The 72,089-nt window shown below is 47.0% G+C and overlaps 1 protein-coding gene across 1 annotated transcript; it reads left to right on the plus strand.

Moving 5' to 3' along the window:
* Positions 1–15,134: 15,134 nt before the first annotated feature.
* On the plus strand, positions 15,135–54,123 carry LOC119977550 (uncharacterized protein C3orf85-like). The gene is made up of 5 exons (XM_038818622.1): positions 15,135–15,370; positions 15,531–15,592; positions 30,104–30,240; positions 52,869–52,960; positions 53,821–54,123. Coding segments are annotated over exons 1-5 (369 nt in total). The 5' UTR covers positions 15,135–15,368; the 3' UTR covers positions 53,897–54,123.
* Positions 54,124–72,089: the final 17,966 nt, after the last annotated feature.

Here is a 72,089-nt window from a genome sequence, read left to right on the forward strand (position 1 = left end):
GGAGTAGATCCTGTCTCGAAGAATTCTCTTCAGTAATTTCCCCCACCACTGACGTAAGGCTCACCGGCCTGTAGTTCCCTGGATAATTCTTGCTGCCCTTTTTTAAACAAAGGAACAACATTGGCTACTCTCCAGTCCTCCGGGACATCACCTGAAGCCAGTGAGGATCCAAAGATTTCTGTCAAGGCCTCAGCAATTTCCTCTCTTGCCGCCTTCAGTATTCTGGGGTAGATCCCATCAGGCCCTGGGGACTTATCGACCTTAATATTTTTCAAGACGCCCAACACCTCTTCTTTTTGGATCTCAATGTGACCCAGGCTATCTACACACGCTTCTCCAGACTCAATATCCACCAATTCCTTCCCTTTGTGAATACTGACGCAAAGTATTCATTTAGTACCTCGTCCAGGCAAACTGTTGGAGGAGATACTGAGGGATAGGATCTATTCACATCTGGAAGAAAATAGACTTATCAGTGATAGGCAGCATGGTTTTGTGCAGGGAAGGTCATGTCTTACAAACCTAATAGAATTCTTTGAGGAAGTGACAAAGTTAATTGATGAGGGAAGGGCTGTAGATGTCATATACATGGCCTTTAGTTAGGCATTTGATAAGGTTTCCCATGGCAGGTTGATGGCAAAAGTGAAGTCGTATGGGGTTCAGGGTGTACTAGCTAGATGGATAAAGAACTGGCTGGGCAACAGGAGACAGAGAGTAGTGGTGGAAGGGAGTGTCTCAAAATGGAGAAAGGTGACTAGTGGTGTTCCACAGGGATCCGTGCTCGGACCACTGTTGTTTGTGATCTACATAAATGACCTGGAGGAAGGTATAGGTGGTCTGATTAGCTAGTTTGCAGATGATACTAAGATTGTTGGAGTTGCAGATAGCGAGGAGGACTGTCAGAGAATACAACAAAATATAGATAGATTGGAGAATTGGGCAGAGAAATGGCAGATGGAGTTCAATCCAGGCAAATGCGAGGTGATGCATTTTGGAAGATCAAATTCAAGAGCGGACTATATGGTCAATGGAAGGGTCCTGGGGATGTACAGAGAGATCTGGGAGTTCAGGTCCATTGTACCCTGAAGGTGGCAACACAGGTTGATAGAGTGGTCAAGAAGGCATACAGCATGCTTGCCTTCATCGGACGGGGTATTGAGTACAAGAGTAGGCAGGTCATGTTACAGTTGTATAGGACTTTGGTTAGCCCACATTTGGAATACTGCGTGCAGTTCTGGTCGCCACATTACCAGAAGGACGTGGATGCTTACCTGGAACCAGAGGAGGTTCACCAGGATGTTGCCTGGTATGGAGGGTGCTAGATATGAAGAATGGTTGAGTAGATTAGGATTGTTTTCGTTGGAAAGACGGAGGTTGAGGGGGGAACCTGATTGAGGTATACAAAATTATGAGAGGTATGGACAGGGTGGGTAGCAACAAGCTTTTTCCAGGAGTGGGGGTGTCAGTTACAAGGGGTCACAATTTCAAGGTGAGAGGGGGAAAGTTTAAGGGAGATGTGCGTGGAAAGTTTTTTACGCAGAGGGTGGTGGGTGCCTGGAACGCTTTACCAGCGGAAGTGGTAGAGGTGGGCACGATAGCATCATTTAAGAGGCATCTAGACAGGTATATGAATGGGCGGCAACAGAGGGAAGTAGACCTTGGAAAATAGGAGACAGGTTTAGATAAAGGATCTGGATCGGCGCAGGCTGGGAGGGCCGAAGGGCCTGTTCCTGTGCTGTAATTCTCTTTGTTCTATTTCAGAGTAAAAATGTGAAGGATCATCTATCACTGATAAGTCTATTTTCTTCCAAATGTGAATAGATCCTATCCCTCAGTATCTTCTCCAACAGTTTGCCTACCACTGACGTCAAGCTCACAGGTCTATAATTCCCTGGATTATCCCTGCTACCCTTCTTAAACAAAGGGACAACATTAGCAATTCTCCAGTCCTCCAGGACCTCACCCATGCTCAAGGATGCTGCAAAGATATCTGTTAAGGCCCCAGCTATTTCGACCCTCGCTTCCCTCAGTAACCTGGGATAGATCCCATCCGGTCCTGGGGACTTGTCCACCTTAATGTCTTTTAGAATACCCAAAACTTCCCCTTTCCATATGACAACTTGACCTAGAGTATTTAAACATCCATCCCTAGCCTCAACATCCATCTTGTCCCTCTCCTTTGTGAATACCGATGCAAAGTACTCATTAAGAATTTCCTCTGAGTCCACACATAAATTCCCTCTCTTGTCTTTGAGTGGGCCAATCCTTTCCCTAGTTACCCTCTTGCTCCTAACATACGAATAAAAGGCTTTGGGATTTTCCTTAACCCTGTTAGCCAAACATATTTCATGACCCCTTTTAGCCCTTTTTATTGCGCGTTTGAGATTCATCCTACTTTCCCGATATTCCTCCAAAGCTTCATCAGTGTTGAGTCGCCTCGATCTTACATATGCTTCCTTTTTCATCTTAGCTAGTCTCACAATTTCACCCGTCATCCATGGTTCCTGTAATGAACTCCAATTGGCTTTATTGGTTGGCCAATTGGAGTATGAGCTCCCTCAATGATAGCTCATTAAGGGGGCCCATATAATCACCTGTGTAGGCTTTGTGAGCAGTCTTAAGTTGACTGGACTGCTAGCAGCACTGATTGTAGCTGCTCCTGTAATATCTTTATTGTAAATAAATATTGGTGTGGTGACGGAACTCCTGCCTCCCGTGGATTACCACAGTGGCGACGAGGTAAACTACGAATTTTGCGGAGACCAGCTGCCGCACTCGGAGGGTAAGCCTTGCCATTTTAAAAATGCCGTTTTTTGGGAGGTTAGAGGCATTCGACCCGGCTACTGAGGACTGGTCCCAGTATGTGGAGAGAATGTGTTACTTCTTCCGGGCAAATGATATACTGACGGACGAAAGGAGATGGCTTATCCTGCTGTCGGCGTGCGGACCCTCCGCTTTCGCCATTATACGTAGTCTGACTTATCCCGATGCGCCGGACACGAAAACTTTCCAAGAAGTAACGGAATTGGTGAAAGAGCACTACGACCCAAAGCCACCCCTCATTTTGCGTAGGTACAGATTCTACACAGCGAAGCGGGAAGACAGGGAGTCAGTCACGAATTTCTTGACCCGCCTGAGAAGGCTGGCGGAAAAATGTGAGTTTGGCCCGACGCTAAATGAAATGCTTCGGGACCGGTTAGTGTGTGGTATAAACGACCTCACAATACAGAAACGCCTGTTGGCGGAAACGGAGCTCGACTGCAGACAGGCGTTACAGCTCGCACTGTCCCTAGAAAAGGCAGCAAGTGGGGCGTAGGAACTACAGGGCACGCCAATGGAGGTAGATACCTGGGAGAGGGACTACCACAACGGGTCCTGCTACCAGATAGCCGCTCTCAGGAAAAACCTGAGGAATAGAGGGAAAAAGGAAAACCCCAGAACTGCCCCCAAGTCTGCTAGGACTAACTGGAGACAGAGGGAAGTACCGGCTAAGGCTCCCCCAACAGAGAAGGACCGTTTCTGGCACCAGACAGAGTGGGGTAACAACGACAGAAACCCTAGAAGGAGGTGGCAAAACAGGAATACTAAGTGGGGACGCAGGGAAGTACACAACCTAGACGCCCCATCCTCCTCCGAAGAGGAGCAATTATATAATATTACAACGAAGAAAGCAGAACCCATTAGGATTACCCCACAGGTGAACGGGCGGCCAACAATAATGGAAATAGACATGGGTGCCACCGTATCAGTAATGGGAGTGGCAGCATTTAGAAAAATCAAAGATGGACTCCAGCCACTAACCCTAACAAAAACATTGACGAAACTTAAAACCTACACGGGGGAACCCCTGGAAGTTCTAGGCACGACTCATGTACCTGTGGAATATGAGAAACAATTGCTCAGATTACCGTTGACGATAGTAGAGGGCTCCAGACCGAGCTTAATTGGACAGAACTGGCTGAAAGACCTAAAATTAGATTGGATGAAAATTTTCCAGAGTGGAAGAAGCGGGCAGTTGAGCGGAGTACTTCAAAAATACCCGGCGGTCTTCCAGGAAGGTTTGGGGGAAATCATAGGCGCCAAAGCAACTTTGCACGTGGACCCAGAAGCCCTTCCGAAATTTTGTAAGGCCAGGCTGGTACCTTTTGCATTAAGGGAGAAAGCAGATGACGAAATAGAAAGGTTACGGCGTGACGGTATTATCAGACCAGTACAATTCTTGGAATGGGCAGCGCCGGTGGTACCAATTTTGAGGCCAGACGGCTCGATACGTCTCTGTGGAGATTTCAAACAGACAGTAAACAAATACGCACTGCTGGACAAATACCCAATCCCGAAAATATACGACCTATATGCCAAATTGGCAGGTGGGCTTTTGCTCACGAAACTAGACATGAGCCACGCCTACCTGCAGTTAAAACTGGACAAGGACTCCCAGAAGTTCGCTACGATCAACACCCTGAAGGGCCTTTTTCGTTATACTAGGCTACCTTTTGGAGTGTCATCAGCCTGCGCTATATTCCAGCATACGATGGAAAATATTCTGCAGGGACTACCGCAGGTGGCAATTTATTTGGACGATGTCTTAATCACGGGTAGGACAAACAGGGAACACTTAAGGAACCTGGAGGGAGTGCTCAGGCGTTTCGCAAAGGCAGGCGTACGGCTCAAAAGGGAAAAATGTGTTTTTCTGGCCCCACAAGTGACGTACCTGGGATATAAAGTAGATGAATCAGGCTTACATCCATTAGATGACAGTGTAAGGGCAATAAAAGAAGCCCCAGCTCCCACCACGGTCCAGGTGTTACGATCATTTCTAGGGTTGGTAACTTATTATGGAAAATTTATTGAAAATAGGGCGTCCATCCTATTACCCCTCCACCAGCTACTAAAAAAGGGCAAGAATGGAAATGGTCCACCCGCCAAAACCGAGCATTTAGGGACATTAAGGAACAGCTACCATCCGAAAATGTCCTAGAGCATTATGACCCAAGGAAGGAGTTGGTGGTCACTTGTAATGCATCCCCCTACTGGGTAGGAGCCGTCTTAGCCCATAGAGGAAGGAATGGGGAAAAACAGCCAATAGCCTATGCTTCGAGGACCTTGGCGATGGCTGAGAGGAAGTACGCCCAAATCGAGAAGGAAGGACTGGCGTTGATATTCGCAGTAAAAAAATTTCACCAGTATCTGTAAGGGCGGAAATTCACCATAGTGACGGACCATAAGCCGTTATTAGGGTTATTAAAAGAAGACAAGTCAATACCCCCGATTGCATCAGCTAGAATCCAACGCTGGGCGTTGCTACTGGTGGCATATAGATACGTTCTGGAGCACAGACCGGGAACGCGAGTAGCACATGCAGATGCTTTGAGCAGACTTCCCCTCCCGGACACTCCGCCGCAAATACCAAAAGTAGAGGAGACAGTAATGACTCTAAATTTTTAGGACACCCTACCAATAGACGCACAACATATTCGGGTGTGGACGCAAAAAGACCCAGTTTTAGCCAAGATGAAGCATTTACTGCTAACAGGGGAACGGGAAAGACCAGTGGAGCCCCAGATGCACCCATACTGGAGCAGAAGGGACCAAATAACCGTAGAAGACGGCATCCTATTATGGGGAGCCCGGGTAATCGTCCCAGCTCAGGGCCGTCAGGCAATCTTAACTGAGTTACATCACGGACACCCAGGGGTGTCTAAAATGAAGATGCTAGCTCGAAGCTACGTTTGGTGGCCAGGTTTGGACACAGACATAGCAGCCTTGGTACGTCGGTGCCAGGAGTGCCAACAGGGGCAAAGAGTGCCACCAGCAGCGCCATTGCACCCGTGGGAATGGCCAGGCAGACCGTGGACCCGCCTGCATATTGACCACGCCGGCCCTTTCATGGGCTCAATGTTTTTGGTGATAGTGGACGCCCACTCCAAATGGTTGGACGTCCACCGGGTAAACACGGCAAGCACAGCATTGACAATTGAAAAGCTCAGGGCCTCGTTTGCAACACACGGAATGCCGGAGGTATTGGTGTCAGACAACGGAACGGCATTCACAAGTGGGGAATTTGGAAAATTCCTGAAGGAAAACGGAGTCCGTCACATCAAAACGGCCCCTTACCATCCAGCGACCAACGGCCTGGCAGAGAGAGCAGTCCAGACACTTAAAGCGGGACTCAAGAAGCAGCCGGCAGCTTCAATAGACACAAAGCTGGCTGTTTGATTACAGGACCACACCGCATTCAACAACGGGCATACCGCCAGCTGAACTCTTAATGGGAAGGCGGCTGCGAATGAGGCTGAGTCTCCTTTTCCCAAATTTAACGGGGAAAGTGGAGAAACAACAGGAAGCCCAACGCAGGGGGCACGATAATAGTCGGCAGCAGAGACATTTCCAGGTGGGGACACCGGTTTGGGTCAAGAATTATGGGAATGGACCAACGTGGGTCAAAGGCACGGTACAGTCCCAAACAGGGCCCATATCCTATGAGGTTGCAATAGGAGGTAAGGTGCTGAAGAAACACCTAGACCAAATAAGGGCAGCGGAACCACACCTGGAGGCAGGCGAAGCAGGACCGCCTCAAGCTGGGATAGCCCAGACGGAAAGGATAACCACACCCCAGCCCCGAGCAATTTCTCCAGACCCCGTCATCCAGTCATCAGAGTCGGAGATGGACACACTCGACGAGGCCGCCGCGACACCTCTCCCCGAGGAGGAGGAACAGCTTCCAAGGAGGTCGGCAAGGAAAAGACGGGCACCTATAAGGTACACCCCACCCACTTCGGAGAACGACCTGGCGGACGACATAGAGGTGACAGACCCAGACATGAGGAGCAGGAAGAAGCTCAGAGGAATGCCAGCTGGCAGGAATTCCTCGGACCTTGGGGGGGGGGAGGGGTGTAATGAACTCCAATTGGCCAACCAATAAAGCCAATGACCTGTGTAGGCTTTGTGAGCAGTCTTAAGTTGACTGGACTGCCAGCAGCACTGTTTGTAGCTGCTCCTGTAATATCATTATTGTAAATAAATATTGGTGTGGTGACGGAACTCCTGCTTCCCGTGGATTATCACAGTTCCCTAATCTTGCCATTTCTATCTCTCATTTTCACAGGAACATGTCTGTCCTGCACTCTAATCAACCTTTCCTTAAAAGGCTCCCACATTTCAAATGTGGATTTACCCTTAAACAGCTGCTCCCAATCCACATTCCCTAGCTCCTGCCGACTTTTGTTATACTCTGCCTTTCCCCAATTTAGCACTCTTCCTTTCGGACCACTCTTGTCCTTGTCCATGAGTATTCTAAAACTTACGGAATTGTGATCGCTATTCCCAAAGTAATCACCGACTGAAACATCAACCACCTGGCCGGGATCATTCCCCAATACCAGGTCCAGTATGGCCCCTTCCCAAGTTGGACGATTTACATACTGCTCTAAAAACCTCTCCTGAATGCTCCTTACAAACTCTGCTCCATCTCCGCCTCCAACACTACACAAATCCCATTCAATGTTGGGGAAGTTAAAATCTCCCATCACGACCACCCTATTGCTCCTACATTTTTCTATAATCTGTCTACATATTTGTACCTCTACTTCATGCTCACTTTTGGGAGGCCTGTAGTGAAGTCCCAACAATGTTACTGCACCCTTCCTATTTCTTAGCTCCACCCATATTGCCTCAGTGCTCGAATCCTCTATCGTGCCCTCCTTAATCACAGCTACGATATCATCTCTGATGAGTAATGCAACTCCTCCACCCCTTCTACCTCCCTCTCTATCCCTCCTGAAGCATCTATACACTGGGATATTCAGTTGCCAGTCCTGCCCTTCCCTCAACCAAGTCTCAGTAAGACCAATAACATCATATTCCCAGGTACTGATCCAAGCCCTAAGTTCATCTGCCTTACCTGCTACACTTCTCGCATTAAAACAAATGCACGATAGACCTTTGCGTTTATCATCTCCTCCCTGTCGACTCTTCCCCTTAGTCACATGGAGTTTATTATCTCGTACCTTACCGGCTTTAGTTGCTGCTTCTTTGCTGACCTCTAACTTCCTAATGTGTGTTGGAAGCTCCATTCACCAAATTCAGGTTAGTTGTTAGTTTCTTTGCCAGGCCCCCATGACTTTTATAAATTACTATTTCACTTTCTAAAAGACCAGGAATAGCAGACCAGGAATAGCATTCCCTTTGAAGGCCAACCCGGAAAGGGAAACTGCACCATGCAGTCACAGGGTTGAAACCTACCCCTACAATCCTGCCAGCAGCCACCAGCTTAACATCCATTCATCCAACAACCACTTTCATTTTGCTCCAGTGCTAAATTGACAGAGTACAAGGGGAGCCAAATGTTCACAGGAAAATAAATTAAATTTGGGGGGATTTTGGTATCGCTGTGGGTTTGACTTTGTCAATCTTTCGTACACAATGGATGTTTTATGAACATAACCAGACTCTTTTTCTAATGCATTTGAAAATGTAACATTCTTACCTGCTGTTCAGAAGTTCAAAGTGTAGTTTTCTTTTAAACTATAATGTTGGGTGACAGGTGTCAGCAACAACACATGTACACTGAGTTTTCATCTGGACGGTGAATTTGAATCAGGATACTCATAGAATCATAGAATCCCTACAGTGCAGAAGGTGACCACAGGGCCCATCAAACCTGAACTGACCCTCTGAAAGACCCAACCTCCCACCCTATCCCTGTAATGCTACCTAGGGACCATTTGGCATATCCAATACACCTCGCCTGCATATCTTTGGACTGTGGGAGAAAATCAGAACAACCGATGGAAACCCCAGACACAGGGAGAAAGTGCAAACTCCACACAGACAGTCGCCCGAGGTCGGATGTGAACCCGGATCCCTGGCACTATGAGGCAGCAGTACTAACAACTGTGCCATCTGTCATAATATACATCGATGTTTATAATGGAGTGCAGACAGGTAGTGATTGACACACAGGATGACCAGTAAGTACACAGAACAGAGCAGCCAATCACCAGACAGGACATGACCACTATAAAGCCAGAGGGCACTAGTTTTCCCGCTCTCTCGGGACCCAGCCTCTGAGACAGTCAGAGCTCGTGAGCTAGCCAGTGCAAACACCATGTGGCAGCTAGTAAGTCTGGTTGGGCTAGTATCAGGTCTCCAGTCAAGTCAGCATAGTGTCAACCCACAGTTGAACACGTATAATAGTTTAAATGTTAAATAAAATTGTGTTGCATCTCATAATAGAACATAGAACATAGAACAGTACAGCACAGAACAGGCCCTTCGGCCCTCGATGTTGTGCCGAGCAATGATCACCCTACTTAAACCCACGTAACCCGTATACCCGTAACCCAACAATCCCCCCATTAACCTTACACTACGGGCAATTTAGCATGGCCAATCCACCTAACCCGCACATCTTTGGACTGTGGGAGGAAACCGGAGCACCCGGAGGAAACCCACGCACACACGGGGAGGACGTGCAGACTCCACACAGACAGTGATCCAGCCGGGAATCGAACCTGGGACCACTGGAGCTGTGAAGCATTGATGCTAACCACCATGCTACCGTGAGGCCCCCAAATGTGTTGGAAGTCTGTCTCTCGCTACACTGCATCAAGTGCAGTCCACATCGACTCAGCCTGCCCAACACATCATGGTACCAGGTAGTGATGCTGAAAATTGACGGACCTACCTTGAGTGAATCAGCGTTGACCGGCAAACAGCCATCCGGTGGCATGGAAAACGCCGCCCTCCTCCGCAGCTCCGCATCGCCGGCAACCTCGGTGCAAATTGGAAGAACTTCAAACAAAAGTTCCAACTTTATCTCGAAGCCACCGACATCGAGGCCGCATCAGACGCCAGGAAGATCGCACTATTCCTCTCCACAGCCGGGGACCACGCCATCCACATCTAAAACTCCCTTACATTCGCTGAAGGCAAAGACAAGGCGTAATTTTAAAAAGTCCTGCTGAAGTTCGACAGCCACTGCGACATTGAGGTGAATGAGAGCTTTGAACGGTACGTTTCCCAGCAGAGGCTTCAGGGTAAGGATGAACCTTTTCAGTCCTTTTTGACCCATCACCGCATCCTCGCACAGTCATGTAACTATGACTCAACAACTGATTCCATGATCCGGGATCGAGATAGAGTTGGAACTTCTGTTTGAAGATCTTCCAATTTGCATTGAGGTTGCCGGCGATGCGGAGCTGCGGAGGAGGGCGGACGTTTTCCATGTCACCGGATGGCTGTTTGCTGGTCAACGCTGATTCACTCAAGGTAGGTCCGTCAATTTTCAGCATCCAAACCTGGTACCATAATGTGTTGGGCTGGCTGGGTCGATGTGGAATGCACTTGATGCAGTGTAGCGAGAGACAGACTTCCAACACTTGATGAGATGCAACACGATTTTATTTAACATCTAACTATTTTACATGTCCAACTGCGGGTTGACACTGTGCTGACTTAACTGGAGAACTGATGCTAGCCTGACCAGACTTACTGACTACCCCATGGTGTTTGCACTGGCTATGTTCATGAGCTTTGACTGTCTCAGAGGCTGGATCCCGAGAGAGCGGGAAAACTGGTGCCCTCTGGCTTTATAGTGGTCGTGTCCTGTCTGGTGATTGGTTGCTGTGTTCTGTGTGCTCACTGGTCATCCTGTATGTCAATCACTGCCTGTCTGCATTCCATCATATACATGGATGTATATTATGACAAGGAGGAATTTCTTCTCTCAGAGGGTTGTGCATCTTTTGAACTCTTTGCCACAGAGAGCTGTGGGGGCAGAGTCTGTGTGCATATTTAAGACTGAGCTTCTTGCTCAGTAATGGAATCAAGGGTTTTGGGGAAAGGGCAGGAAAGTGGAATGTCCAATCAGCCATGATTCTATTGAATTGTGTAGCAGGCTCGAGAGGCCAAATGACCTACTCCTGTCCCTATTTCTCATGGTTTTATGGTGACCATACCATGACAGCATGGTAGCATAGTGATTAGCACAGTTGCTTCACAGTACCAGGGACCCAGGCTTGATTTCTGGCTTGGGCCACTGTCTGTGCGGAGTCTGCATGTTCTCCCCATGTCTGTACAAGGTACAGTGACTGGGGGAGCTCAGTGAATAGGCCCAGTAATACTAAAAGGAATAGAATGGGAAGTAGATACGTAAATGGTAAGCGATGCGGCAGGTTGTTACATGAAGATATGGGTTCAATGACAAGGAAAATTAGGAGAAAAGTTAAGAGGAAATATAACTTGGGAGAGGTTACTGATCGAGGTGTTAAGATTCAAAACAGAGGTATAAAGGCCAATATAAGTGTCCTTTACCTGAATGCTCGTAGTATTCGGAATAAGGTAAATGAGTTGATGGCGCAAATCATCGTGAATGACTATGATTTAGTGGCCATTACTGAAACATGGTTAAAGGGTGGCCACGACTGGGAGTTAAATATCCGAGGGTATCAAACTATTCGGAAGGACAGAGAGGATGGGAAGGGAGGTGGTGTAGCTCTGTTATTTAAGGATGACATCCGAGAAATAGTAAGGGATGACATCGGAGCTATGGAGGATAAGGTTGAATCCATTTGGGTGGAAATCAGGAATAGTAAGGTGAAAAAGTCACTGATAGGAGAAGTCTATAGGCCACCAAATAGTAACATTATGGAGGGGCAAGCAATAAACAAAGTAATAACTGATGCATGTAGAAATGGTACAGCAATTATCATGGGGGATTTTAATCCACATGTTGATTGGTTTAACCAGGTTGGTCAAGGCAGCCTTGAGGAGTAGTTTATAGAATGTATCCGCGATAGTTTCCTAGAACAGTATGTAATGGAACCTAAGAGGGAACAAGCGGTCCTAGATCTGGTCCTGTGTAATGAGACAGGTTTGATTAATGATCTCACAGTTAGAGATCCTCTCAGAAGGAGCGATCACAATATGGTGGAATTTAAAATACAAATGGAGGGTGAGAAGGTAAAATCAAACACTAGTGTTTCGTGCTTAAACAAAGGAGATTACAATGGGATGAGAGAAGAGCTAGCTAAGGTAGACTGGGAGAAAAGACTTTATGGTGAAACAGTTGAGGAACAGTGGAGAACCTTCCAAGCGATTTTTCAGTGCTCAGCAAAGGTTTATACCAACAAAAAGGAATGACGGTAGAAAGAGGGAAAGTCGACCGTGGATATCGAAGGAAAAAGGGAGAGTATCAAATTGAAGGAAAAAGCATACAAAGTGGCAAAGATTAGCGGGAGAATAGAGGACTGGGAAATCTTCAGGGGCAACAGAAAGCCACTAAAAAAGCTATAAAGAAGAGTAAGATAGATTATGAGAGTAAACTTGCTCAGAATATAAAAACAGATAGTGAAATGAAAAAATGAAATGACATGAAAATCGCTTATTGTCACAAGTAGGCTTCAAATGAAGTTACTGTGAAAAGCCCCTAGACAACACATTCCGGTGCCTGTTCGGGGAGGCTGGTACGGGAATTGAACTGTGCTGCTGGCCTGCCTTGGTCTGCTTTAAAAGCCAGCGATTTAGCCCAGTGTGCTAAACCAGATAGTAAATGTTTCGACAAGTATATAAAACAAAAAAGAGTGGCTAAGGTAAATATTGGTCCTTTAGAGGATGAGAAGGGAGATTTAATAATGGGAGATGAGGAAATGGCTGAGGAACTGAACAGGTTTTTTGGGTTGGTCTTCACAGTAAAAGATACAAATAACATGCCAGTGACTGATACAGATGAGGCTATGACAGGTGAGGACCTTGAGATGATTGCTATCACTAAGGAGGTAGTGATGGGCAAGCTAATGGGGCTAAAGGTAGACAAGTCTCCTGGCCCTGATGGAATGCATCCCAGAGTGCTAAAAGAGATGGCTAGGGAAATTGCAAATGCACTAGTGATAATTTATCAAAATTCACTAGACTCTGGGGTGGTCCCGGCGGATTGGAAATTGGCAAACGTGACACCACTGTTGAAAAAAGCGGGTAATTATAGGCCAGTGAGCTTAACTTCGGTAGTAGGGAAGATGCTGGAATCTATCATCAAGGAAGAAATAGCGAGGCATCTGGATGGAAATTGTCCCATTGGGCAGACACAGCATGGGTTCATAAAGGGCAGGTCTTGCCTAACTAATTTAGTGGAATTTTTTGAGGACATTACCAGTGCGGTAGATAATGGGGAGCCAATGGATGTGGTATATCTGGATTTCCAGAAAGCCTTTGACAAGGTTCCACACAAACGGTTGCTGCAAAAGATAAAGATGCATGGCATTAAGGGTAAAGTAGAAGCATTGGTTGGAGGATTGGTTAATTAATAGAAAGCAAAGAGTGGGGATTAATGGGTGTTTCTCTGGTTGGCAATCAGTGGCTAGTGGTGTCCCTCAGGGATCCGTGTTGGGCCCACAATTGTTCATAATTTACATAGATGATTTGGAGTTTGGGACCAAGGGCAATGTGTCCAAGTTTGCAGATGACACTAAGATGAGTGGTGAAGCAAAAACTGCAGAGAACACCGGAAGTCTACAGAGGGATTTGGATAGATTAAGTGAATGGGCTCGGGTCTGGCAGATGGAATACAATGTTGACAAAATTGAGGTTATCCATTTTGGTAGGAATAACAGCAAACGGGATTATTATTTCAATGATAAATTATTAAAACATGCTGCTGTGCAGAGAGACTGATGCATGTGTGCTGATGCATTAGTCGCAAAAAGTTTGTTTACAGGTGCAACAGGTGATTAAGAAGGCAAATGGAATTTTGTCCTTCATTGCTAGAGGGATGGAGTTTAAGACTAGGGAGGTTATGCTGCAATTGTATAAGGTGTTAGGCCACACCTGGAGTATTGTGTTCAGTTTTGGTCTCCTTACTTGAGAAAGGACGTACTGGCACTGGAGGGTGTGCAGTGGAGATTCACGAGGTTAATCCCAGAGCTGAAGGGGTTGGATTACAAGGAGAGGTTGAGTAGACTGGGACTGTACTCGTTGGAATTTAGAAGGATGAGGGGGGATCTTATGGAAACATATAAAATTATGCAGGGAATAGATAGGATAGATGCGGGCAGGTTGTTTCCACTGGCGGGTGAAAGCAGAACTAGGGGACATAGCCTCAAAATAAGGGGAAGTAGATTTCGGACTGAGTTTAAGAGTCCAAAGATGTGCAGGTTAGGTGGATTGGCCATGCTAAATTGCCCATAGTGTCCTAAAAAGTAAGGTTAAGGGAGGGTGGGGTTGTTGGGTTACGGGTATAGGGTGGATACGTGGGTTTGAGTGGGGTGATCATTGCTCAGCACAACATCGAGGGCCGGAGGGCCTGTTCTGTGCTGTACTGTTCTATGTTCTATGTTCCAAGAGGAACTTCTTCACCCAAAGGGTTGTGAATCTTGCCTAGTGAAGCAGTTGAGGCTCCTTCATTAAATGTTTTTAAGATAAAGATAGATAGTTTTTTGAAGAATAAAGGGATTAGGGTGATGGTGTTTGGGCCGGAAAGTGGAGCTGAGTCCACAAAAGATCAGCCACAATCTCATTGAATGGCAGAGCAGGCTTGAGGGGCCAGATGGCCTACTCCTGCTCCTAGTTCTTATGTTCTCATGTCTGTGTGGGTTTCCTCCGGGTGCTTCGATTTCCTCCCACAGTCCAAAGATGTGCAGGTTAGGTAGACTGGCCATGCTAAATAGCCCTTAGTATCCAACAAGGTTACTGGGTTATAGGGGTAGGGTGGAGCTGTGGGGCTTAAATGGAGTGCTCTTCCAATGGGCTCGATGGGCCGAATGGCCTCCTTCTGCACAGTAAATTCTATGTACTGTGTTCTAGTATTTGAAGAGCTGTGTGGTATCCTCTCCTGTGCCCTGGCAATGTTTATCTCCACCACTAAGAAACAGATAATCAGGTTGATTGTGGGGCCTTGCTGTCTGTTAGTTTGCTGCTGTGTTTCCTTCCAGCAGTGACTTCGCTTCAGAATTATTTCACAGGCTTTTGTTTGCGAATGGTCTGCAGACCTGGAGCTGAGGAAATTTGTTCTCAAAATACACACACCCTATCTTTCGAAAGAAACTCCTGCCAATCAGAACTATTCACCCGCTGTCCATTAATTATTTTGACTGGCAGACAGTAGCAACATTTTGTTTTTCAAAAACTGGCTGTCGCAAAGGAATTTCCAACCGGCCATGTGCCAGAGTTGCCTTGGCCTCCTGGAGACCCTTGGAGCTCCCAGGTAGGAGGTTAGAGCAGCAGCAGTGTTGGTTCTTTCAGAAGGGGCGGCCACGGGGTCAGTGCCAAGGCAAACGGGCCATTGGCGGTCGAGGCTGGAGTCCCCCCGGGTGCGAAGCAGTTCACCTTGGAATAAATCAGGCAGACTCTTCATCCCGTGCTTCAGCAGACAGGCAATGTAAGTGAGCAACTTTCTATCGCATCTCACTATGAGATGGAGCATCTTTCGCCTGCACCCTGTCTGTGGTGCAGTAACTGAACGCGGCCGGTCAGTCCTGTCCTTGTTTTGCATCATGTAGAAAAGTTTACCAGATGAAACGTGTTTTGTTTTCTCGCAGGATGTCAATTATCAATTATCTCGCAATTATCCATCTTGCTCTCGGCGCCCTGCTCGCTTATGGTAAGAATTAAACATTACTCTTGTGCGGGCTATTCCCAACTACCTTGCATTAAAGTACACCCAGCTGAGTATACAGGAAAAGTGTTCAAAGCACTGCCACCGGCAAACCCCGGGTCTGTTAAAACCGCGAACTTTGTACATTTCAGGCAACAGTACTTTTTACTGAAATGCTCTGTAGAAATCATATCCCCCCTCACATACTGTGAAAAAACAAGGTTCCATACTCCGCCTCTTCAGTTTGTGGGATCATTGTCTGCAAACTGACGTCTGTATTCCATTAATAAAATGTTCAATGTCTTAATGATGTGGAAAACCCTACATCAGTCCACATTGAACAGGTCTGAATGTATTTCTATGAATGGTTATGAAATAAAATGAAAATCACTTATTGTCACAAGTAGGCTTCAAATGAAGTTACTGTGAAAAGCCCCTAGTCGCCACATTCCAGTGCCTGTTCGGGGAGGCTGGTACGGGAATTAAACCGTGCTGCTGGCCTGCCTTGGTCTGCTTTCAAAGCCAGCGATTTAGCCCTGTGCTAAACCAGCCCCTCAGTATTCAACCTATCTGATTATTGAACTATTTTACACCAGTCTGGCTTGCTGAATTCACAAAACAAATGTTTGACCAAATTGGTTAGCATGGAATTATTTCAAATAAAAACAGAAATGTTTATTTTCCCGTTCAGAAGAGTAATATGGGACCCGAAATTGTTTCTTTGTCCAATGTTGCTGCAGCCGGATATATTGAGCATTTCCAACATGTTCTGTTTTTATTTCAGATCGTTAGCAATTTTGCTTTTTATTATGTAATTATTTGATTTGGACGCTAAATTATTATTAACTCTTTCACTGGTAATTCTGGGGGGGGGCAACATCTTCCTGGTCTCACAGAAGTGGGTATATGAAGGTGGGACTGGGTGCAAAATCTGTGGATAGCACATCAAGACCAGCTCACCTCCCCAACACATCCCTGCCTCTGAACAGTAGCTGCCCAAAGCCACAGCGGCAGGTCACCAATTAAAGACTAATTAGTCTGACAAAATGGCACTAAGGTTTGGGGGATGATGTGGTGGCAGGCTGCACTGGAGGGCCATTGATACCTCCTCTAAGTCCACCTATCCCAAAGACCTGGGCATCAGAGGGTCACAGCCATGGCTCCAAGCAATCCTGTTGTGGAGTTCCCCTGCCACACTGATGACTTACCAGCCATGGCTATTCTTCATTTTGAAATTTGTGAATGTTTAGGGGGCACCTCCATTTTGAGGGGACCTTTTTGTCTCTTATGTGCTTTAACATCTCCCTCCTGACCTGGTGTGGCAGCTGATTGTCCACATTTTCAGGCCACCTGACTGGGCTGTCCGCCTTGAGAACCCTCCCACTGTCCTTAATTGGAAGGCAAAAGGTGAAGTAAGCCAACTTAATTACCCACCATGATAAGATTATAATACAATGCAACCAGCTGCATGACACCATTGAGCACAATTTCACTTTGTCTCCAGATCGTCAAATTGTCAACAGCGCAATACACCGTTTCCGAAGAGAGAAATTGTATTCATTTACTTAGTCTCTCAACACATCCATAAAATGCCCCAAAGCAATTTTACAATCAACAAATTATTTGTTTTTGAAGTGCAGTTGCTGTTTTCAGCCAGGTCCTGCAGGACACAGCACACCATCATATTGCATGATATTCTTGTTGGACTATGCTGAAGGCAACCCCCAGAGTGGTCAAGATACCGGAACTGCATTTTACTGAGCTATGCTTGCTTGATTGTGACCCTGGTAGATAGATGGACCTCTTGTGAGCTGCTGTAGTGGATTGAAGCATGCTGTCAGTAGCCAGGTCTTCAGAATACATTTTTGTCACCCAATAATCAACCATTGAAGCTGTGTGGAGGTCAGAAGAGTTTGCACAAACATGAAGCTACCTTTGTCATGGTCGCACACTAGCTATACACTGAATGAGTGGAACTCCTAATGGTCAACCAATACATCTGGCTGGTCGGTCTGTAGAAGCCTCGATAGCCATATGGCTGTTCGATTTGAGGAAAGCCAGCCATCGAGGCAAAACCTTTTGCCCTCCAGGCTTGACTGACCACATCTGTTACAAAACTGATGTACTGGACTGACCTCTGCCACAAGGTGTCCTGATACCAGGCTGATATATTTGTGGTCTCCTTATTGTGAAACTTAACAGATGTCTCAGCTCAACCGTGAAATGTGCCAGACATATAAATGATCAAGATGATAGTCACCTTGGCTGCTATAATCATTGACCGTACGCAACTAGCACATGCTTGCAAAACACAAAACAAAACGTTGCGTGTGATTCTCTGATTGGGCAGTACATACAGAACAATCTTGTGTGCTGATTGGCATGCTCAGGATTGTTGAGAAAGTACTACACAAACAACCAATTTGAGATAGTACTGCAAAAACAACCAAATTAAGACTATCAGTCAAGCTCATTAGTGTGTGACTCATTAAACTTGTTAAAGGCAACATAGATTGGTAGACAGGAACCAGATCTCTGAAAACAAAAGGAACATGTCCCAACCTTGCACCGTTTTGGATTAACTAGGAAATTAGAAAGCACATAAGAACTAGGAGCAGGAGTAGGCCATCTGGCCCCTCGAGCCTGCTCCGCCATTCAATGAGATCATGGCTGATCTTTTGTGAACTCAGCACCACTTTCCGGCCCGAACACCATAACCCTTAATCTCTTTTTCCTTCAAAAAACTACCTATCTTTACCTTAAAAACATTTAATGAAGGAGCCTCAACTGCTTCACTGGGCAAGGAATTCCATAGATTCACAACTCTTTGGGTGAAGAAGTTCCTCCTAAATTCAGTCCTAAATCTACTTCCCCTTATTTTGAGGCTATGCCCCCTAGTTCTGCTTTCACCCGCCAGTGGAAACAACCTGCCCGCATCTATCCTATCTATTCCCTTCATAATTTTAAATGTTTCGATAAGATCCCCCCTCATCCTTCTAAATTCCAACGTGTACAGTCCCAGTCTACTCAACCTCTCCTCATAATCCAAACCCTTCAGATCTGGGATTAACCTCGTGAATCTCCTCTGCACACCCTCCAGTGCCAGTACGTCCTTTCTCAAGTAAGGAGACCAAAACTGAACACAATACTCCAGGTGTGGCCTCACTAACACCATATACAATTGCAGCATAACCTCCCTAGTCTTAAACCACCCCAGAGTCTAGTGAATTTTGGTCAATCATCACTAGTGCATCTGCAATTTCTCTAGCCATCTCTTTTAGCACTCTGGGATGCATTCCATCAGGGCCAGGAGACTTGTCTACCTTTACCTCCATTAGCTTGCCCATCACCACCTCCTTAGTGATAACAATCCTCTCAAGGTCATCACCTGTCACAACCTCATTTCTATCAGTCACTGGCATGTTATTTGTGTCTTCCACTGTGAAGACCGACCCAAAAAACCTGTTCAGTTCCTCAACCATTTCCTCATCTTCCATTATTAAAACTCCCTTCTCATCCTCTAAAGATCCAATATTTACCTTAGCCACTCTTTTTTGTTTTATATATTTGTAAAAACATTTGCTGTCTGTTTTTATATTCTGAGCAAGTTTACTCTCATTCTCTATCTTACTCTTCTTTATAGCTTTTTGTTGCCCCTTAAATATTTCCCAGTCCTCTAGTCTCCCACCAATCTTTGCCACTTTGTATGCTCTTTCCTTTAATTTGATACTCTTCCTTATTTCCTTAGATATCCACAGTTGATTTTCGCTCTTTCTACCGTCCTTCCTTTTTGTGGGTATAAACCTTTGCTGAGCACCGTGAAAAATCGCTCGGAAGGTTTCATCATAGAATATCATAGAATTTACAGTGCAGATGGAGGCCATTCAGCCCATCGAGTCTGCACCGGCTCTTTGAAAGAGCAACCTACCCAAGGTCAACACCTCCACCCTATCCCCATAACCCAGTAACCCCACCCAACACTAAGGGCGATTTTGGACACTAAGGGAAATTTATCATGGCCAATCCACCTAACCTGCACATATTTCGACTGTGGGAGGAAACCAGAGCACCCGGAGGAAACCCACACACACACGGGGTGAATGTACAGACTCCGCACAGACAGTGACCCAAGCCGGAATCGAACCTGGGACCCTGGAGCTGTGAAGCAATTGTGCTATCCACAATGCCAACGTGCTGCCTCACTGTTGCACCATAAAGTCTTTGCCCCCAGTCTACCATAGCTAGTTCTTCTCTCATCCCATTGTAATCTCCTTTGTTTAAACACAAAACACTAGTATTTGATTTTACCTTCTCACCCTCCATCTGTATTTTAAATTCCACCATATTGTGATTGCTCCTTCCGAGAGGATCCCTAACTATGAGATCATGAATCAATCCTGTCTCATTACACAGGACAAGATCTAGGACCGCTTGTTCCCTCGTAGGTTCCATTACATACTGTTCTAGGAAACTATCGCGGATACATTCGATAAACTCCTCCTCAAGGTTGCCTTGACCGCCCTGATTAAACCAATCGACATGTAGATTAAAATCCCCCATGATAACTGCTGTACCATTTCTACATGCATCAGTTATCTCTTTGTTTATTGCCTGCCCCCCATAACGTTACTATTTGGTGGCCGATAGACTACTCCTGTCAGTGACTTTTTCGCCTTACTATTCCTGATTTCCACCCAAATGGATTCAACCTTATCCTCCATAGCACTGATATCATCCCTAACTATTGCCCGGATGTCATCCTTAAATAACAGAGCTACACCACCTCCCTTACCATCCACTCTGTCCTTCCGAATAGTTTGATACCCTCGGATATTTAACTCCCAGTCGTGACCATCCTTTAACCATGTTTCAGTAATGGCCAGTAAATCATAGTCATTCACGATGATTTGCGCCATCAACAGGGCCGGCCCAAGGTACCGGCAACTCGGGCAGTCGCCCGGGGCGCCATGTGCTAGGGGGCGCCAGAGACTCGGGTCCCGCGCATGCGCAGTTGGGCCGGTGCCAACCAGCGCATGCGCGGTGGCCGCCCTCTGCCCAGGGCGGCCCCTTCTGCCCCCCCTCCGACCCCCCCTTCCGCCCGCCCCCCCCGTCCGCTGCTCCCCCCTCCGTCCGCCGCCTCCCCCCCTCCGTCCGCCGCCTCCCCCCCTCCGTCCGCCGCCCCCTCACCCCCCCCTTGGCCCCGCCCCCCTCAGCCCCGCCTCCCCTCAGCCCCCCCCCCTCGGCCCCAACCCCCCCTCAGCCCCACCCCCCTCAGCCCCGCCCCCCCCTCAGCCCCACCCCCCCTCGGCCCCAACCCCCCCTCAGCCCCCCCCCTCGGCCCTGCCCCCCCCTCAGCCCCGTCCCCCCTCAGCCCCACCCCCCCCCCCCCCCCCCAAGGGCGCCGAAGTTCAGCTTGCCCGGGGCGCCAGCAACCCTAGGGCCAGCGCTGGCCATCAACTCATTTACTTTATTCCGAATACTACGAGTATTAAGGTAAAGTACACTTACGTTGGTTTTTTTACCTCTGTTTTAGAATAGAATAGAACAGTACAACACAGAACAGGCCCTTCGGCCCTCGATGTTGTGCCGAGCAATTATCACCCTCCTCAAACCTACGTATCCACCCTATACCCGTAACCCAACCCCCCCCCCCCCCCCCCTAACATTACTTTTTAGGACACTACGGGCAATTTATCATGGCCAATCCACCTAACCCGCACATCTTTGGACTGTGGGAGGAAACCGGAGCACCCGGAGGAAACCCACGCACACAGGGGGAGGACGTGCAGACTCCGCAGACAGTGACCCAGCCAGGAATCGAACCTGGGACCCTGGAGCTGTGAAGCATTTATGCTAACCACCATGCTACCGTGCTGCCCATCTCTTAACATCTCCAGTTTTACTCCTTTTAGTATTACTGGGCCTATTCACTGAGCTCCCCTCAGTCACTGTACCTTGTACTGTCGCCCTTTGTGATTTTTGACTATGTCTTCTCTGTCTTGCACTTTCCCCCTCACTTCCTTTTGCTTCTGTCCATGTTTTGCTACCTTCCAACTTCCTGCATCGGTTCCCATCCCCCTGCCACATTAGTTTAAACCCTCTCCAACAGCTCTAGCAAACACCCCCCCTCGGACATCGGTTCCAGTCCTGTTCAGGTGCAGACCGTCCGGTTTGTACTGGTCCCACCTCCCCCAGAACCGGTCCCAAAGCCCCAGGAATTTGAATCCCTCCCTCTTGCACCATCTCTTGAGCCACGCATTCATCCTATCTATCCTGACATTCCTACTCTGACTAGCTCGTGGCACTGGTAGCAATCCTGAGATTACTACCTTTGAGGCCCTACTTTTTAGTTTAACTCCTAACTCCCTGAATTCAGCTTGTAGGACCTCATCCTGTTTTTTACCTGTATCGTTGGTGCCTATGTGCACCACGACGGCTGGATGTTCACCCTCCCCCCTCCCCCCCCAGAATGTCCTCCAGCCACTCCGAGACATCCTTGACCCTTGCACCAGGGAGGCAACATACCATCCTGGAGTCTCGATTGCGTCCACTGATCCGCCTGTCTATTCCCCTTAAGATCCAGTCCCCTATCACTATAGCCCTGCCATTTTTCTTCCTACACTGCTGCGCAGCAGAGCCAGCCACGGTGCCATGAACCTTGCTGCTGCCTTCCCCTGGTGAGCCATCTCCCTCAACAGTATCCAAGCGGTATATCTGTTTTTCAGGGAGATGACCGCAGGGGACACCTGCACTGCCTTCCTACTCTTGCTCTTTCTTTTGGTCACCCATTTTCTATCTCCCTCATTAATTTTCATCTGCGGTGTGACCAACTCGCTAAACGTGCTATCCACGACCTCAGCATCGCGGATGCTCCAAAGTGAGTCCATCCGCAGCTCCAGAGCCGTCAAGTGGTCTAACAGGAGCTGCAACTGAACACACTTCTTGCATGTGAAGAGCCAGGGACAGTGGACGTGCCCCTGAGCTCCCACATCGCACACGAGGAGCATGACACGGGTCTGGGATCTCTTGCCATGTCTTAAGCCTTAGGTAAACTTATACAACAACAATTTCAAAATGAAAATAAATAAATTAGACAAGGTAAGCAAATTTAAAAGTACTCACTCAGCTTTACAACAGGCCCCTGCTCCCACTTCCCAACGACCGTGGTTGTCTTTTTTTGGTTAGAAGAGGAGGTGGGGGGAAACACCGAGGAATTGTTTCGGGTTTAACTGTCACTTGACAACAGCCCCTCCACAAACCACCTTCAAATTAGGCTGACCGCACTGCACGTATGCAAATCTCCCCGGAACAGCCAATCAGTAGCTCTGCTCTGCTGCCCTATGCTGGATGCTTTCCTTTACTCAAACTCCTCGGGTCTCTTTAGCACGTACACCTTCAGATTAGGCTGACCACACTGCACGTATGCAAATTTCTCCGGAACAGCCAATCAGTAGCTCTGCTCTGCTGCCCTCTGCTGGATGCTTGCCTTCACTCAAAGTCCTCGGGTCTCTTTCGCACGTACACCTTCAAATTAGGCTGACCGCACTGCACGTATGCAAATCTCCCCGGAACAGCCAATCAGTCGCTCTGCTCTGCTGCCCTCTGCTGGATGCTTGCCTTCACTCAAACTCCTCGGGTCTCTTTCGCACATACACCTTCAAATTAGGCTGACCGCACTGCACGTATGCAAATCTCCCCGGAACAGCCAATCAGCCGTTCTGCTCTGCTGCCCTCTGCTGGATACTTGCCTTCACTCAAACTCCTCGGGTCTCTTTCGCACGTACACCTTCAAATTAGGCTGACCGCACTGCACGTATGCAAATCTCCCCAGAACAGCCAATCAGTAGCTCTGCTCTGCTGCCCTCTGCTGGATGCTTGCCTTCACTCAAACTCCTCTGGTCCCTTTCGCACGTACACCTTCAAATTAGGCTGACCGCACTGCACGTATGCAAATCTCCCCAGAACAGCCAATCAGTAGCTCTGCTCTGCTTCCCTCTGCTGGATGCTAGCCTTCACTCAAACTCCTCGGGTCTCTTTCGCACATACACCTTCAAATTAGGCTGACCGCACTGCACGTATGCAAATCTCCCCGTAACAGCCAATCAGTAGCTCTGCTCTGCTGCCCTATGCTGGATGCTTTCCTTCCTCAAACTCCTCGGATCTCTTTCGCATGTACACCTTCAAATTAGGCTGACCGCACTGCACGTATGCAAATCTCCCCAGAACAGCCAATCAGTAGCTCTGCTCTGCTGCCCTCTGCTGGATGCTTGCCTTCACTCAAACTCCTCGGGTCTCTTTCGCACGTACACCTTCAAATTAGGCTGACCGCACTGCACGTATGCAAATCTCCCCAGAACAGCCAATCAGTAGCTCTGCTCTGCTTCCCTCTGCTGGATGCTAGCCTTCACTCAAACTCCTCGGGTCTCTTTCGCACATACACCTTCAAATTAGGCTGACCGCACTGCACATATGCAAATCTCCCCAGAACAGCCAATCATTAGCTCTGCTCTGCTTCCCTCTGCTGGATGCTAGCCTTCACTCAAACTCCTCGGGTCTCTTTCGCACATACACCTTCAAATTAGGCTGACCGCACTGCACGTATGCAAATCTCCCCGTAACAGCCAATCAGCAGCTCTTCTCTACTGCCCTCTGCTGGATACTTGCCTTCACTCAAACTTCTCGGGTCTCTTTCGCACGTACACCTTCAAATTAGGCTGACTGCACTGCACGTATGCAAATCTCCCCGGAACAGCCAATCAGTAGCTCTGCTCTGCTGCCCTCTGCTGGATGCTTTCCTTCCTCAAACTCCTCGGATCTCTTTCGCACGTACACCTTCAAATTAGGCTGACCGCACTGCACATATGCAAATCTCCCCAGAACAGCCAATCAGTAACTCTGCTCTGCTGCCCTCTGCTGGATGCTTGCCTTCACTCAAACTCCTCGGGTCTCTTTCGCACATACACCTTCAAATTAGGCTGACCGCACTGCACGTATGCAAATCTCCCCGGAACAGCCAATCAGCAGCTCTGCTCTGCTGCCCTCTGCTGGATGCCTGCCTTCACTCACACTCCTCAGGTCTCTTTCGCACGTACACCTTCAAATTAGGCTGACCGCACTGCACGTATGCAAATCTCCCCAGAACAGCCAATCAGTAGCTCTGCTCTGCTGCCCTCTGCTGGATGCTTGCCTTCACTCAAACTCCTCGGGTCTCTTTCGCACGTACACCTTCAAATTAGGCTGACCGCACTGCACGTATGCAAATCTCCTCGGAACAGCCAATCAGTAGCTCTGCTCTGCTGCCCTCTACTGGATACTTGCCTTCACTCAAACTCCTCGGGTCTCTTTCGTAGGTACACCTTCAAATAAGGCTGACCGCACTGCACGTATGCAAATCTCCCTGGAACAGCCAATCAGTAGCTCTGCTCTGCTGCCCTCTGCTGGATACTTGCCTTCACTCAAACTCCTCGGGCCTCTTTCGCAGGTACACCTTCAAATTAGGCTGACCGCACTGCACGTATGCAATCTCCCCGGTGACACCCATGCCAATCAGAGTCGACTTGGCTACCAATCAGCACCCTTTTCTCCTGTAATTTTTATCATCATTTGAAATTTGGTATTCTTGCGTTTGTTTGATTTGGTACAAGATTAAACGCTTTGCCAAGTTTCTCTTTTCAGCAGCATTCAGTATCCACTTATTTTCAGCGTCTAGGGGATTTTCACAGTAACTTCATTGCAGGGTTAATGTAAGCCTACTTGTGACACTAATAAAGATTATTATTATTAATCCCTTCTCTATCTGATTCAAGACAAAACATTGCATACTTGAATGCAAAATAGCCCCCACAAAGTAGGTAACCAAACCTGGATAAACGTATAAGCCCATGAAACCTGCTTCGCCACTTAATAAGATCATGGTTGATCTGATAGTGACCTCAAATCCGTATCCTGCCTACCCCAGATCACCCTCTTACTTACCAAAAATCTATCCACTTCTGCCTGAAACATATTCAAAGACTCTGCTTCCACCACCTTTTCAGGAAGAGAGTTCCAAAGATTCACGACTCTCTCCTCTTATCTCGTTTTAAATGGGCAACCCTTCCATTTTGAACAGTAACATGTAGTTTTAGATTCTTCCACATCCACCCTGTCAGCACCCATCAAGGTCTGGGCGGGATTCTCCATTGCCCAACGCCGAAATCATGATCGGGCGGAGAATCGATTTGGACGCCAGAATCGGGGCTGGCGGTGGTTTGCAATTCTCGGCCCCCTCAAAACCGGCAACATCGTGACGCGCATCTCGCACAGTCTCAAGCTGTTGGCGTCTCATCGGCCGGTCCACCCCGATGGACCGAGTTCCCAATGGTGCAGGATACATATTGTCTGAGCCGGCCTGTTGGCTGCAGACTGTGTTCAGTGCGACCACACTCGACTGGGATCCTTGCCGCTGGCTGGGCGGGATGGGGGGGGGGCGTCTGCTAGGGAGGGCTGGGGGGGAATGATGGGGTGTGGCCAGCAGGTGGGCTGTGGGGTCATGGTTGGCAGGTTAGGTTTCGCGCACGGCCAGCACCATGTTGTATGGCGCGACCGGTGCAGGTCGTCAGCCGTGCGCATGCGCCACCCAGGACCCGGCCATTTTCCGGCTGTTTTTGGTGCGATCTGCAGACATTTCACGTAGTGTTGGTTCCAGCCCCTCACCTGTACCGGTATCGGTGAGGGGTTCACGCACATTTGCCGTTCGTGAAACACCACGGGTCCTGCTCTGGGGTCAGCACTTAGTCGCAGAAACGGAGAATCCAGCCGATGTTTCAATTGAGTCACCTCATATTTCTAAATTCCAGCAGATACAAGCCTAACCTGACCAACCTTCTCATAAGTCAAGGCAGCCATTCCAGGTATTAATCTGGTAAACCTTCTCTGAACTGCTTCCAATACATTTACATCCTTAGTATGGTGACCAATACTGTATACAGTACAGCAGGTGGGCTGGATTCTCCGTGCGGTGACGCCAAAATTGCGAAACTCTATTGGCTGGAGAATTGGCTCTGACGCCGAAATCGTGTTTGACGCTGGTTTCACGCTGAATCGGAATTTTCCGGACCCCCCAACGCGACACCCACAACAAATAATGTGTGTCAGTCATATTTACTAGCCATGGCAGTCACAATAAATTAGGCCCTCAGCAGCTTTTAATGGGAGTCTCATTTGCCTTAGAATTCCACTAGTGGGAATGCAGAGACTTCATGCCGGTAAATTGACCCACCCAATTTTAATGCTCTCCCACACAGCATTCTCAGCTGACAAAGTGCAGGGGTCAGAGGTTAATAGAGACTCCAGATAGCCACTGTTGTTTGTCGCCAAATACTGCGGACAGATCCCACAAATAACAGAGATAAATAGGTAGTTAATCTGGTTTTTTGGTGATATTAGTAAAGGGATAAATGTCGACGAGGATACCAGAACAACTTGCTGAATTTCTTCAGGAAAACTTTACATCCATCTGAAATAATTTAGCCCAGTTTAAATCTTCTGTGAAATTCAGCAACTGAAAACACGCACTTCCTCAGTACTGCACTGAAGTATTATCTCAGATTATGAGATTGAGTCATGGATTTGGTCTTAAACCCTCAACCTTCTAATTTACAGAAAAAGTGCTGCCACCTATGACAAATTAACGGATGTTAGTGACACTACTCAGGGTAAATACATTCAGGTGCAATTGAGTGTGCGCTGTATGTACTATACAGAACACCATCATTTTTTTTACAAAATAAATTACAGTCCAATCATCTCATCGAATGTTATAAAATGCTTCTGGTTGGTCGCGTCAATATTTTACTCATTTTAATTTATATAGTCTGCACCGTAACTGCAGCCAAATTTACTTTAATAGTTGGCTGGTCGTTTATTTGGAGATTTTGTGTGCTTTCCTTGAAAAATAATACTGTTTGTTGCCTTTGTCAGGGATATTTATTTTTATTTAATGAATTAGTTTTATTTATAAGTTGTTTTAAGTGTTCTGGCACAGCATTCAAATAAAAGTAGAATCAAGACAGCATTGATGGTATGAGCCCAAGTTCATCAATCACTTGAATTGGGCTGCAGACAGACTCAACTAAGAGGAAATTTCTTCTCCAGTGTTGCTGCTCCTGATCATCATCCAGAGACTTCTGATGCCCTGAATGTGTGAATGTTGGCTGGACACAACTTTGGACTTGACTGCTATTTCCTATCCCATAGCTTCCTGATTCTCTCAGGATAGGCTGGCATGTGGGAATGGCGAGTTGGGCCAAGTACTGAAGAGCAGCCAGAGACTGTATAATCTTACCTCGCTGTAACTTCAGGAAATGAGGTAGAAAATTACTGGATACTGAGCATTGGAAGTACTCATTACCTGAAGGAACTTTCACTCATTGGTAGGCTGGTTCAAGAGCTATCTTGGCCACAGATGATACTGCCTCCACTTTCCAGGAATAAAGAACTGTAGCTCTGAGGATAGTTTGAAGAGGTTAGGTCTGTTTTCCTTGGAGAAAAGAAGGCTGACAGGTGGCTTGATAGAGGCCCTAAAAATCCTGAGGCGTATGGACAGGTTAAATAGTGAGAAATTGTTCCATGTCAAGAGTACATCAAGAACCAAAGGGCACAGATTCAAAATAATGGGCAAAAGGTGAGGGGTATAGGCAGAGTGGATCGCCAGAGGCCTTTCCCCGGGGTAGAGGGGTCAATTACTAGGGGGCATAGGTTTAAGGTGCGAGGGGCAAGGTTTAGAGGAGATGTACGAGGCAAGTTTTTTACACAGAGGGTAGTGGGTGCCTGGAACTCGCTGCCGGAGGAGGAGGTGGTGGAAGCAGGGATGATAGTTACATTTAAGGGGCATCTTGATAAATACATTAATAGGATGGGAATAGAGGGATACGGACCCAGTAAGTGTAGAAGATTGTAGTTTAGTCGGGCAGCATTGTCGGCACGGGCTTGGAGGGCCGAAGGGCCTGTTCCTGTGCTGTACTTTTCTTTGTTCTTTGATGTGAGGAATAATGCTTTCACCCAAGGGTGGTTGGAGTCTGGAATGAACTTCCTGAGAGAGTGGTGGAGGAAGGTTCAAACAAGGTATTCAAAGGGAATTGGATTGTTATCTGAAAAGAAAGAATGTGTAAGATTTGTGGGGGTATAGCAGGGGAATAGGACCAGATAGAATGCTCTATCAGAGAGCCAGTGAAATCTCAAAGGACATAGAAAAATACAACACAGAACAGGCCCTTCGGTCCACGATGTTGTGCCGAACTTTTGTCCTATATTAAGAACAAATCAATCTACACCCCAGCATTCTACCGTAATCCGATGAGTCGAATAACCTCCTTCTGCACTGGAAAGATTCTTTGAACTCTGCAGTAAGTTCTGCAGAGGACACATGGGCATCCCTGAACTGCAAGGAGAGATGAGCAAGACTGCATGGACTAGAATGTCAATAGAGTGATAGAATCATACAACACCGAAAAGACCCTTCAGCCCTTCGCATCTGCGCCAATCAAAAACAATGATTGAACCATTCCTTTTTTTAAGGGGCAATTTAGCGTGGCCAATTCACCTACCCTGCACATCTTTGGGTTGTGAGGGTCAGACACCGGGAGAATGTGCAAACTCCACACAGACAGTGACCTGGGCAGGATTGAACCGGGGTCTGAGGAGCCATGAGGCAGCAGTGCTAATAACTGCGCCACCGTGCCACCTAACCATTCGAATGGCCTTAAAACTTTCTGTGCTAATTGTACTCAGTGTAACAATGTAATTGTACATGTATTGTGCAACTCAGTGATTTCAACCTGCATATGGGAATACCACAGATAGTGGGCTCACGGGTGTCATCTCAGTGCATGACTGACAATAAGATATGTTTTTGGAGACCTTCCAGCTTGAAAGGTGCAGTTTAGTGAAGGAAACTATGAATGATGAAAGGCCATTTTGCGCTTTGCAACAAGTGTTCTGTAAATGTCTAGTTGTCATATTTTAATTTGACTAAACGCTCTGTAATATTTTAAAATAAATGGTTCAGGTGAATATAACTTTATAAATCCCAAATCTGCTCCTGGTGCAGACACCCATTTGGCAGCAATGGAAATCGATAATTAGCAGACTGAATTTGCTTCCCTTCTCCTTCCCCTTATTCCTGAAGTCACTGAATTTGTGTTGCTATACTTTTCATACCACTGTGTGTTGCTGCTACCTTTTCAAAGTGGTTATTCTTTGTGTGAAAGTCAAGATAGACCCTTTCAACAAGCTATTTGACAGTGGAGGCCATCACAGCTGAACCCCTTCATGTTCCCACCCACTGTCTGTAACCACATACGGTTGGAAATCCTTAATTGAGAATATTCATTCCCAAACATTGTGTCCACTGGTACCTCAGCACAAATGGATAATCAAAATTTACTTCTTGGTGAAAATCAGGTACCTGTCAAAGCATTTCAAATCTTCTGCAGATGATTTGTGCAATTGCTGTCAGAAATATTGTCTATTTGGCAGGGGCTGCAGCTGCACCATTTTTGGCTGATGAAGAAGCCCACCACTTCATCCGCGACAAAAGGCAAACTGATACAATGCAAGGATACTGGGACCCAAACAGTGCAAATAACGTGTGGGGAGTCACTCAGGCAGAACAGGTAAGGCTTGATCTGGTTAGGTGAAATAATGCACTTGCATGTTTTCAGAATGGAGATGATTTTCCTTCACTTGAATTTAAAGTTACTGATAACTTTGGTCAATTCGAAGATTAATCCCACAGTGTAGTTGGTTTAGCTCTAGCTCACTAAGGAATATTAAAGGAGGAGTTTTGGAGAAGAATTTTAGAATCAGAATTTCTACAGTGCAAAAGGAGGCCATTTGGCCCATCGAGTCTGCACCGACCCTCTGAAAGTTCACCCTACCTAGGCCCATTCTCCCACTCCATTCCTATAACCCAGTAACCCCACCTAACCTTTTGGGTACTAAGGGGAAATTTAGCATGGCCAATCCACCGAACCTGCACATGATTGGACTATGGGAGGAAACCGGAGCATCCGACGGAAACCCCCAAAGAAATCCAGAGAAAGTGCAAACTCCACATAAACAGTCACCCAAGGCCGGAATTGAACCCCCATCCCTGGTGCTGTGAGGCAGCAGTGCTAAACACTGTGCCGCCCATATTTTCTGTTTGGATTTGACCGTGCAGACCCTTTAAGTCACTCACTATAGTCATTTAAGTTGAAAACAAGCAAATACATCAAGACATGAGGACAATCTCCAAATGGGTTTTTGGAGACATAACACCTGGTAATTGTAGCATGTTCGGAAGGAACAGGTGACTATTGTTTCAGAACTTGGATATTTGCTGACATCATGGACTAGATTTTGTGAGCCACCGCAAGAAAAAAAAACACAAAATGGCTGCTTTCCCTTTTGAGGGGGAGAGCTGACTGGTGGTGATTTCATCTGAGGATCACCACGCCTCAGGCAAGGGGCAAGGTTGAGAATGCGGCCCTTCATGTATAACCATGCTATCGATGGTGAACCCACTGCCTGCACATCCCCACCTTTGATTTTACAAACAACATGGGAGGCATCGAATGGGCCAGTGGCCCTCAGTGTTTAATCTAGGCCCGTGTTCCAGTCTGCTGAAGGCATATTGCTGGTGATTGACTACCATAATTAGTTAACTAAGTTATTAGTTTATAATATGACTACCAGGATGAAGAAGAAACACTAGATGGACCATATCTGTCGAAAGTAGGCCTCTTCCTGTGCATTACAACCTGTTTTAGATTTATGTTGGGGCTAAAAACTATTGTTTTAACTGTGTGCAGTGGGTTTCATTGTTTCAACAACATTGTTGTGATTCACAAGAAGGTGTAAATCAAATGAACTTGACAATGTGGCTGCAATAAACGTAAATAATTATTCAATGATTCAGCACGTCTCGAAAAGGCTTGTTGGACAGGAATACAGGTTAGAAAATCAATGTGGTCTTATCTCTAACGTGTGCTCATTGCTAATCTTGACTGAAGCAAAAAAAACATTTTTGTATTGTTTTCAGCAGGTAACTCTTCACATATATGAGTTAATCCCCAATGATAACTATACAAACATTCATTAAATATTGAAGAAAATGAATTTGAACTGCATACTATTTTGCAAGTTTTGAAATAAACATTGAGCAGAATGTTATGGTCCTCCAATTGTAGGTTTCAAGGCAGGGCGTGTTGGGGGCGTGATTTCGTAAAATGCAGCCCGTGGTTGCCTGTCACCTTTCTGCCTCTGACAGACACAGGAGATTGCCAAAGAAGGAAAGAAGGTTACCCCCTTGTACAACATGAGCCCAAGCTGTAAAGCTGCAGGCTATGTGTTTAGCATGGGCCACCCACTGCTGTGGGTAAATTAGCAGCGATATATTCCATTTTACGGGGGACGATGGAGGTGTTGGACCACTTGTCCTTTCTTGGGCCTATTGAGACCCTTAAATGGCCAATGAATGTCCACTTACGGGCTTTCCCCTGCTTCGCTGCTATTTTACCCACAGCAGTCGGTGGACCATGCCAAACACATAGCCTGCAGCTTTACAGCTTGGGCTCATGTTGTGCAAGGGGGTAACCTTCTTTCCTTCTTTGGCAATCTCCTGTGTCTGTCAGAGGCACCCTGCCCCCCCTCCCAATCTGGTCAAACCCCCTTCTCCTGTCCTCTCAAGTCTGACCCCCCCACCCCCAATCCCCCTCACTTCCCTTGCTGCCACGCAGGCCCTGCCAATATCCCTGATTTCTCTTCGGTCTGGCCTCCATTTGCCCCTCTTCATGGAGTTCTGGGGCAGCACGGTAGCACAGTGGTTAGCACAGTTGCTTCACAGCTCAGGTTCCCAAGTTCGATTCCCGACTTGGTTTACTGTCTGTGCGGAGTCTGTACGTTCTCCCCGTGTCTGCATGGGTTTCCTCCGGGTGCTCCGGTTTCCTCCCACAGTCTAAAGATGTGCGGGTTAGGTAGATTGGCCATGCTAAATTGCCCTGAGTGTCCAGAAAAAAAAGTTAAGTGGGGTTACTGGGTTACAGGGATAGAGTGGAGGCGTGAGCTTGAGTAGGTTCTCTTTCCAGGGGTCAGTGCAGACTCGATGGGCCGAATGGCCTTCTTCTGCGCTGTAAATTCCATGATTCTATGATTCATCGGGAACTGACTCTAATACCAGCAGTCGCTGCTGCTTTAACCTGGGTTGCTAGGGTTACAGAGCTGCTAGCCATAGAACATAGAACATAGAACAATACAGCACAGAACAGGCCCTTCGGCCCTCGATGTTGTGCCGACCAGTGATCACCCTACTCAAACCCACGTATCCACCCTATACCCGTAACCCAACAACCCCCCCTTAACCTTACTTTTTAGGACACTACGGGCAATTTAGCATGGCCAATCCACCTAACCCGCACATCTTTGGACTGTGGGAGGAAACCGGAGCACCCGGAGGAAACCCACGCACACACGGGGAGGACGTGCAGACTCCGCACAGACAGTGACCCAGCCGGGAACTGAACCTGGGACCCTGGAGCTGTGAAGCATTGACGCTAACCACCATGCTACCGTGCTGCCCCATCTGATTGGCCAGCAGCTCGTGAAGGCAGGACTTATGGGGCACAGGTCTCACCTATAGCCAAGGAATGCCTCACTGAACATTAAATGGCGACGGTGCAACTGGTATTTCTTCCCTGATTCTTTGGGTAACGGGGTGGGAAACCCCGCATTTGAAAAATCCTGACCATTATCTTTGTGCTCAGACATAACTTAGTTGTAAACTCAGGGGCAGACTGCACTGGTTGCATCCGCAGGTATTGGTGTAAATCCAGTCCTCTCACTTGTATCTCTGACTCATCTTTCCTTGGAGTGTTGATTCAGTGGGATTATTGAATCAGGGAAATTAAACTACAGCATACCTCAGACAAATGGAAATGGAGATAGTTTTGTTTAATCTTGTGCAGATGGCAAGTAGCAGTTGCATTTCACCTTAAGTATTATGATTTCTCTTGCTAGAGTCGGAATGTTACATGTAGTTTTTCTAACCTTGCTCTTACTTGAGATTTTTTATTTTGCTATAGTTGGCAAAAAGCCTAGAATTTTGAGGAAATGTGAATAAATCTAAGGTGCAAACCTCAAGTGGGTTTACCAAATGAACCAAACATACAGGATGAATAACTGAGGGCAAATGTTGGGTGGGGGGATGGTGGGAAGTAGCATTTGGTCAGTTATCTCCCTCTTTTAAACATGAGAGTGTATATGAAAGACACTCATATTGGACACATTTCACATTACAAAGAACAAATAACAAAGAAAATTACAGCACAGGAACAGGCCCTTCGGCCCTCCCAGCCTGCGCCGATCCAGGTCCTTTATCTAAACCTGTCTCCTATTTTCCAAGGTCTACTTCCCTCTGTTGCCGCCCGTTCATATACCTGACTAGATGCTTCTTAAATGATGCTATCGTGCCCGCCTCTACCACCTCCGCTGGTAAAGCGTTCCAGGCACCCACCACCCTCTGCGCAAAAAACTTTCCATGCACATCTCCCTTAAACTTTCCCCCTCTCACCTTGAAATCGTGACCCCTTGTAACTGACACCCCCACTCTTGGGAAAAGCTTGTTGCTACCCACCCTGTCCATACCTCTCATTCTGAACAGAATCTCTAAATTTGGCAAATGCATTTAGGTCGACTTACCATTTATGCTCAGCATGGTCGATTAACATTCCCCATACTAACTGGTGTCATTCTTAAGATATTTAGTAGCACCTTAATTTGAAACTGTGGGCATTTTTGGAGTAATTATTTGAATTTGTACTCCTGGCTCTCAAGGCCAGCGGAATAGAGGTCATATAAACGGACCAAGAAGCACAATGCCAGTCATCCCAGACTGTCCATTCAGAGAGGCTGCTGTTTGAAGTTGGGTCTTCCAGGAGCAGAGCTGCTTCACACATCCTACATCGGTATCTGCAGTTTCCCGCACTGAAATCTACCAGTCTTCTGCCAACAATTCTGCAACCACTATGCAGTGGCACTGTGTAGGATCACTCAGGCAAACAAAGGCACTTGGAAGGCAGAAGTTAAGGAAATGCAAAGGGTGATGAAATAACATTTGTATGCAACACAACATAGTTTGAGTGATAAATCTGTGCATTTAGCTTGACAATGTGGTCAAATGGGTCAATAAGCTTCCAGTTATTTAGATTATAATCACTTCAGATTTTCATGCAACAGCTTGCATCCTTTGACTACAACACAAAAAGACGATGGGTGGGATTCTCCCTTCTGACAGCAGAGTGTTGATGTGTTGTAAAAACTGGAGAGTTTAACGGCAACTAAGTGTAGCGATCCTCTGCCCTACAGGAGGCCAGTATGGCACTGGAGCAACCCACGCCGCTACAGCTGCCGATGCCGCAGATCTGCGTTTAAAGTATTTAGTGAACATTGTCAACAGTGACAGGTGTGATATGATGTGGTGTTTCATCATTTTGCTGGTAGTACTGTATTGGATTTAATAAGCTGTGTCATGGCCAATCATAATCCTGTCTGAGCAATATGAAGGAACTCTCTTGGCGAGTACATTTTTAAGAATTCCAGCTATGCACTTCGTAATTTTCCACCCATTTGTTTTAATGGTCATAAAGTCTTGCTCTCCTGATTTCCCAAGAGCACTGCTTTTTGCTAGAAAGTGAATATACATTGGTTCCAAGCACTATGGAGACCAACGGCTGCATTTACAAATGCTGTTGCGAGTATCGTTTGAAACTCACTTTCCAGGAGGTTGGCATTGGACCCCGCCACCTCTGGAATGCAATGCAATTTTCAAAGGGTGATAGGGAAGGATTTTATCCCCTATCTGTGGAGCTTCTCTCATAGTAAACTCCATGGATGTGGTAACTTTCACAGCAGCTTTTAGAGTTAAATCACAGTAAGCAGCTTCTTCTGAATTGCTTCACTGCGTAACCCACAAACCAATATTTCTCAAAGAGTATCATCAATTGTTGCACCAAATTCACAATATCTAACTAAACATACAGATGCGACAACTGCAAAATATTTTCACCTTCTTCCTGACTACAGCAGTGTACCCGGAACCATTCTGTAATCAATAACCGTGTAGGAGAGAAATGTCCACCTAAAATTTTCATTAATTCACTGAAGGACTTGTCTCCTGGTTTTTTTGGGTGAACAAGATTCTCTAGCAGCATAATTGTTTTACGGCCAACTGGCCTGAGAAATGTTGGGACATTTAGGTCCTCCAGTGTCTGATTACCTATTAAAAACATTTGGAATTTTTCTTCTTATGAATTTCATGTTTCATAATCCTCATCCAATGCGTCCATGACACTCATTTTTACTGCCATTTCTTCGATCCCGGCTCCTCGGGTCCACACTTCTTCCTTCTGACTGTGTTGGAAAGTATGGCACAAACAATCTCTTGAACAAGCAATTAGGAATTCTTTCCCATTTTTCCCTGAGTATTTGGACTGAATATTGGCTCATACTGAGTCGGCAGACTTCGAAATCCCCGGTCTCTGCATCCCGTGTAGCTTCACCGTGTGCGCAGTCCCTGCAGTGCAGAGCCCATTCACTTCAACGTAGGACGGTCTTCCCCAACTGTCAGTCTTCTTACTCAGAGTTGCTGGCGAAAACATTTGTCAAACCTTCACATGGGTGGAAGTTCTTCGCGAACATCTTGTGTGTGTGAGAATCTGGTCCCAAGAACTTTCTGTTGTTCCCAATGCCATCCCACAATTAGTCGCTGAAAATCTTCTTTCCAGCGATGTTTCTGCATCAGTCCTCATTGGCAGTTGTCTTTGCGGTTATATTTATTGCTGCAAAGCTAAAAACATGGATGTGCCCACACACTGGATTCTTGCAATACATGATTAGAGCTTTATGAAGGGTGTTGCTCTATACAGTCAAGATGGTGAGCTGCCCAAAGCCCGAGAAAAATTCTGCTGACATCTCTACACACCACATGACGCACAATCGGCAAGAATATATTCCCCAATACAGAAAAGTGGTTTTGTCAAAGTTATTTAAACCATGGATAATAACTCTCAGTTGTTCAACCAGTGGCACAGAGTTGCCATTGCTAATGCCTGCATTCCTCAGCTGTATGTTGTTGGAGTCCTGCAAGGGGTGTCAGGCAGCCAGCATCACCTGGACAGCAGAGTAAATCCTGCTGCATAAATCACCAGCAACTCGGGGACTCCAGATAGGAGCAGGTGGCTCTGACATGCCGTTTTCCTGGTCAAAAGGAGAAGACTTTGCAGAGACGACTTTCTGCTCAGAAGGAGAAGCCTGACATGGAGCCTTCCTGGTCAAATGAAGAAGGCTCTACAGAGATGACTTCATGTTCAGAAGGAGAAGGCTGACATGGTGTCTTGCTGGTCAGAAGGAGGAGGCTCTGCAGAGATGTCTTCCTGGTCAGAAGGAGAAGGCAACATGGTGTCTTCCTGGTCAGAAGGAGGAGGCTTTGATATGGCATCTTCCTGGTCAGACGGAGGAGGCTTTGATATGGCACCTTCCTGGTCAGAAGGAGGAGGCTTTGATATGGCATCTTCCTGGTCAGGAGGAGGCTTTGATATGGCATCTTCCTGGTCAGAAGGAGGAGGCTTTGATATGGCATCTTCCTGGTCAGAAGGAGGAGGCTTTGATATGGCATCTTCCTGGTCAGAAGGAGGAGGCTTTGATATGGCATCTTCCTGGTCAGGAGGAGGCTTTGATATGGCATCTTCCTGGCCAGAAGGAGGAGGCTCTAAGGAGATGTCTTCCTAGCCAGAGGGAGGAGGATCTACGGAGATGTCTTCCTGGTCAGAAGGAGGGCAGCACGGTAGGACTGTGGATAGCACAAATGCTTCACAGCTCCAGGGTCCCAGGTTCAATTCCGGCTTGGGTCACTGTCTATGCAGAGTCTGCACATCCTCCCCGTGTGTGCGTGGGTTTCCTCCAGGTGCTCCAGTTTCCTCCCACAGTCCAAAGATGTGCAGGTTAGGTGGATTGGCCATGATAAATTGCCCTTAGTGTCCAAAATTGGCGTCAGTGTTTGGTGGGGTTACTGGGTTATGGGGATAGGGTGGAGGTGTTGACCTTGGGTAGGGTGCTCTTTCCAAGAGCCGGTGCAGACTCGATGGGCCGAATGGCCTCCTTCTGCACTGTAAATTGTGTGTGAGGAGGCTCTGCAGAGATGTCTTCCTAGCCAGAAGGAGGAGGATCTACAGAGATGTCTTCCTGGTCAGAAGGTGGAGGCTCCGCAGAGATCTCTTCCTGCTCATAAGGAGAGGCAACATGATGTCTTCATGGTCAGAAGGAGGAGGCTCTACAGAGATGTCTTCCTGGTCAGAAGGAGGAGGGTTGACAGAAATGTCTTCCTGGTCAGAAGGAGGAGGCTCTACAGAGATGTCTTCCTGGCCAGAAGGAGGAGGGTTGACAGAAATGTCTTGCTGGTCAGATGTCTTCCTGCTGAACCGAGCAGAAACTTATAGCCAAGTTCTGCACACATGAGTGTGGCCTCAACCGGGACCTGGGATTCATGTCGCATTACATTCATCTCCCACCATCTGGCTTGAGCTTGCGAAATCCTACCAACTGTCCTGGCTTGAGACAATTCACACCTCTTTAACCTGGGGTTACCCCTATCTCTGGATCTATAAAGATTCAATTACCTGCAAATGCTCGCATTCTAAGCATTGTCTGGCATCTTTGAATTTGTCCATATATATGTTTCTGGAACGTACCTCTTCATTCACCTGAGGAAGGAGCAGTGCTCCGAAAGCTAGCATTTGAAACAAACATGTTGGACTTTAACCTGGTGTTGTAAGACTTCTTACTATGGTCAGAAGGGGACGGCAGTGATATGGCGTCTTCCTGGTCAGAAGGAGGAGGCTCTACAGAGATGACTGCCTGGTCAGAAGGAGAAGGCAACATGGCATCTAGGGGCAGCAGGGTAGCATGGTGGTTAGCATAAATGCTTCACAGCTCCAGGGTCCCAGGTTCGATTCCCGGCTGGGTCACTGTCTGTGTGGAGTCTGCACGTCCTCCCCCTGTGTGCGTGGGTTTCCTCCGGGTGCTCCGGTTTCCTCCCACAGTCCAAAGATGTGCGGGTTAGGTGGATTGGCCATGCTAAATTGCCCGTAGTGTCCTAATAAAAGTAAGGTTAAGGGGGTGTTGTTGGGTTACGGGTATAGGGTGGATACGTGCGTTTGAGTAGGGTGATCATGGCTCGGCACAACATTGAGGGCCGAAGGGCCTGTTCTGTGCTGTACTGTTCTATGTTCTATGTTCTATCTTCCTGGTCAGAAGGAGAAGGCAACATGGCGTCTTCCTGGTAAGAAGGAGGAGGCTTTGATATGGCATCTTCCTGGTCAGAAGGAGGAGGCTCTACAGAGATGTCGTCCTGGTCAGGAGGAGGAGGCTTTGATATGGCATCTTCCTGGACAGAAGGAGGAGGCTCTACAGAGATGTCTTCCTGGCCAGAAGGAGGAGGCTCTGCAGAGATGTCTTCCTGGCCAGAAGGAGGAGGCTCTGCAGAGATGTCTTCCTGGTCAGAAGGAGGAGACTCTGCAGAGATGTCTTCCTGGTCAGAAGGAGGAGGCTCTGCAGAGATGTCTTCCTGGCCAGAAGGAGGAGGCTCTGCAGAGATGTCTTCCTGGTCAGAAGGAGGAGGCTCTGCAGAGATGTCTTCCTGGTCAGAAGGAGGAGACTCTGCAGAGATGTCTTCCTGGCCAGAAGGAGGAGGCTCTGCAGAGATGTCTTCCTGGTCAGAAGGAGGAGACTCTGCAGAGATGTCTTCCTAGCAAGAAGGAGGAGGCTCTGCAGAGATGTCTTCCTGGCCATAAGGAGGAGGCTCTGCAGAGATGTCTTCCTGGCCAGAAGGAGGAGGCTCTGCAGAGATGTCTTCCTGGTCAGAAGGAGGAGGCTCTGCAGAGATGTCTTCCTGGTCAGAAGGAGGAGACTCTACAGAGATGTCTTCCTGGTCAGAAGGAGGAGGCTCTGCAGAGATCTCTTCTTGCTCATAAGGAGAAGGCAACATGATGTCTTCATGGTCAGGAGGAGGAGGCTCTACAGAGATGTCTTCCTGGTCAAAAGGAGAAGGCTGTGACATGGGTTTTTCCTGCTCAGAAGGAGAAGGCTCTGCAGAGAAGTCTTCCTGCTCACACGGAGAAAACTCTGATATGTGGTGTTTCTGTTCAGAAAGATATGGCTCTGCAGAGATGTCTTTCTGATCGGGTATAAAAGCCTCAGTAGAGAAACCTTCCTGGTCAGAAGTAGGCCAGAGAAGCACGGAGAAGAATGCTCTACCTGTGACATCAGGTCGCTCAGGTGTCAGCTACCTGCAGATGACTATGTGCCGGAAGAGATTGCACCTATCCAGGGATCTGGTCTTGGACAGTTGTGTTATGCACGTTAACCTGATGCCTCGCCGTCCAATGGCAGTCCTCTGCATGCAGCCATGGAGGTCACCATGGCGCTGAATCTTTATGCATCTGGGTCATTCCAGGGATCTTCTGTGATTCTGGGTAGTGTCACACCGTGACTATCACGCCATGCCATCAGGCAGGTGACAGGTTTCCCTATTGCAGAGGACAGGGACTGTATTCATTTTGACACAAATGGGCCAGTACAATCACAGAGGACATTAGGAGTTAACACTGTTGATCGATTCCCCCCCCAGGTCCCATTAATTGTACTCACATAAGTATCAAGGTAGTGAGAGACCAACCAGCCAGATTTTTGAACAGAAAGTGTACCCACTTATTGCATGTTCAACTGGTCTGTCACCACAGGAATCATAGAATCCCTGCAGTGCAGAAGAAGGCTATTCGTCCCATCGAGTCTGCACCAACTCTCCGAAGGAGCAACTCATCCAGGCCTATTCACGGAACCCCACCTAAACTTTTTGGACACTAAGGGGCAATTTAGCATAGCCAATCCACCTAACATGCACGTCTTTGGACTGTAGGAGCGAACCGGAGCACCCGAAGGAAACCCACGCACACACGGGGAGAAAATACAAACTCCACACAGACAGGCACCAAGATCAGAATTGAACCCGGGTCCCTGGCACTGTGAGGTAGCAGTGCTAACCACTGTGCTACATATATATTGCATGTCTGCGCTCAGTTGCTAGGCAGCTGTCGTGATTCATCCATCCTGCGGCAGTCCTATCACTTCTTCCAACTTCCAAACTGCTTCAGCGGTTGCCAATGCCCACCTGGTAGCTAAACATGAAGTGGGGGAACTACATCCAGAGGCATTTGCTTCAATGCACCTGCATTAAACTATCATCGGCATGTTAAAGATGTGCTTCCTTTGCCTTAACCGGTCAAGTTAATGCCTTCCAGTATGACCCAGCCAGAGTGTCCCATTCAGAGAGGCCTGGAGCTGGAGGAGGAGGGAATGATGCACAACCTTTCCTTGGAGTTTGATGGGGAGGAAGAACGGGAAGACAAAATGGGCACAGCAGAGGGGTCCGGTGCCCACATATTGAAGGAAAAGTTCTGACACCATTCCAGGCCTCAGGTGAAATGGCAGGCTGGCATGGTTGCAAGGGATTTGCTGATTCATCTACAATTTACCTGACTCGCTTCCATTCCCATTCTGAACTCAAACCACCGGCACAAGTTTTCCAGCCACCATTCTGAATAATTCCATTTCCACAGATCCACCACCATTCCCCCACCTCACAGACTGGGCATCTCGTACAGATCCATGGAACCTTCTTAGCCTTCCTCCCAGTCCCCACGACAATCCACGAACCCACAGAAGTCTGAGTGAAATTGCCAAATAATAACCACACAAATCTGTGGTGATGTGCATCACTGTAAGTACACAAGGGGTTAATGTAAATACATGTAGACTAGCTAGACACTAGAGGGAGCACCAGAGACATGACACACAGACACTCAACCAATAGATCAGTTAGATAGGACACGACCAATGGGCATTCACATATACACACAGAGGTGACACGACCACAAGAGGGCATTACACCAACCCACATATAAAGGACACCACACACATGATCTGCTCTTTTCAATGGAGACAGTCAGTGAGTACAGACACAGGGTTGATTCAATATCACTCCCACCACGTGGATTGTAGCAGACTGGTTAGTCAGTCTGGGTAGCTATAGAAGGATTAACAGTAGTTAATAGAGGTAATAGAAGTGTAAATAGTTTAATAAACGTGTTGAAGTTATCTCCACATCTGAACCTTCCTTTGTCAAGTGCACCACAAGGAAGCCGCTTATGCTACGCCTAGAGCATAACAAGACAAAATTAATGGCTAAACACAAACAGTCCAACACCACCCAGGTGAACTATAAAGTGAAACTATCAGCATGATGTCGTGCACCTATTTGTTGCTCTTCCTGTGGTTGAGGTGGTGGTAACTCCCTGCTCAAAGATCCAAATAAAATGCAGGTTTTGAAGCATGCACAGTATAAAGTGAAAAGTCAAAGTCACAGAGCAATGTAGCAATTTGGGTAAAGATGAATGAATAACAGGATGAGACAGTGAATCTAACAGGAATAGTGCATCAGTGAATTCAGCCAACAGGAAAAGTTCAAGTTAAAGGAACTTTATCTGAATGCATGAAGTGTTTATAACAAGATAGATTAATTAACAGTACAGATAAAGGTTTGTTCTAAAATCTATTTTCAAAAACATGGGTGGGATTCTCACCTACCCAGCGGGACGGAGTGGTGTGAACCACTCTGGCATCGGGCTGCCCCAAAGGTGCAGAATCCTCCGCACCTTCAGGAGCTAGGCCCGCCCCGGAGTAGTTTGCGCCCCGCCGGCTGGTGGGAAAGGGGCTTGGCACCACGCCAACCGGCACCGAAGGACCTCCGCCGGCTGGCGCGAGTTTGGCGCATGCACGGGAGCGCCAGCGTGTGCTGGCGACATCCCCACGCATGCGTAGAGGGATTCGCTTCCGCACCGGGAATGGCAGAGGACCACAGCCTCCGGTGCAGAAGGATAAAGTGCCCCCACGGCACTGGCCCGCCCGCAGATCGGTGAGCCCCGATTGCGGGCCAGGCCACCGTGGGGGCACCTCCCGGGGCCAGATCCCCCCCCCCGCGCCCCGCCAAGAACCCCGGAGCCCGCCAGGTCCCGCCAGTAAGGGACCTAGTCTAATTTACGCCGGCGGGACTGGCAACGAACAGGCGGTACTTCGGCCCATCGCCGGCCTGAGAATTCGTGGAGCCCCGCGGCCCATTGAGTCTCGCCGGTCTCTGCCATTCTCCGAGGCGGACGGCGTGACTCACGCCGGGGCACTTTTTGGGGGGGGCGGGAGAACTTAGAGGACGGCGGGGACGGGATTCTTGCCGATCCCCGGCGATTCACCCGACCCGGCGGGGGTTCAGAGAATCCCGCCCATGGTTACATGAAGACTAAGGTTAGAAACTAAATAGTGAGAGTCTCCCTTCCAGGGGGCTAGCAGGCCCCCGGCATGCGTCCTGTAGCTCTGGCTGCTGGCAGGGCCCTGCTGTCCAGACCACGTGGCCTTGCATATTTTAAAATAATTTTTAAAATATTTATTGTCACAAGTAGGCTTACATTAACACTGCAATGAAGTTACTGTGAATATCCCCGAGTTGCCACACTCCAACCCCTGTTCGCGTACACTGAGGGAGAATTCAGAATGTCCAAATTACGTAATAGTACTTCTTTCCGAATTTGTGGGAGGAAACTGGAGCACCCAGAGGAAACCCACGCAGTCACGGGCAGAATGTGCAGACTCCGCACAAACAGTGCCACAAGCCGGGAATCAAACCTGGGACCTTGGAGCTGTGAAGCAACAGTGCTAACCACTGTGCTACCGTGCCGCCAGTTTGAGGTATAAGGACAGGCTGGATAGACTGGGACTTTCCCCCTGGAGCGTAGGAGGCTGAGGGGTGATCTTATAGAGGTCGATGAAATAATGAGGGGCATAGATAAGGTAGATAGTCAACCTCTTTTCCCAAAGGTAAGGAAGTCTAAAACTAGGGAGAGATACAAAAGGATCCAGAGGGGCAATTGTTTCACACAGAGGGTGTTGAGTGCCTGGAACGAACTGCCAGAGGCAGTAGAGGCGGGAACAATTTTGTCTTTTACTAGCTTAGTGGTAATAACTGGGCGTCATGGACAAGTTAGGCCGAAGGGCCTGTTTCCGTGATGTAAACCTCTATGACTCTATAAGCAAATTGCAGAGGATGAGGATGATTATTTCAGAAATAGAGATTGAACATAGAATTGGGGAATCATAGAATGTTACAGTACAGACAGCCATTTGTGATGCCTTTGGCAGAGCAACCCCAGTATTAATCCCAGTCCTCTGCTCTTTCCCCTTACATTTTATGTGCTTTGGTTAAAAACTATTCTGTCACCACAGAGGGAGAAATCAGAATGCCAAATTACCTAATAGCCTTTTAGACTAATAGCCTTTTAGTCCAAATTACCTAACAGCCTCATAGTTCTTTTCATTTACTCTTATCAAAACTGTACATAATTTTGAAAAACTCTATCATATCATGGGATTTGTAAAAGAGTAGATGATAGGAAATATTGAAGTATCTGGACCCTTTTGTATCTCTCCCCTCTCACCTTAGACCTTACCTTTAGTTTTATAATATATATATATTATATATGTGTATATATAAGGGCAATGTAGTTTTCCTCAATGGCCGCTACTCTGTTGGAGTTTTATTCCAGTTGGCTTTGATTGGTAATTATTGTCTCCCAAAGAGACTGAGAGGCTGTGCTCAGCTAGGAGTAGTTGGGGGTTGAAAATGGCTCTGAGTGACAATGCAATACTATTAGATAATTGTCTGTTTTATATCGATAATAATGTCAATGAAAAAAGAAAGTTTAGTTGGATGTAAAACGGGCTGCTGATTTCCCATTGCCATTTTGTGTTACTGTGCAACACTGAATTTATTCTTCAAGAGCTTTAATGTGAAAAATTAACCCTAGCAGGAGTCTTCAGCTGGAATTTTCTGCAGCAGCGGAGCCCTACATGAAACAGGTGGCTACCACTGATCTAAGCTGTCACCATACTTAGCTGTACGAATATTTGATATGTATCAAATGGACAATGGTGAAAATGGAAAATTAATTTGCGAAACGATCTTTATTATTCATGAGTGACTGTGAAAGACAAGTGGTTGTACAGCTTACCTTTTTAATTGGGGTCACTGTAATTAAATATATACAATTCAGTTTCTGTATGTCACTGGAGCAATCATTTTGTAATAGTTAAGGCATTACTGCTTCTTACAGACTCCAGCTCCTTTTTGATTTTTTTACTTCTAATGCTCTTTACTAAAGCAGCAATTTTGTAGGAAGAATGAATGCATCAGTTGCCAAAGCTATTTTACAATAACAGATGGCAGTAATCGCACCTTCACTAGTAGCTAGTAGGTCAGCTGGGCATCCTTACAGTGAGATGACAGTCAGTGTGTGACTTGCCCTTGTAAGGAGATTTCTCAATGTGGTATGGTTGAGACGTGGCATGGTAGGATGTGACAAATTACTCCAAATTCGCCCAGTGCAATAAAATCGCAAGAAGTCCCACTTCACAAACAGATGGTCTCAGAATCAAGTGTTGTTTGCCTCACACAGACTTCCTGTTGTAACTTAAACATGCCACTTCATGAACTACCTCCCAGCAACATGGTACTGCACCTCAGAAAGTGCAAAAAGCTGATGTACCACTGAAATGTTATAACTGTGAATTAAACCATGAAACTAATGGGCAATTTTCTGATACCAGCTGGCAACACACTGTAGATAATGGCATTTAAGTTGATCCACGTACAAGACATCCTTACCTTTTAGCCCCAGAAATCATGTTTTTGCACATACTCGGTATTTATGTCATTTCCTTTTTTTCAGCCACTACGTGCTGCACTCACTGATCAACCTCACTTTTTCACCCCACAAATGCATATTTTACTTACTGGCACCTCATACCTAGGTGCAAAGGTCAAGCAGGTGATGAAAACTATATTGTGAAGATGTGTGGAAATTTGCAACATGCCCACATGCAGAGCCCGTGTGGTGAATGACAAAGATGGTGACCACCCACACCCACACTGGCGCTTTGCTTTTATACTCGGAAGGGATTTTTTAAAACTTCAATGGACTAGAGTAGTTGGAAAGCTATCACAATACAAGCATGGAACACAACATTTCACATTTCACATTTTCTCCCAAATTTACACCCAACAATAAACAATAATCAGTAACGAATGCAATGTTAATCCCCATATCAATAACAAAAAGTCCCACCCTTCCACCAAACCCCCAAATATTAGCCCGCATGTTAACATAAACAAATAACAAAAAGGAATCAGGAATCACCCATAGTCACCATTAACACAGACAGACTCCCTCCCACTAATTCTCCCCCATTGTTCGATGTAATCCAATTCTCGAAAGTGCATAATGAATAATGCCCATGAATTGTAAAACCCCACCATCCTTCCCCTCAGTTCAAATTTGACCTTCTCAAGAGTCAAGAATTCCAGCAGGTCCACCCGCCACGCCAGGGTACAGGGTACAGGGTGGAGAGGTTGATCTCCAACCCAACAGGATCCGCCTTCGGACGATCAACGAGGTGAAGGCTACAACATCTGCCTCCACACCCGTTTCCAACCCCAGCTGGTCTGACACCCCGAATATGGCCTCCCGAGGGCCTGGGTCCAGTTTCACATGCACCACTTTGGAGATTATCCTAAAAACCCCTTCCATTAATCCTCCAACTTTGGACAGGACCAACCGATTGGTTGAGACCAGTCATGTGACGGCTCTCCGATTGGTCAAGAGGCTGAGTTAACCACGCCTCCAGAGCGAGGTATAAATAACCAGAACGCCCGGCGGTCGTCCATTTACTGTAGTCGACCGCAGGGCTAACTTCTAGCTTATTAAAGCCTAACTTTTGTACAGCAACTCATCTCGCGTTCGATTGATGGTTCATCAATTTAATAAGCTAGAATTTTGAAGATGGAGCTCCGGATCAAGCCCGAATGCCTCCGCATCAGCCGGCAAACTCAGAACGCTTCAGAAATCTTTCAACATTGGCTGGCATGTCTCGAGGGATCCCTGGTGTCTGCAAACAGCCCCCCCACCATGGCACAGAAGCTTCACATCCTCCACTCCAGCGTGGGCACGGCAGCCTACGCGATGATCAGGGAAGAAAAAGATTACGATGCGGCCATGCTTAAGCTGAATGGACAGTTTCTTAAACCAGTCAACAGAGTATTCGCCCGACATCTGCTGGCCACCAGACAACAGCTCCCCGGTGAGTCATTAGACGATTTTTACCAGGCCCTTGCTGTCCTGGGGAGGAATTGCTCCTGCCTCCAAGTTTCAGCCACGGAGCACATGGAACTTCTGATCAGTGATGCTTACGTGGCTGGGATGCAGTCTGCCGCTATCCGCCAGCGGATGCTGGAGAAAGACGACCTCAGCTTAACTGAGGCACGGACTCTCTCCACCTCCCTGGAGATCGCCGATTTAAACGCCCGCGCCTATGCACCACCCTGGGCCTCCTGGCACGCTCTCCCACCGCCATCCGCCGTTCCCGACTGCCAGCTTCCTCCGACTTTGCCTTGATCCCTTCCAGCGGTGCCTTCTTCTCTTCCAATATAGCCCCGTAAACCGCCGACACTACGCCCCTCCAGTCCCTGTCGTCAGCACCTCCTCCATGTGGAAGCCAGCTCTACCAAGAAGCTCTGTATCTCCTTTCTGGCAAAGTCTCAAACCTGCATATTTCCCCCTGCTCCAGCCCATACCATCTCCGAAAGTTTCCATCCCACTTCCCTGGCTCAAATCTATGGTTCCCCCGGATCAACATTTCCCTTGACCCTGCCCCCAACCTGAAGTGTTGGCGAAACTGTCTACAAATTCTCAACAAAGCTATTACTAAAAGTCCCTGAGTATTTCCCCGGGGCCGTTGAGAGCATTGTTGCTAGCGCCTTCAATCCCGACCCCCTGCACAAACTCTCCTCCATTCTGACCCACTTGGAATCAATCCCTCTGATCCAGCTCTGTACCTTCTCAACATTCGCCGTCCAGTAATAATACATCAGGTTGGGAAGACCCAAACCCCCTGCCAGCCTTCCTCTCTGCGGCAGCACCTTTCTAACTCTGGCCACCTTCCCTCCCCATATGAACGAGGTAAACATCACTTTAATCTCTCTAAAAAATGCCTTTGGCAGGAAAATCAGCAGGCATTGAAAATAAACAGAAATCACGGCAGTACGTTCAGTTAAACCGCCTGTAGCCGACCCGCCAGTGACAGAGGGAGACCATCCCACCTTGCCACATCAGCTTTCACTCTCCCTACCAAACTAGAAATGTTGTACCTACGGAGCCCCCCCCCCCCCCCCCCCCCCCCCCGCCAATCCCAAGCAACCTGCACCCCCAGGTATCAAAAGTGAGTCCCTGCCCTACGGAATGACAGCCCCCCACCCCCGGCCGAGACACCACAAAATATTCACTCTTGTCTTGATTTAATTTGAACCCCGAGAAAGACCCAAACACCCGAAGCAGCTCCAGTATTCCCCCGATTGAAACACTCGGTTCCGACACGTATAACAGCAAGTCATCGACATACAAGGACACCCTGTGCTCTATCCCCCCCCCCCCCCCGCACTATCCCTTTCCATACCCTCGAACTTCTTAACGCGATGGCCAATGGCTCAATCGCGAGTGCAAACAGACATCCCTGTCTAGTCCCACAGTGGAGAGAAATGTATTCCGAGCAGATGTGCGGACGCTGGCCCTCGGCTCCTTATATAGTCGCTTTACCCAGTCCACAAATATTGGTCCAATCCCAAACCGCTCCAGAACTGCCATCAAGTACCCTTATTCTACCTGGTCAAACGCATTCTCGGCGTCCAATGTCACAACCACCTGTTTCCTTCCCCTCCGCCGGTGCCATAACCACGTTCAATACCCTCCTAATGTTCGAAAATAGCTGCCTCCCTCTCACAAACCCCATCTGTTCCTCACCTATCACCTTCGGGAGGCACTCCGCCAGCCTACATGCCAGTACCTTCACCAATATCTTTGCGTCCACGTTTAAAAGCGATTTGGCCTGTACGACCCACACCGTTGGACCCTTATCTCTTTTAAGCAACAGGGAAATCGATCCCTGCCCCAAAGTTTGTGGCAACATCCCCTTTCCCATAGCCTCCTCAAACATCCCCCCCATCAGTGGTAGCAGCGTATCTTTAAATTTTTTATAATATTCCACCGGAAACCCATCCAGCCCTGCCACCTTCCCCGATTGCATCCACCCAATCGCATCTTTTATCTCCTGCTCTACTATCACTCTTTCTTATGTAGCCCTGACTCCTCCCCTAACCTCGGGTACTCCAGCCCATCTAGAAATTCCTGCATCCCACGGTCTCCCCCAGGTGGCTCTGACCTGTACAATCTCTCATAGAATTCCTTAAAGACCATGTTAATCAGATTCGGAGCCACCACCAACGTTCCCTGTCCTGTCCCGCACCTGGACAGTTTCCTTGCCGCAGCCTCCCTCCAGAGCTGACTTGCTAACATACTCACCTTCTCTTCATGCTCGTAAACTGCACCCCTTGCTTGCCTCAATGGTGTGCCGCCTTCCTGGTAGATAGTCTGTCAAAGCTCGTCTGAAGTTCCTTTCTCTTTTGCAACTTCGCTGGGTCCCCATCTTCTGCACAACTCTTATCTACCTCCAACATCTCATCTATTACCCTCTGACAGTCCAACCTCTCCTCTTTGTCTAGCCTAGCCATGAATGAGATCACCTCACCCCTCACCACCGCCTTTAGAGCCTTCCAGACAACCGCCTTCGGCAGCTTACCCGATTTCTCGATTACTTTTTCAATTTTGTCACAGATCCCTCCGTCCCCCAACAGTCCCACATCTAACTTCCCCCCTGGTCTCTGTACTACCCCTTCTCCAGTACCATATCCACCCAATGCGGAGCATGATCTGATATTGCAATTGCAGAGTACTTCGGCCCCTTAACCCCAGCCAGCAAAGCCTTCCCCACCATGAAAAAGTCGACTCTGCCTGATTGCATTAGGCTTTTCTAAGTGTCACATCATAACCTACTTAATTATACATTCCAGCAATTTCCCGATGACGGATAATAAGCTAACTGGGCTATAGTTTCCTGCATTCCGTTTCCCTGCTTTCCTGAACTGAGGTACAGCAAGTGATTAGGAAGGCAAATGGAATGCTGTCTGTTATTTCAAGGGGAATAGAATATAAAAGTAAGGCGTTTTGCGACAGTTGACAGGACATCACATTTAGAGTACTGCATACAGCTTTAATCCCTTATTTAAGAAAGGATTAAATGCATTAAGACGCAGTTCAGAGAAGGTTTAATCAAGTGAAGTCCAGGTTTGAGGGCCTTATTTTATGAGGAAAGTTTGGACAGGTTGGGTCTGTATCCATTGGAGTTTAGAAGATTCAGAGGCAGTTTTATTGAAACATATAGGGCGGGACTTCTTTGAAGAGGTAACCAGTACAGTCGACAAGGGGGAGCCAGTCGATGTGGTATATTTGGACTTTCAGAAGGTGTTTGACAAAGTTCCGCATAAAAGATTATTGTGCAAAATTAAAGCACATGGGATTGAGGGAAATGTATTGAGGTGGATAGAAAACTGGTTGGCAGAGAGGAAAGAAAGAGTCGGGATTAATGGGTCCTTTTCAAATTGGCAGGCACTAACTAGTGGGGTACCACAGGAATCAGTGCTGGGACCCCAGCTATTCACAATATATATTAATGATTTGGATGAGGGAACAAAATGTAACATCTCAAAGTTTGCAGATGATACTAAATTAGTGGGGAGGGTGAATTGTAACGAGGATGCAGGGATCCTACAGCAAGATCTGGACAGGTTGGGCGAGTGGGCAAACCAATGACAGATACAATATAATTTGGATAAGTGTGAGGTTATTCACCTTGGAAGCAAAAACAGGAAGGAAGATTACTGCCTGAATGGTTGTAAATTGGGAGAGGGGAGTGTGCAGCGGGACCTGGGTGTCCTTGTGCACCATTCCCTGAAGGTAAGCATGCAGGTGCAGCAGGCGGTAAAGAAGCCTAATGGTATGTTGGCCTTCATTGCGAGAGGTTTTGAGTATAGAGGCAGGGATATGTTGCTGCAATTGTACAGGGCCTTGGAGTATTGTGTGCAGTTTTGGTCTCCTTCTCTGAGGAAAGATGATCTTGCTCTCGAGGGAGTGCAGCGAAGGTTTACCAGACTGAGTCCAGGGATGGCGGGACTGTCATATGAGGAGAGATTGACGAGGTTGGGATTGTTCTCGCTGGAGTTGAGAAGAATGAGGGGGGATCTTATAGAGACTTATAAAATTCTAACAGGACTAGACAGGGTAGATGCAGGGAAGATGTTACCAGTGATAGGTGGGTCCAGAACCAGGGGTCACAGTCTGAGGATTCAGGGTAAACCATTTCAGACAGAGATAAGGAGATATTTCTTCACACAAAGAGTGATGAGCCTGTGGAATTAATTACCACAAGAAGTAGTTTATGTTAAAACCTTTGAATATATTCAAGAGGCGGTTGGATATAGCACTTGGGGAGAATGGGATCAAAGTCTATGGGGAGAAAGCAGGATTAGGCTATTGAGTTGGATGATCAGCCATGATCGTGATGAATGGCGGAGCAGGCTCGAAGAGCCAAAAGGCTTCCTTCTGCTCCATCATGTATCTATGTATCTGTGACTCTCCGTTAACTGATGCTGAAATTAGGAAAGGTCATTGGGCAGAGAATCGGTTCTGACACCAAAATTGCGGCTGGCACCGATTTGACGCCAAACAGCAATGCTCCAGCACCTCGACAGCAGCATCAATGCATTCCGGAATGCACGTACAGTAGACACCATTTTCATATCATTATATGGCCTGACCTGGTATTCTCTGGGGCCTCTGTGATTCTCCACCTCCGATGGGCCGCATTCTCGATGGCGCAGTTCACTTGTGCTTTTAAAAATCATGAAACCGGTGTGGCGGCTGCTGAGGGAGAGAAGGAGGGTGCGGTCAGTGTCCAACGTTGCCATAATTTGCTGACAGTTGTGCCGCTGGCCAGGGGGCGTCTGCCAGGGCCGGGAGGAGTAGCGGGGGTTGGCCAGGAGGGGGGCTGTGGGGTCGGGGTGGACGGGCATGGAACACCATCCCTAATTGCCCATCCCTAATTGCCCTTCAGCAGGTGGTGATGAGCTGCAGTCCATGTGGTTCACAGTGCTGATAAGGAGAGAGCGCCAGGGTTTTCACTCAGCGACAGTGAAGCAACAGTGATATAGTTCCAAGTCAGTATGGTATGTGGCCTGGAGGAGAATTTGCAGTTGATGGTTCCCAGGTTTCTGCTGCACTTGTCCTCTTTGGGGTGGAGGATGGGGATTTGGAAGGAGTTATTGAAGGAACCTTGGTGAGTTGCTGCACTGCATCTTGTAGATGATACACACTGCTGCCACTGTGTGTCAGTGGTTGAGGAAGTGAATATCTAATGTGGTTGATGGGGTGCAAATCGAGTGGGCTGCTTCATCTTAGATGGTGTCAAGCTTCTTGAGTTTTTTGAAACTGCACTCACTCAAGCTACTGGAAAGTATTCCATCGTCCCTCTGGTTTGTGCCTTGCGGAGTCAGGAGATGAGTTACCCTCTGCAAAATTCCCAACTTCTGACCTGCTCTCGTACCAACAGCATTTTATTGGTTGCTCCAGTTCATTATATGGTCAATGGTCACCCCATGGTCAATGGTAACCCCTATGATGGGGTATTCAGTGATGATAATGCCATTGAAGCTCAAGGTGAGATGTTTGGATTCTACCTGCCACTTGTCAGCCCAAGCATGAAAGATGTCCAGATCTTGTTGCATATGGACATGGACATCTTCAGTATCTGAGGAGTCGTAAATGGTGCTGAACATTGTGCAATCATCAGTGAACATCCCGATTTCTGACCTCAAGATCTATTAGCAGAACACTTCACATGCAAATCATTGAATTCCTCTCTTTTCTGACACCTTAATCACAGTTCATATCATTTGTATGTATCTGAACCCAGGTTTTAATAACGTTACTGCAAAAAATATAAAATATGATGATTTCTTACCTTCATCACAGTGTGAAAAAATGTAAAATAGTTGTTTAAAAAGTGTACACTGAATGCAATTTTCTCCTCAAAACTAGAAAGCATTCTATCATTAACTTTGCCCATTTTTTCTTTGTTTTGACTGTTTGTGTTTCATTAAATTTAGGCGAGTGAGTATTGGACCTCCTTGAGGGACACAGCACAGTACTATATAGGTTTGAGTTCGATTGGCTTTGCATCAGATCCAGCTGTTGTACAGTAAGTACTGAATTAGTTATTTTATACAGATATTGTATCTCACAGAAAAACAAATAGCCTGATGTATAGTCAATGGAAATGCAGAACAAACACAGACAAATGTTTGGTGCTGGTTATAACTTACATCCAGAAAGGCAGATACCCCAATGTTGCGCTTGGGGAACAGCCTCATACCAGAAGTATGCCAGGTCTATGGAGTGAGGCTGAGCAGCCTGAGCAAACTTGACATTTAAATTTCCAATTCCAAAGGAGGGAAATTTCAGGAGACTGACCTATGAGCAAACACCAAACTCATAAACCGCAGGCTGATTCTTGTGAAGTACTGCCCCTCACACACTCAGGGTGGCAGGGTGACACAGTGGTTAGCACTGCAGCCTCACTGCCCAGGGACCTGGGTTCAATTCCAAACTTGGGTGACTGTCTGAAGTTTGCATTTTCTCCTCGTGTCTGTGTGGGTTTCTTCCAGATGCTCCAGTTTCCTCCCACTGTCCAAAGATGCGCAGACTCCGTGGATTGGCCAAGTTAAATTGCCCCTTGGAGGAAAAGAAGGACATTCTGCCCTTGACTATCTGAAATTCACCCCAGTGCTGTGAAATGTTCCCCCATCAGTAACATGTTTGATTTAGAAAGATTAAGAGATTTGTATTTCGGGTTTGTTTGCACATGGCGTTCGTAGCTGTTCCCATGAAATGGCTTTTTCCACCCCAAGAAAGTAAGCAACTCCACAGTTGTTTTGTAGTTGTTTTTTGTATTATCTGGAAATTGCTATTGCAACGTTGCAGCACTTTTGGAAAAGTCATTTTCACCTTTAGAAGGGCTATGCTAATATAACCCTGTGATTTCTAATGTCTCCTTTGTAGGGAGCACATCAGGAGCTACATGGATTACCTGCGACAGACAAGCGTTTACCTTCAACAGCAACCCACATACAAATGATTCTAAAGTATTGATGGAGGGCATGAAATCATTCTAATCTTGTGATTAATTCAGAGCAGATGGTGAAGGGCCAAAAACCAATCAATCTGCCCTGACAGCATGGGAATACTTCATTGCTTGTATCAAAGCACAATGTAACCACAGCTCAATGAGTTCTAACTGTGCCAAGATTTATCCAGAGTAGCATTGCCTGAAAAATGATAATCAATAAATATTGATGATAAAAGCTTTCATTGTTGTGTTATTTATTTGCACACCTCTGATTTTATTCAGAATTATTAATAATTGCTGACAGTTTAGAACTAGCTGCTGTATTTCACAGGAAGAAAAGGTTAGCAGTACTCCAGCATCCATGTCAGGTGCTAGTGCATCAGAATATATGGCATCATTCCCCAAGTGTGTGTTCATGAACTGTAAACATTGCCCTGAGATCATTGGCGCACAGCCTATGATATTTTACATACTTACTGTTGTCTGGTGCGTTAACAGACACTTCAACCAGTTTATTAATGGGGCAGCAGGGTAGCATGGTGGTTAGCATAAATGCTTCACAGCTCCAGGGTCCCAGGTTCGATTCCCGGCTGGGTCACTGTCTGTGTGGAGTCTGCACGTCCTCCCCCTGTGTGCGTGGGTTTCCTCCGGGTGCTCCGGTTTCCTCCCACAGTCCAAAGATGTGCGGGTTAGGTGGATTGGCCATGCTAAATTGCCCGTAGTGTCCTAATTAAAGTAAGGTTAAGGGGGTGGTTGTTGGGTTACGGGTATAGGGTGGATACGTGGGTTTGAGTAGGGTGATCATGGCTCGGCACAACATTGAGGGCCGAAGGGCCTGTTCTGTGCTGTACTGTTCTATGTTCTATGTTCTATTAGTAAAACGTTTACCCAGGTACCCTTACATATGAGACGAACAAAGGTCAGAAACAGGTACACGGTTCAACCCACATTGATTAACAAGTTCAATAAATGTTAACACGCAGTTACTATTCCCAAATTATCTGAACCTTATTTGCCCAAAATTCTAATACTACCTGTGATGAACTTGCTCGAGCCACGAATCCAATTCTCTGAGCCTCTGCCATCTCAGGGTCCTTGTTATTTTTAATAAATTTAGAGTACCCAATTCATTTTTTTTCCAATTAAGGGGCAAAATTAGCATGGCCAATCCACCTACACTGCACATGTTTGGTTGTTGGGGCAGGGCGAAAACCATGCAAGCACGGGGAGAATGTGCAAACTCTACACTGACAGTGGCCCAGAGCCGAGAACGAATTTGGGATCCCAGTGCCGTGATGCAGCAGTGCTCACTACTGCGCCACCGTGCTGCACCCAGGTCCTTGTTTTTGAAGGTGATTCCCATACGCCCTCTTCTGTTTGTCTCTGGGTTGCCGCCGAGTCTTGTCTGTAGTCTTCTCCAGACTACAGTGGGTTGTGTCGAGTCTTCGCTGCTAGTGGCCTCCTGGTGTCTCTTATCCCCTTCCTCTCCATTATTCTGGAAACTTCCCTGGCTTCCAGCCAATGGGGTCACTGGGTGGAGGTCAAGGCACCTAATGAGGATGCAAATCCTTTGTTTGGAGGATGCTAGATGCACCCTACGTGACCATCGCCAGGTAAGCATATTCCACATAGCCCCCTTCCAAATAAAGTCATGGCAGGAATCTAGGTGTGAGAGTGTCTGGCCAAAGCCAAGGCATACATAAATCATAAGCCAAATATGTTCAGGGTCGAGTCCTTCCGTTCTCCGCTCCTGGCTTGGCCTTCTTGTTCTTGAGCTGTATTGTTTGGATCTTGGCTTGTCCAGGTTCTCAGTGGCATTTGCTGTAGGAGCTGTCTGCTGCAGCAGGTTAATTCAGAGTTTCCAATTATCCATTGGGCTTACGATTTAGACCACTGGCTATCTGGCCACATTACACTAAAGACCAAGCTTCCCCACTGCAAGACAGCCATCAAACTTGAAAAATGAGTCATACAATCTTGCACTATCTTTAAATGCTAGTGCTTGGTGTACCAAGTCAGGTTAAAAGACTTAATTTGTAAGCTCTTTGTGAGTGTGTTGCCAGGACTGAGGAATGGAATACGTTGCCATTTTCATATTCAGTCTTGGTTTTCACACTTTACCAGAAGCACAGAATTGTGGTGGTGCAGAAGGAGTCTCTACTATCTGTCCAAACAAACATCATGACTGAGTGCCATTCCCCTTCCTTTTCCGCTTACCCCTGCACATCATTTTGATTTAAGTAATCATCCTGAATGCCGTGATTAAATCTATCCCCATCACACTTCCAAGCAATGCATTCCAAACCTAAACCACTCGTGTGAGAAAGTTTTTTCTCACATCACGGGCGGGATTCTCCCCTACCCGGCGGGGCGGGGGTCCCGGCGGGATGGAGTGGCGTGAACCACTCCGGCGTCGGGCTGCCCCAAAGGTGCAGAAGTCTCCGCACCTTTAGGGGCCGAGCCGTAACCTTGAGGGGCTAGGCCCGCACCGGAGTGGTTGGCGCCCGGCCGACCGGCGGGAACGGCCTTTGGCATCACGCCAGCCGGGGCCGAAGGGACTTCACCGGCCGGCGGAAGTCAGCGCATGCGCCGGAGCATCAGTGGCTGCTGATGTCATCCCCGCGAATTCGCAGGGGAGGGGGTCACTTCCGCCTCCGCCATCGTGAAGACTGGCGAACGCGGAAGGAAAAGAGTGCCCCGCGGCACAGGCCCGCCCGCCCCCCCGGGGCCAGATCGCCCTGCGCCCCCCCCCCCCCAGGACCCTGGAGCCCGCCCGCGCTGCCTGGTCCTGCCGGTAAGGTAGGTGGTTTGATTCACGCTGGCAGGACCGGCATGACAGCGGCGGGACTTCGGCCCATTGCCCAGAATCGTTGGGGGGGGGGGGGGGGGGGGGGGTCCCGCCGACAGGCGTGGCACGATTCCCGCCCCTGCCGAATCTTTGCTGCCGGAGACTTCGGGAGACGGTGGGGGCGGGATTCACGCCGGCCCCGGGCGATTCTCCGACCCGGCAGGGGGTCGGAAAATCCTGCCCCACATTTGCTTCTTTCATAAGTCAGTTTAAATCTGTGCCCCGTTGTTTTTGATCCTTTTATGAGCGGGAATAGTTTCTCTCTATCTACTCTGTCTGGCCACCTCATGATTTTGAGCATCTCTATCAAATCTCCTCTTATTCTTCTAATCTCCAAGGAGAACAATCCCATCCTCTCCAATCTATCCTCAACCTTCATAAAATATGGTGCCCAGAACTGTACACAATATTCCAGCTGAGGTCTAAGTAGTGTCTTGTGTAAGTTCAGCATAACCTTCTTGTCCTTCTGCTCTATGCCTCTATGAATAAAGACCAGAATAATATTTTCTTTATTTATTGTTCTCTCCACCTGTCCTGCCACTTTTTACATAGAATTACATAGAATTTACAGTGCAGAAGGAGGCCATTCGGCCCATCGAGTCTGCACCGGCTCCTGGAAAGAGCACCCTACCCAAGGTTAACACCTCCACCCTATCCCCATAACCCAGTAACCCCACACAACACTAAGGGCAATTTTGGACACTAAGGGCAATTTATCACGGCCAATCCACCTAACCTGCACATCTTTGGACTGTGGGAGGAAACCGGAGCACCCGGAGGAAACCCACGCACACACGGGGAGGATGTGCAGACTCCGCACAGACAGTGACCCAAGCCGGAATCGAACCTGGGACCCTGGAGCTGTGAAGCGATTGTGCTATCCACAATGCTACCGTGCTGCCCACTTTAAATGATCACTTTAAATGATCGATGCATCTCTGAACCCTTTTTTGAATTTTACCCCTTATTTTATGTTCGGCAAAATCCTCCAGCTGTTCATCTTGGTGGAATCTTCCAGTTACATCAGCGGCACTGCTGCGTCGGAGTTTTCCCAATGGCTTGGGGTAGATTTAATGCAAAATCCCATTGTCAGCCGCAAGACCAGACGATCTGGTCTCCGGCCAATGGTGGGCCACCTCCTGCCACGGAGAAACACACGCAGGGTGGCCAGGGAATCTTGTTCATTGTCTCTCCATGTTTTTCCTACCAAAATGCTTCACCTCAAATGTCTTTGCATTGAACTTTGAACTTCATTTGCCACCTATCTGCCCATTCCACCTACTTGTCTATATCCTTTTTTGAAGTTCAACACTGAACCCCTTATAGTTTACAATGCTTCCAAGATTTGTGTCATACGCAAACTTTGAAACTGTCCCTGCATGCCAAGATCTAGAACATTAATATATATCAAGAAAGGCAAGGGAACTAATACCAACCCCTGGGGAACATCACTGCAAGCCTTCCTCCAGCCCAAACAAATATCCATTGACCGTTACTCTCTCCCTATTATTCAACAAATTTTGTATCCACGTTGCTACTGTCCCTTTAATTCCATGAACTATCAATTTCCTCACAAGTCTGTTGTGTGGCATTGTAGCAAATGCCTTCTGAAAATCCTTGCACACCACATCAGCAAAAGTGTTTTGGCTTTCTATGAAGTAACAGATGCTGTTTTCTACACTTTTCTCCCAGGCAGCAGATGTAAAGTGCTAGCAAGTAAAAACACAGTGATTTTTCACTCTTGCTGCCTGTACTGCTCTTTAGCTGCCAGGCAGAGATGACTAATGGCAGTTGGGGGGGGGGGGGGGGTTCTGATATGGGATGTCGCTGATATTGGGGGTCTCTGATATAGGAGTCTCTGATAATGGAGGTCTCTGATATGGGGGGTCTCTGATATGGGGGGTCTCTGATATGGGGGGTCTCTGATATGGGGGATCTCTGATATGGGAGGTATCTGGTATGGGGGTCTCTGATATGGGGGGTCTCTGATATGGGGGATCTCTGATATGGGGGTCTCTGATATGGGGATCTCTGTTATGGGAGGTCTCTGATATGGGAGGTCTCTGATGTGGGGAATCTCTGTTATGGGAGGTCTCTGATATGGGGGGTCTCTGATATGGGGGATCTCTGATATGGGGGGTCTCTGATATGGGGGATCTCTGATATGGGGGGTCTCTGATATGGGGATCTCTGATATGGGAGGTCTCTGATGTGGGGGATCTCTGTTATGGGAGATCTCTGATATGGGGGTCTCTGATATGGGAGGTCTCTGATGTGGGGGATCTCAGTTATGGGAGGTCTCTGATGTGGGGGATCTCTGTTATGGGAGGTCTCTGATATGGGGGTCTGATATGGGAGGTCTCTGATGTGGGGGATCTCTGTTATGGGAGGTCTCTGATATGGGGGTCTCTGATATGGGGGTCTCTGATATGGGGGATCTCTTTTATGGGAGGTCTCTGATATGGGGATCTCTGATATGGGGGGATCTCTGATATGGGAGGTCTCTGATATGGGGATCTCTGATATGGGGGTCTCTTATATGGGAGGTCTCTGATATGGGGGGTCTCTGATATGGGAGGTCTCTGATATGGGAGGTCTCTGATATGGGGGGTCTCTGATATGGGAGGTCTCTGATATGGGAGGGCTCTGATATGGGGATCTCTGATATGGGGGGGTCTCTGAAATGGGCGTCTCTGGTATAGAGGTTTCTGATGGGGTTCTCTGATATGGGGTTCTATGATATGGGGGAGTCTCTGATATGGAAGGTCTCTGATATGGGGATCTCTGATATGGGGGGTCTATGATGGGGGGATCTCTGACATGGGCGTCTCTGGTATAGAGGTTTCTGATGGGGTTCTCTGATATGGGGTTCTATGATATGGGGGAGTCTCTGATATGGGGTCTGTGATATGGGGGGTCTGTGATATGGTGAGGTCTCTAATATAAGGGGTATCTTATACGGGAGGTCACTGATATGGTGGGTCTGATATAGTGGGTCTTTGATGGGGGTTCTCTGACATAGAGAGTCTCTGATATGGGGGTCTTTAATGGGGATCACTGATATCAGGGGTCTGATATGGGGGCATTTGAAATGGGGGGTCTCTGATATGAGGCAGTCCCTGACATGGGGGGTCACTGATGTGGGTGATCTCTGATATGGTGGGATCTCTGATATGGGGAGGTCTCTGATGAGGAATCATTGTCCTCATGGTGCCCGTGTAGCAGGAAATGCTTCATTCTCTATTACGTGAACATTTGTTCGAATACTATTTAATAGTGATTGGATGCACTTCCATTACTCAGCCTGCAGCAGTCTTCATTAGAGAATGGATGCTGGCAGCTACTCAGCAAAGAGCACATCACAGCCCAATGCCCGTTCACCTGATTTCCACACAATCTGCCTCCATCTGCACTGTAATTTCTGTGATTCTAATATTGACCACGACAGAAAATCCAGAATGTTGATTATCCTCAATCAGCAAATTGATTCAACTGGGAATCATAACTAGTAATTTGTGGGGTACCACAGAGGCCGGTGCTGGGACCCCAGCTATTCACAATGTATATCAATGATTTGGATGAGGGAACAAAATGTAACATCTCAAAGTTTGCAGATGATACCAAGTTAGGTGGGAGGGTGATTTGTGACGAGGATTCAGGGATCCTACAGCAAGATATGGACAGGTTGGTCGAGTGGGCAAATCAATGGCAGATGCAGTATAATTTGGATAAGTGTGAGGTTATTCACTTTGGAAGCAAAATCAGGAAGGCAGATTACTACCTGAATGGTTGTAAATTGGGAGAGGGGAGTGTGCAGCAGAACTTGGGTGTCATTGTGCACCATTCTCTGGAGGTAAGCATGCAGGTGCAGCAGGCGGTAAAGACGGCTAATGGTATGTTGCCATTCATTGCGAGAGGTTTCGAGTACAGAAGCAGGGATGTGTTGCTGCAAGGTCCTTGGTGAGGCCATATTTGGAAAACTGTGTGCAGTTTTGGTCTTCTTCTCTGAGGAAGGATGTTCTTGCTCTTGAGGGAGTGCAGTGAAGGTTTCCCAGACTAATTCCAGGGATGGCGGGACTGTCATATGAGGAGAGATTGACTTGGTTGGGATTGTTTTCGTGGAGTTCAGAAGAATGAGGGGGATCTCAGAGAGACTTATAAAATTCTAACGGGATTAGACAGGGTAAATGCAGGGGAGATGTTACCAATGACGGGTGTGTCCAGAACCAGGGGTCACAGTCTGAGGATTCATGGTAAGCCATTTCGGACAGAGATAAAGAGACATTTCTTCACACAAAGAGTGGTGAGCCTGTGGAACTTATTACCACAGCAAGTGGTTGATGCTAAAACTTTGAATATATTCAAGAGGCGGCTGGATATAGCACTTGGGGAGAATGGGATCAAAGGCTATGGGGAGAAAGCAGGATTAGGCTATTGAGTTGGATGATCAGCCATGATCATGATGAATGGCGGAGCAGGCATGAAGGGCTCCTGCTCCGATCTTCTATGTATATATCGATGTATACCAACAACCATATGAGTAACTCTGTACCTTGACAAGCTTTCACTTGGCTTGGGCTCCCTTGGCGTTTCCAGGGACAGATATCAAATTTTAAGTGATTGTCCCAGTAATCTGCAGAGACATTGGTAAAGAAGATAGTTGCAACCAAGGGTGTTATAGATATGGGGTGACATCTGAGTGGGGTGGATGTGTAATTGTGTGCTGCTGACCAGTTTGCCAGCACCATGAAGCCCCTGAATCAAATTTGGGGAAGTCAGATCAGAGGCGGAATGGCTGTGACTGTAAGCAGCGTTAGCTTCTTAAAGTATGTGAAAGGTAAGTTAAAGTCACTGATGAGAGACTGACTGGAATTTTCCAGTTGGCTTGCAGGCCCATGCAGTGGCGAGAGCATGGCAGCTGCCTAGAGACAGCCTCTGATCGCAGATTTGGGTCCACTGTTACACAATGGATCTGAGGCCTCTCCCACACCCACGGCCCAGCTACCTGGCTACAGCTGCGACCATAGACCATGCTATGGAAGCATTTCCCTCCACAATGGTAGTCCAGGATTTGTGGCCACATTTTAGATTGAATCTTCTAACATTTCTGAGCCCCCTCTCTCTCCTTTATACCTGCACCAGCAGGATATAGCCCCTACCGTGTGATAGGCTCCTGTTGGCCCTCCAGCTTCAAGAGACCACTTACCAACCATAATTGGACAATGAACTTGCCCTTTGTGCACTGAATGGACAATCCATGCAAAATCATTGTCTGGTGACTATTCCAAACATTATATGGGGTCAAGCCCAACATTTGACCTTCACGTCCGGGTCCCATGCAAAATAAAAAAATCCTGCCCAATTGTCAATTCATCCCATTAGTTCATTGTCTGCTTGCTTATGGTGCACGAGCTGCTTTCTCTTCAGATAGAAAATAACAAATATGGCAAGTAACTCACCTCCTGACACCCAAAGTCTGTCCACCATTTATAAGGTACAATCCAGGAGTGTCATAAGACCATAAGACATAGAATTAGGCCACCAGGCCCATCGAGTCTGCTCCGCCATTCAATCATGGCTAATATTCTTTCGTCCCCATTCTCCTGCCTTCTCCCCATAACCCCTGGTCCCCTTATCAATCAAGAATCTCTGTCTTAAAAACACTTAGTGATTTGGCCTCCACAGCCTTCTGCGGCAAAGAGTTCCACAGATTCACCACCCTCTGGCTGAAGAAATTCCTCCTCATCTCAGTTTTAAAGGATCGTCCCTTTAGTCTGAGATGGTGTCCTCTGGTGCTAGTTTTTCCTACAAGTGGAAACATCCTCTCCATGTCCACTCTATCCAGGCGTCGCCGTATCCTGTAAGTTTCAATAGATCCCCCCTCTAAAGATCCCCTTCTAAACTCCAATGAGTACAGACCCAGAGTCTTCAAACGTTCCTCATACGACAAGTTCTTCATTCTAGGGATTCCTGTGAACCTCCTCTGGACCCTTTTCTTTCATACAGGGTCCAAAACTACTCACAATACTCCAAATGGGGTCTGACCAGAGCCTTATAAAGCCTCAGAAGTACATCCCTGGTCTTGAATTCTAGCCATCTTGATGGAGTGCTCCGCACTTGCCTGGATAAGTTCAGCTCTAACAATACTCAAGAAGCTCAACACAGTCCAGGACAAAGCAAACCACTTGAATGGCAACTCGCCGACAAACATTCAATCCCTCCACCATTGACGTACAGTAGGAGCAGTGTATACCAGCTACAAGATATACTGCAGGAACTCACCAAGGCTCCTTAATGTTTTCTAAAACCATGACCATTCCATTTAAAAGGACAGGAGCAACTGATATCTGGCAACACCATCACCTGGAGGTTCCCCTCCAAGTCACGCACCATCCTGACTTGGAAATATATCATCATTTCTTCACTTTCGCTGGGCAAAATTCTGGAACTCCCTTCCGAACATTACTGTGAGTATCCCTACACGTCAGGACAGCCATGGCTTTAGGAGGTAGCTCACTATCACCTTCTCAAGGGCAATTAGGGATGGACAATATTATCTGTATATACATATGCAGAGTGTTGTGAACTCAGCCCAATGCATCACACAAGCTTTCCACCCGCTCATTGATTCTTTCCACACCTCCCGCAGCCTCAGGAAAGCAGACAGCATTATCAGAGACCCCTCCCACCCAGGCATTGCCTTCATCCAGACCCTTCCATCAGGCAGAAGATACAGAAGTCTGAAGACCTACACATCCAGACATAGGAACAGCTTCTTCTCCACAGCTACTAGTCTCCTTAACGACTTTCCTTCGGACTGATCTGTTCCCTGTAAGAACACTATTCACGATGTCCGTTGCTGCTCTTGCTCATGTATTTGCTTTGTTTGGTCCCTTGTTCCGCACTGTAACCAATCACTGTTTGTCAATGTACTCTTGTCATTATTCTTTTTTTGTCTACTATGTATGCACTGTGTATGTTCCTTTGGCCACAGAAAACTACTTTTCATTGTACTTCGGTACATGTGACAATAAATCAAATCAAATCAAATATTTTATATCTACATAGTTCTTCCCTAGCCAGTGATGCCCACATCCCGAGAACAATTAATTAAAATGATTCTCATAGGAGCTGTAATGATATGTATATTGACTGGGATGTACAGAGTTCACAAGTTAATGATAATGCTTCTTACCACTAGAGGGAACCACAGAACAGTCATATATATATCATGTAACTTTGGGGATTCTGGGAGTTAGAAGGTAATAGAAGATGGTGAGATATAGGAGCAGTTGTGTACTTGAGAGTTCTGTAGTTAAAGATAGCATAGTTTAATATGTACTTTATATGTACCTTGTACTTTAGGAATGTGCATAAATCTTAGTTAGTTATGTAAATAAATTTATAGTTTTGTTCATTAACAAAGCTTGGTGTTCTTTATTCAACACTACACATCCAAGCCATCCAGGTAAAGTAAAGAAGAGAACACAACAGGGCCATCTTCATTGACTGTACACACGGGAACCAAGGTATTTCCACCCCTGTATAGGGTTTTAGTTCCGACGGTGGGGTTGTCGTTCAGATGGGCAGCATGGTTGGTTCAGGCTTGGAGGGTCAAAGGGCCTATCCCTTTGCTGTAATGTTTTTTGTTCTTTTCACTTGGACATTGTAATCCCTGTGACTGAGGGTTCATATTTGCTGCATTTTCCCTTTACGGTCAATTGACACGTTTTATAGTTTATTGTAATTAATTCATCCTTAGTGCCTGTTGGTTCCATATGATTTGGAGTATTTTTGTGTGCTTCGTTAAAAGGAAGAATTTATCATGCATTTTATGGCCCCAGGATGGTCCAAAATGCTTCACCGTCAATTAAATTCTGTTGTAATGTTGCGAAACATGGCAGTCAGTTTATGCACAACCAGATTCCACAAACAGAAATTAGATAAATTTAAATGGCCAGTTGATCTCTTTTCAGAGTTGTTAATTGAGGCATAAATTTTAGCCAATTCTCCAAGGGTACTCCACTCCTCTTCTTTGAAAAGTGTCTTGGAATCTTAAACATTCACCTCTGGGAGAAGATTGGATCTCAGTTTAACTTCTCCATTCAAAAACTGCACCTCGACTTGTGGAACAGAGTGCTACCACTCAGTCAAGGCGGGCAGCTTTCCACTGAAGCACAGGAATGAAGGGATCAAAAGAATTATTTTGATCACCCAAATATTATCCTGCGGCATTATGCACAAATCAAGAGACAGCTGACAATCCTTGGGTAAGAAGGTTAGGCTATTTTGGGATGCAGTTGCTGATCAGTCCCATCTTCTAAACGTTGATCAATAAAAAAGCCTCCAGTCAGCTCCACTCTTCCTGTGACTGGAAAATGATTGGCTCTCAATATGTTGCTCCTCGGTCCACACATTATATCAGAGGATGTGCTGCTATTCTGTTCACAGAGCCCGAAGGTAAGTGGCTGATATGTTGTTTGGGTGTACCTCACCGTACAACAAAGTTGGCAATCCCAAGTGCAGATGCTCTTTCACTATCGCACTGATTTCCCAACTTTTCAAAGAATAGTATTGCACCAATGTTGCTATTCCTACTGTGTGTACGTTAAATTTGAGGGTGGTAAGTTACCACCAATTTCTGGCTGCATCCCAAATGTACATGGGAATGGCCATAACTCATAACCTTGCACCACCTCAATGTTTAGTGTTCTCTCAAAAAGCTAGGTGGCTGCAGGTTGGGCAATACATGAAATGTGACATTGGTTACTGCTGTGCCATGATCACTCCAACACCATGGTGGAGCTGTAGTGAAATGAGGTCCATGGACGCGATTCTCCGACCCCCGCCGGGTCGGAGAATTGACCGGGGGGGGGGGGGGGGGGGCGTGAATCCCACCCCGCCGCTCCAACGCCAGCTGTCGAATTCTTCGGCACCGGGTTTCGGGCGGGGGAGGGGATCGCGTCGCGCCGGTCGGGGCCATTGGTAGCGCCCCCCCCGGCAATTCTCCGGGCCTCAATGGGCTGAACGCCACATACTTTTTAGCCAGTCCTGCCGGCATGAAATAGACAAGGTCCATACCGGTGAGACCTGTCTTGGAAGAAGGCCTGCAGTGTCCTCATGGGAGCGTGGGGGGATGCGGCCCCGAGGGAGGGGGGGGCTCCCACCGTGGCCTGGCCCGCGATCGGAGCCCACCGATCTGCAGGCAGGCCTGTGCCATGAGGACACTCTTTCACTCCGCGCCGGCCTCTGTAAGGCTCCGCTGGTGCGGAGAAGAAACCCCCTGTGCATGCTCAGGAAACACGGCAGCAGTTCTGCGCATGCGGTTGACACGGCGCCAACACCTCCAGCGCCAGCCTAACCCCCGGACGTGCGGAGGATTCCGCACCTTCCGGACGGCCCGACGCCGCAGTGGTTCACGCCACTCTTTGGCGCTGGTACGACCCGCCCCGCCGATTCCAGGAGAATCCCGGCCCATATCTTTTCTTGGATGCTGATCAAGAAGAACATTAGTATTTGGTCATCCACTACTGGCAATTCTTTCATGGATCCCCCTGAGAACAGAAAGAAAAATCAGGAGAGGTATAAAACCGGTTGTTGACTTCTGACCGCCCGTTTTAAATTGCTCCCAAAAGCCAAGATCTACTTCAGGGTGTAAGCATGTCCCCACAAGGACAATTGGTCTTATTGGAGATAAAGCCATTGCCACAATTTAGCTGCTGCCTAGTGATTTGCAAGCTTGTTGTGAATGAGTCAAAGTTGGCTTTCAAGTCTCCAGCTATCCCCAAAGCTGTACTGACCATCAATGTCAGATGCAGCACCTTTTCACATTTGTTATCCTTCAGAATTTAGACTACAAATAATACCTTGGTCATCTTACCCACGCCATAAAGGCTGCTTGTGATTTTGGGTACAAGGTAAGGGAGATTGAGATGTGTTTTCTTTACCTCAGCCCAGCCCAACTGCATGAAAAGAAATGAGCTGTTGTTTCCTTACAGAATGCCCTCACCTTTTCTACTTTCTCATGTCCACTTTTTTTCTTCCCCCACTCTCTTCTATTCTCTTACTTCTTCTGCTCTTCAAAGGCAGTGGATTATAAATTGTTCTAATTATGTTTCCTTCCCCAGAATTGGTACTATGCCTTGGGGTGTATACTCTCACATGGTCATAAATAACACCAAATTCTTGCTCATCAGTATTTGAAATAAAACAGGCAGGCAACTAGCACAAATTACGTACTTCATTGACAGCTTTTCTAATTAGGGTCATCAATAGTACACAATGCCAATGTGAAATGGCAGCCTTCTCAGTCTTTATTTTGGCTGCAGGGAAATGTCAGTGAAGATTCTGCCGAATAGCAGCACTTCAGAAACTTCAAGGACCCTTGGTTTTCGAATGCTGCTTTGGAGGTGTTAAAGGCGAAGGTAAATAGGGTGAGGGAGATGTTCTATCCACCAGCTACGGAAGGCAAGCTGTTCATAATTAGAGGCAGGGGTAGCAGAGTGAGTTAGTGGCACAAACCTTGACCACAGCAAATGGCAGTAATGTTAAAAACACCTCAAAGATCCCAAGATGAATTCGTGGGTAAGCTTATGAGCTCATCTCTCGTTACTCTGCTGAGACACTCATGACTCTTCCCACTCCGTACCTACAATTTCTGCCAATTACTGAAGCATTCCTCATTCCATCTCCTTCTAGTTCTACTGTACCACTTTGTGTCTGCTGCTTTCCTCACTATTATTTCTTTCACCACCTCAACCATCTTTCACACGCCAGAAACCCTCACATGCAGTTTGTCAAAATGTCTCACTGTTCTAACACTAAAACGCTTTTGCCTCAACCTTCGCTCCTGAATGAGGAGTGCAGAGTTGGGGCAATTTCTGGCTCCACAAACCCTACCGGCTTTAAATGCTCTGTAGAGTTGGATGGGGGGTGCCAGGGGGAAGGGGGGATGGGGAGTGAGGGTTGTTGTGGAGTAATGGGTGAAAATGGGAGTTATATAGAATTTACAGTGCAGAAGGAGGCCATTCGGCCCATCGAGTCTGCTTGGAAAGAGCACCCTACCCAAGGTCCACACCTCCACCCTATCCCCATAACCCAGTCACCCCACCCAACACTAAGGGCAATTTTGGACACTAAGGGAAATTTATCATGGCCAATCCACCTAACCGGGAATCAAACCTGGGACTCTGGAGCTGTGAAGCAACTGTGCTAACTACTGTGCTACTGTGCTGCCCTTCTTGCCACTGTTCTAGTCTGTATTCAGTTTACTCCAGCATTCCCCACTGAGTGTCCTACAAGTGTACAACGGTGACATAGATGCACCTTTGCAGCCTTGTTCCTTAATGCATCTATTTTTGTAGATCTCCACTCCAGCACCTATCTGTGAAGCTTTGCTCGTTGCAAGCTCCATAGATGTGGAAACTTCTTTTTGAGTTAACTCACTTATGGGAAGCAAATTCCTCTGAATAGGTTCATTGCAGAGTCCATAAATCAGCCTGATGATTTAAGAGAATCATCAAATATTGTCCCAAATTCACAATATCTAGCTAATCTGTTTAAAGATGTGACAAACTGTAAAATAGTTTCACCTTTTTCCTGACTATGGCGCTGAAACTGAACCTTCTGCAGTCAATAATGAGAAATTAACCTCTAAGATTTTCATTAATTCATTGTAGGATTTAACTCCAAGTTTTACTGTATGAACTAGATTCTGTAGCATTATACATGTTTTATGGCCAACTGACCTGAGAAATGTTGAGACCTTTAGGTCTTCCGGCGTATGATGAGCTATTAAAACAATTGGAATCTTTCCTGATATGAATTCCATGTTTCATGATCCTCATCAAATGTGTCCATAGCACCTGTTTCTCCTGACATTTTCAGATCCCGGTTTTTCAAGTCAACACTTCCTCCCTTCCGACTGTGCTGGAAAGTAGGGCATGAAAAATCCCTTGAGAAAACAACTAGGGAACCTTTCAACATTTTACTTGAGTATTTAGACTTTTCACCTGAGTCATGACCCATGCAGAGTTGGTAGTCTTCGAAACCCCTGTTCGTCCATGTAACTTCGCCCTTCAACCCAGACCTCACTCGCTTTAACGCAAGCGAGTCTTCCTTGACTGTCGGTCTTTCTACTTACAGCTGTTGTCAAAAGATTTTATCAAACCTTCACATTGGCGGCTGTGCTTCATCCGATTTCTGTGTGTATTCAAGTCCTGTCCCGAGGATCTTCCATTGCTCCCAATGCCGACCCACAGTTAGTTGACAAAAACCTACTTTGAGCAACATTTGTGCCTCAATCCTCATCGCCAGTTTTCCCTCCTGTTATATTTCTTTGTTACTGCAAAGAGAAAAGGTATGAATATGCCCACACTCTGGATTCCTGTAAAACACACTGAAAGGTGTATTAAGGGTGTTACTCATACAATCAAGATGGTGATCTGCTCAAAGCCTGCGTAAACTCTCTCCTGACCTCATTACACAACACGTGACCCATAACAAGCAGGAATGTATTCCCAGATACACAACACTGCTACAAGTGTTCTTATTCAGTCCTGAATATTCCTAGACATCCAGGGCTCTCTGGGCTTGTTGCATCTGTCTTTCACCCTAAAGGGAATGTTGGGTCTGTACTCTCCCCATTTCATTTCTGAATGCCCCTCTACTGCTCTGCTGTAGATTTCCCACAAGAAGCTGTGGGAATCCTGCCGTAATTTAATAAAATCTGCCTTCCCCCAATTGAGAACCATTTTTTGCAGACCATGGGCTGGATTCTCCGCTGTCAGGATTCTTCGTTGCGCCGGCAGCCTGGGGATTTCCTGACTGCCCACAATGGGAAACTCCATTGACCGGCTAGCGAGATGGAGAATCCCACTCCATCTTTTTCCTTTTCCAAAACAGACTTTAATTGTACTGTGCTGTGGTCGCTATCACTAAAATGCTCCCCCACTGCCATTTCAAACACCTCTCCGGCTTCATTCCCCAGAATTAGATTCAGCACTGTGCCTTCCCTTGTTGGATCTTCCACGTAGTGATTTAAAAAACTCTCCTGAATACATGTCAAGAAATCCATCCCCGCTAAATCCTTTACACTATGACAATCCCAATTAATGTTTGGGAAATTGAAATCCCCTAATATTATTATTATTTTTACATAACTCAATGTATTGTCTACATATCTGCTCCTCTATTGCCCGCTGACTATAATATACACCCAGCAATGTAACACCCTTGTTATTCCTATGCTCTACCCACAAAACCTCATTTGAAGACCCTTCCAAGGTATCGTCTCTCCTTACTGCGGTGACTGACTCCTTAATTAATAATGCTACAGTACCTCCTTCTATACGCCCTCTCCTGTCTCACTTGAAGATCCTATACCCCGGAATGTTGAATTACCAGTCCTGCCCCTCCTTCCACTATGCCTCTCTGATGGCAACAATATGACACTTCCACTTGTCAATCATTTGTTTTACCTATAATACTCCGAGCATTAAAGTAGAGGTCATCCAGCCTCATCTTGGAATGCAACATGGCTGAACTTCCTGTATCTTGGGTCCTTTATGATAGGTTTGTCCATTATGGCATGGTAAGCCTTAATTACTATCAAAGAATCTCTCTAGTATTAAAAATGAACTTTTATAAGTTTGGAGTTTCATTCCTTCAAATTTGAAATGTTGTCAGAGAGTTACTTGAACAAAATAAGTGTTTTTTTTTACTTTTTCTTTGTCTGTCTGTCTCTCTTTAATTCAGCATGGGTCCTGAGGATTGCCCATGGTGGATACTGCATGATTTGGAATAGTAGGTGTGAGTGGAGGGTATGAGGTGCCAATGGTTGGGATGGGTAGGGAACGGGCAGTGAATGTAGGTTGAAAGGATGTGAGATATGGAGGGCAGTTTTTGTTTTATTTTTTATTTATGTAGCAATGACAAAGTGCCGGTACACTGAGGCTGGCCTCTGCACATGACAGCCCTCCACCTCTTTCGGGGAGGGCAGCACGGTAGCATTGTGGATAGCACAATCACTTCACAGCTCCAGGGTCCCAGATTCGATTCTGGCTTGGGTCACTGTCTGTGCGGAGTCTGCACGTTCTCCCCGTGTCTGGGTGGGTTTCCTCCCGGTGCTCCGGTTTCCTCCCACAGTCCAAAGATGTGCAGGTTAGGTAGACTGGCCATGATAAATTGCCCTTAGTGTGCAAAAAAGGTTGGGTGGGGTAACTGGGTTACGGGGATATGGTGGAGACGTGGGTTTAGGTAGGGTGCTCTTTCCAAGGGCCGATGCAGACTCGATGGGCAGAATGGCCTCCTTCTGCACTGTAAATTTTATGATTCTATGATTGCCAAGGGATGTTGGGTTCAGAAAACATCTCCTACACCAAGAAGGTACAGGAAGAACAACACAGTTAAAAAAATTGTCAAATTAGTGGATGAAGACCACTCAAAAGACAGTTAAACTGAGCTACTTCAAGAACTCATGCTAGGTGTTTTGTTAATGCAAAGTGATCAACAACATTTTTGGGCACATCCTAAACTTGAAAGTCATGAAATTAAAATGGAAGTGGATACGGGCACAATAGTTTCAGCAATACCTGAGACAATTTATCATCAAAAGCTGAAGTATCTGCCTTTAAAAATATTTAGTATGATCCTAATGATGGACAGTGAAGAGGTTGCACCATTGGAAGGATTAATTCTGGCGGAAGTAGAAGCATATGGACAGACAGCCATGTTGTCTGTGGAAACTTTCCTGTTCTATTTGGCAGAGAATGGTTAACCAATTAGTGCCCGAGGATTGGATGACAGCTAGTGTGGTTGCACTTTTCAAGAAGAATGGTAGAGATAAACCAGGGAATTACAGACAAGTGAGTCTTACATCAGTCATAGGGAAACTATCTAAGACATTTCTGAAGGAGAGAATTAATCTCCACTTGGAGAGGCAAGGTTTAATCAGGATTAGTCAGCATGGCTTTCTCAGAGTGAGGTCATGCCTAAAAAAATTGATCATATTTTTTATGGAGGTGATCGGGCGTCTAAATGAGGGTAGTGCAGTTGAAATGAAAATTGCTTATTGTCACGAGTAGGCTTCAATGAAGTTACTGTGAAAAGCCCCTAGTCGCCACATTCCGGCGCCTGTCCGGGGAGGCTGGGACGGGAATCGAACCGTGCTGCTGGCCTGCTTGGTCTGCTTTCAAAGCCAGCGAGTTAGCCCAGTGTGCTAAACAGCCCCTACAGTTAATAATAATAATAATAATAATCGCTAATTGTCACAAGTAGGCTTCAGTGAAGTTACTGTGAAAAGCCCCTAGTGCAGTTGATGTGATTTACATGAATTTCGGCAAAGCCTTTGACAAG

Source organism: Scyliorhinus canicula, chromosome 14 (assembly GCF_902713615.1).
Source record: "Scyliorhinus canicula chromosome 14, sScyCan1.1, whole genome shotgun sequence".
NCBI lineage: Eukaryota > Metazoa > Chordata > Chondrichthyes > Carcharhiniformes > Scyliorhinidae > Scyliorhinus > Scyliorhinus canicula.

Excerpts from the sequence above, each read along its gene's own strand:
- LOC119977550 (XM_038818622.1), top strand. Across the intron at positions 15,593-30,103 it reads CGGCGCCCTGCTCGCTTATG|GGGCTGCAGCTGCACCATTT; the intron begins GTAAGAATTAAA and ends TCTATTTGGCAG. Across the intron at positions 52,961-53,820 it reads TCAGATCCAGCTGTTGTACA|GGAGCACATCAGGAGCTACA; the intron begins GTAAGTACTGAA and ends TCTCCTTTGTAG.